Below are 61,523 nucleotides of genomic sequence, written 5' to 3'. Positions count from 1 at the left end.
CCAAACCAGCGACTCACCTCACACGCGCGCGGCGCTCCCCTGCCGCCGGCCACGTCCCGCTCCCCGCCCCAACCCCCGCAGCCCGCCGCACCAGCGGCTCCCGGCACCTGCACTCCCACCGCCCCTCCCGGGCTCCTGTCTCCCAGGGAGCCCAGTGACCACGACCACCGCCCGAAGACAACGCCAGGGCACGGTGGCCCACCACTCAGGGCCCGGTGCCCCGCGCAGCCAACCCGCGGGCCCTCTGTGCCACCTGGCCGTGCGCGGCCAGGCGCCACAGCCGCGGAAGCCCTCCAGAGCGCAAAGGAGGGACCCCACACCAAGCCACGCAGGCAATACAGGCACCCTCCTCCCTCTGTCTCCGACTTACACCAACACAATTTCTTCAGTGCCTGCTCACTTTTAGACACAAGCACAGATATTTCGTACCGACATTTTCTCCATTTTCTCTCTGTTTCATACATATATACTCGAGTACTTTTAAGGTTAATTTTTTCGTGGACCTGTAAATTTTCCGATTGTAATTACAGTATAGTGTTTAATAAGTGGATGACATTGAACATTGAGGTCTAAATATGTTCAAAAAGCTACAATCTGAAATGCAGTGATCCTGTATAATGCCTTTTCTTTTCATGTTATTATTCCTTCGTGCGGCAGTACCCCTTTTTGTGGATACATCTCTGGTAATAGTTTTCATAATACCTACTTGTTTTGCTTTGTATAGGTTAGTGTGATTATTTCAACCAAATATATTAACCAGTATACTATGTTATTACCTCCAAAAAATAGCAATAATTGTTTCTCACCAGATTTGGTGGTAACATTATTTAAAATATTAAGTAATATATATTATAGATTAACAGTTTTATTTTTAAAAGTATTGACTCAACCATCAGGGCTGAATGAAATCAAAGCCAGTGCCCGGTGCTTCAACTGGTCTCCAGTGTCCCAACACTTGTGCCATGTTCTTCAAAGTTTTATTTACGTATCTGAACGTCAGAGTTACAAAAGAGAGAGTGAGAGAGAGAGTGAGAGATCTCTCCCATCCACTGGTTCACTCTCAGATGCCCTCGGTGGTCAGTGCTGTGCCAGGTGAAAGCCAGGTGCTTTCATCTAGGTTTACCATGTGAGCGGCAGTGCCCCAAATTCTTGTGTCTTCTTTTGGAGGGAGATGGAATGGAAGTGGGGAATCCAGGATGTGAACTTGCCCCCATGTGGGATTTCGGCAGTGGTTTTATTCACTACACCACAAGAGTATCTCCCACAAGAGCAGCCCCCACAAGTCTCTTTTTAGTACAGTAGCCAGAATAATATTTCCAGAACCTAAGTTTAATCCTGTTACTTTTCTCAGAAAAAGCTGCTTCTGTAAGGGAAAGTGGGCCCCTGAGGTAGAGTTGCAGAAAAGTTTTGCACTTTGGGCAAATTCTGGGAAAATTCCACCCTCCTGGAAAAACAAAATGTAAGAAAACATAATTTAAAATAGACCAAAGGAAGAACAAAGGAGTTATGATACCTAAGGTAAGGATATAGGAAGTATTAACCAATACTTACCCTTCATGCTCATAGACATCAGGGATCCAACAATGGAGGCCCCTTTGTACTTGTGAACAAAGGTGAGGATACAGTTATCGACCACTTCAATGCTCCTGTACAGAGGCAGGAGAGCTGATCCAAATATGACCCCTACTATATATACTTAATGAGAGTCCAGCACCTCACAAATAATGGAGGAGGTAGGAAAAAAATAATTTGAATGAGAGGAGACCTGCTGGGCCAACAGATTCCCAGCTCTGGGGCCCCTCTCCTGCACGGGGTAGCTTCTGTGGTTTATGGCAAATAAACTTGCTTTTGCTCTTGCACTCTCTTTTGAACTTTTCTTTTTATTTGTATACTGAGCAACAAGTCCACGACCAGGATGTAACACTTCTCATCTTGTAGTAAATAGCAAAAAAGTCCTTCTCTCTCTTTCCCTCCCTCTACTGCCACTACCCAGACATAACAATCTTCCTTCCTGTTCCTAGAATACAGTACTTGAAACAGTCTACTCTAGTTCTTCACATTCATTCTTCCTCTCAGTGAAACATCTTTACCCTGACTGCCCACTCCCTCAGATCCCTTCATCTTTGCTCAAACATCAGTGTACTAGTTGAGGTCCTCTGTGAGCATTCTATTAAAATCGTATCACTTCATTCTTAACCTGAATTCCAAGCATTTTTCAGCCATGATAATGACCAAGACAAAATTATTTTTTATGGGGCTAGTGTTGTTGTTTACAACACTGGCATCCCATTTCTGCAGGTCTGGTAGTGTCTCTGTTACTCCATTTCCCATCCACATCCCTGCACATGGGAAGGCAGCAGAAGATGGCCCAACTACTTGGGCTCCTGGCATCCAAGTGGGAGAATCAGTTAGAATTCCTGGATCCGGGCGGGCGCCGTGGCTCAACAGGCTAATCCTCCACCTGTGGCGCCGGCACCCTGGGTTCTAGTCCCGGTCGGGGCGCCGAATTCTATCCCGGTTGCCCCTCTTCCAGGCCAGCTCTCTGCTGTGGCCAGGGAGTGCAGTGGAGGATGGCCCAAGTGCTTGGGTCCTGCACCCCATGGGAGACCAGGAGAAGCACCTGGCTCCTGGATTCGGATCAGTGCGGTGGGCCGGTCGCAGCGCGCCGGCCGCGGCGGCCATTGGAGAGCGAACCAACGGCAAGGAATAGACCTTTCTCACTGTCCTGGATCTGAACATCCATGGCATAGACTCGGATGGAATGGCTCCTGGTTTTCACTTGGCCCAGCCTGGGCAATTGTGGACATCTGGGGACTAAACAAGTGGATGTGAGATCTCTTTCTGCCTTTAAAATAAAATGAATAAACAAATCTAAAATAATTTTTAATGCTTTTTCATTGTGGTCCTTTGATAACTTGGCACTAGCAAAGTACAAATGCCCGTAGTGTACACTCTAGTAATTCCACTTCCAGGAATACAGGCCATGGATATATCCTTACAAATGAGAAATGATGTATATTCACAGTAATTTATTGCCGTAGTGCATTTGAAAAGAAATGGGAAAACACCCATCTATGGAGTGATGGCCCATTACTCACAGCTGAATACCAGTAGTGTTTTCAGAAGAAAAATGGAGGAAACTCTTCTGCACGTTCTCTAGGATCAACTGGTACGAAAAAAAAGCAAGATGTACAATGCTGCAATTTGTGCGGCAGGAAAAAAGAAAAGGTAAAAAATCTGTGCAATGTGGATATGAAAAGATATCTGCACACAAGTCACGAAAAATACTGGTTGTCAAAATTAGATGCTGAAGGGTTTAATTTTTGATAAACTTAGGTGAATGCATTGTTCATATTACTCACTAAATACAACGAGAAAATCTTGTTAAGGTGGAAAAAAGTTCGAAACAGCGCTGAGACTTGGTGAAGACAAGCCCAGGCCCCAACAATAACAGGCACATCAACCCCGGGCTTCCTAGAGCTGCCGGAAGTTCCAAATTTGTGGCTGCCACCGAGTCGGAGCTGCCTAGAGTGGCCGGAAGTGCTCGGTGGCGGCGGCGGTCGCGCCTTGGTGTGTTTAAGATTAGCGTTTTTCCAGGGCTACCGGAGTACCTACCTCCCCATGCCGTGTGAGTATCTCGCAGCTCCCCGGTGGAGAAGAGGAGGGTTTCCTTCCTCCACAGGTGTGCGAGAGAGGACTGGGTGGGAGGGGGATACCGGGCGCGGGTTCCACTGCCGTGTGGACCTTTAGCCTGGGTTGGCGCAGACACCCTGCACCTAGCGAATCCTGGAGACGCAAGCGATGCACGTACCTCGGGATGCGCAGTGGAAGAGCCTTTTAACAAAGCTGTTACTATTCAGTGTTTCTTCAATGCTTCCTTCTGCCTTGTACAAAGCCAGGTATTTCGCTATGTCCTCACTTAATATATACACCCCAAAGAGAAACAGAATTTTATGTGAGGATCTGTAGCTGTTGTCTAGATCTAGAGTAACTTTCTCTGAATTTCACAGTAGAACCGGTCGCCGAGGGGAGGGCGGTTGCAGGAGCGAGTTTCTTGGGTTCTTTAACTCAGTTTACTATAGAAATAAAAAGCGGGGAAGCAATTTAGAAAGAGACAGAAACTTTTATTTGATTGGCATGCGACAGAAAGAGCCTCTGGTCTGAGAGGAGACCAGGTGGAATACCCGAGTGGGGACACTGGCTTTGAGGGTTTTTAAGGTATTACTATGTGTTCATTGAATCATTCTGTTGGGGGAATCATTCCACTGGATGGGGGTTTCACATACATATGTTGATTGGCTTGGGGCTCATGGAGATAGCGGGGCTGAACTCCTTCGATTAGGGTTCAGTCCCCTCCTGTACCAGCTCTGGGTGAAAGATTGCAGCCACTCTGAAAGTGTGATTTAAAACCACAAGGTCATACATGCAACACAAGAAACTATTAGTGGGGGAGATTCCAGTGGGTCTGGAGACAAGTTTTCCTGGCGGGCAGGGAAGTAGGAGCAGTGAATCCCATTAGGGTGGGGGTGGAGCTGACACCTGTAGTTGGGCCATGTGGCCACCTGGCTTCCAGCAATGGCAATGGGAGCTAGAGCCTAGGATGGTGTCAGGGTATAGATCGTGTCATAGATAAGACTGGGCCATTTTACTAACAGCCACAGCTGGCAGCCTGTTTGTAAAGGTCATTCTACCTACCTGTGAGGGGACCCTGGGCAACCCCATCCCCCCCTCCACTGGATGGCCTAACACCAAACTGTGTCCCTGTTTCACTGTTCTTATTTCCAGCCTCGTATGAGACTGATTTCTTTGACTCAGCTCCAGTCGCTTGGCTTTGTTAGTGTGTTTATGTTCCCAGCAGTTTTGTCATTTCTCTATGATAATTTTTATTTCTTAGGTGTCTCTCTGAGGTGAGTTCCTGGAGGGATTCCTTCTGAATCAATCCCAGATAGAGAAGTAAGCGAAGTATCAAAGCCCAGGATGACTGCAGCCCTGGAAACTGAGGAACAAAAAGGACTAATGAAAATTAAGATGGAGGATCATTGCTGGGGGCTGGACTCCATGTCACAAAGGCACAGTCTTCAAAGGAGGGAACTCTTCAGGCAGCAGTTCAGGAAGCTCTGCTATCAGGATGCACCTGGACCCCGTGAAGCTCTGACCCAGCTGTGGGAGCTTTGCTGCCAGTGGCTGAGGCCAGAGTGCCACACCAAGGAACAGATTTTAGACCTGCTGGTGCTGGAACAGTTCCTGAGAATTCTTCCTAGGGAATTGCAAGCATGGGTGCAGGCACACCATCCAGAGACTGGAGAGGAGGCAGTGGTCATGCTGGAGGATTTGGAAAAAGAACTTGATGAACCCTGGAAGCAGGTGTGAAGGGGCAGTTGTTTGGCTGAATGTCATTAGGGTGTATGGACCAAGCCAAAGCAAAAGGCGTATGAAAGAAGGGACATAATTACCAGTGTCAAGAAACTAAAGTATAACTAGGTAAGGAGAGAAGAGACAGACTGATTCTTTGTCAGTTTGGAATGCTAGGATCAGTGGGAAGTTAAATGTTTTCATGTTTACCCATCAGTGAAATGGGGTACCCTGTAAGAAGCTCATTTCCTATAGAATTATTGAAGTAGATGCCAAGGTTACTGTAGAACCATACTGTCCAATGGAACTATACTTGTGATCTACCTCTCTCTAAATTTTCTAGTAGCAACATTTTAAAAAAAAGACAGGTGAAATTAGTTATATTTAATTAACTCAAAACAATCAGTATAGAATATTAGATATTAAATTTTTTTTTGTATTAAGTTGTTAAAATTGGGTGTGCATTTTACACTTATCCTATCTCAGTTTGCACTAGCCACATTTTAAATACTCAGTTGTCTCATTTTGCTACTGGCTACCAAATTGAACAGTACAGTTAGAAAAGAAATGCTTCCATTTGCTGGGGGTTGGACTAGATGATTTTAAAAGTCTCTTTAAAAGGCCGGCGCGCAGCTCACTAGGCTAATCCTCTGCCTTGCGGCGCCAGCACACCGGGTTCTAGTCCCGGTCAGGGCACCGATCCTGTCCTGGTTGCCCCTCTTCCAGGCCAGCTCTCTGCTGTGGCCAGGGAGTGCAGTGGAAGATGGCCCAAGTGCTTGGGCCCTGCACCCCATGGACCTCTTGACATCAGTGGGAGAAGAGACACTGAATTTCACACTCTAGTGTTCTGAATTAGAGACTAGTCTCCTTCTTTTCCTAGGTATTAATGCCATTTAAAATTGAATGAGAATTTGTTTCTTTTTCTATGTGTCTTGTCCCTAGCAGGTGTTTCTTAATGATCTTTTACCTGAAGTTGTTTCTGTTCCCACCAAGTCTACCTTACAAGCTGAGTTATACCTTGTTTCCAGGTTCCAGCCAATTCAGAGAGGCAAGACATACTCTTGGACAGGTTGGCCCCCCTGGGAATGCCGAATGGGTTACTGACTGTCCAGTTCCATCACAAGACAACTTTTATGGGACAGGCATCTGGGGATCTACAAAGAAATGGTAAGGAGTCACAGTTCTGTGTGTATGAGAGAAAAGGTGGTTTCTTAGGTTAGAGATGACCACTTATTTTCTATTGCCAATAACACAACACCACAAACAGGGTAAGCTATGAAGAAAAGAGGTTATTTTGGTTCAGTTTAGTCCAAGGTTGAAGGCCAACATCTGAAGATGGCCTTCTTGCTGGCAGTCCTGAGGTGGTGGTATGGGGCATCAGGTGGCAAGTGAAAGGTGTGTGTGTGTGTGTGTGTGTGTTCTGGTCTTATAAAGTCACCAGTATTTAAATAGTGGAGGCTCCACTCTGGTGATATTTAATCATGATCACCTCCAAAAGGACCCTCCTATAACTACCACAGTTGTGTTAGTGTGCGCTTTCTTAATGTCTCACAATGGACATTAAATTCCAACATGAGTTTTGGAGGGGACAAAAGTATTCAAACCATAACAGAGTGGTGTATATTTTTCATAATTATCTCATTTTTAAAGATTTCTTTCTTGTCCTTTAGCTCATTACAGAGAATTTTATCCTCCTTTTACCTTTGCCTCCTCACAGGAAGAATTACATTCTAGTTTCTCATTGAACTTAAAATCCTCTGTTGGACTCAAGGAGTAGAGGAAGGGATTTAAATACTCATTCAAGCTTATAATACCTTATATTTCTTAACTGATGATTCTAATTCCAAATGCCCTTAAATTTCCATTTTGAGATAGGAGAATTTGTGGCACTCTGTATTTGTGTTAGTTAGCTAGGGCTGCCATAACAGAATATCATAGACTAGGTGGCTTAAAGAACAGAAATTTTTTTTTTTTTTTTTTGGACAGGCAGAGTGGATAGTGAGAGAGAGACAGAGAGAAAGGTCTTCCTTTTTGCCGTTGGTTCACCCTCCAATGGCCACTACAGCCGGCGCATCATGCTGATCCGAAGCCAGGAGCCAGGTGCTTCTCCTGGTTTCCCATGTGGGTGCAGGGCCCAAGGACTTGGGCCATCCTCCACTGCCTTCCAGGGCCATAGCAGAGAGCTGGCCTGGAAGAGGGGCAACTGGGATAGAATCTGGCACCCCAACCGGGACTAGAACCTGGTGTGCCGGCGCCGCAAGGCGGAGGATTAGCCTGTTAAGCCACGGCGCCAGCCAAGAACAGAAATTTGTCGACTCACAGTTCTGGAGGCTAAAAGTCCAAGATTAGGGTTAGTTTTTTTTTTTTTTTTTTTTTTTTTTTTTTAAGATTTATTTAATTTATTTGAAAGAGAGTTACAGACAGAGATAGAGACAGAGAGAGAGGTCTTCCATATGCTGGTTTACTCCCCAGATGGCTGCAATGGTGGAGCTGTGCCTATCCGAAGCCAGGAGCCAGGAGCTTCTTCCAGGTCTCCCACATAGGTGCAGGGGCCCAAGTTGGGCCATCTTCTACTGCTTTCCCAGGCCATAGCAGAGACCTGGATTGGAAGAGGAGCAGCTGGGACTCGAATCGGCACCCATATGGGATGCCAGCGCTTCAGGCCAGGGCTTTAACCCGCTGTGCCACAGCGCTGGCCCCAGGGTTAGTTTTTGATGAGGTCTCTGTTTTTGTTTTATAGATTTTTCATTTTTTTCACATGACTTTCTATCTACCTGCACATGGCTGGTCTCTCTTTGTTTTATGAAGATACAGTCCTATTGGATTAGGGTCTGACCCTTGTGACCTCACTTAACCTTAATTAACTTATTACAGGCCCTTTTTTCACATATAGTCACATTAGGGATTAGAACTTTATCATATGAATTTGGGGGGAGATAGACACAATTAAGTCTGTAACACCATCTTGCCGAAAGAGATGGGAAGAGAACAAGGATCAATCAGAACAGCAGAATTATTATTATTTTTTTAAATCTGCACTTCAGGTTGACTTGGGTGTGGTCCCCCATTCTAGCTCACTAATTACAAACCAAGATGTCTAGTGTACACCCAAATGACGCTAATGCAGGCAGATTTTAAATCTCAGTTTGCCCAAGCTCTGCCATTTCCCATGCTCTCTGCCCTTTCTTTAGGGGCTGCCATGTTCATATGTCCATAATCCCTCTTCTGGGCTGTATCTTATATTCTGACTTCTTTCTGATTTCTACAACTTATATTTCAACTGTATAGTTCTTTTTCTTTAGGATTCCTACCAGGTGATTTATTTAATCTGAAAATGACTATTTTTAAGTTTATTTTATTTGAAAAGCAGAGTGACACAGAGAGAGAGAGATCTTACATTTACCGGTTCACTCCTGAAATGGTCACAGTGGCTGGGATTGGGCCAGGCTGAAACCACACATTAACAAGGAACTGGATTGGAAGTGGAGCAACTGGGACTCAAACTTGCACTCCGATGTGGGATACAAGCATTGCAAGTGGCAGCTTAACCCACTGCACCACAACATTGGCCCTCAACCTGAAAATTATATTGAGCTAAGACGTTCTTAGCTAATATTTGTAAAGGATTTTATTTATTTACATATAATTTAAAGGAGTCTTTCAGTGTTTTAACTCTAGGGGTGGAATTGTGGTTGTTTGGCTCTAGAGTTAAGGTTAAGAGCCTCCCATTCTATTCATTCATTCCTTTTTCATTCAATATTTATTGAGTTGCAGCTATATACTAAGTACCATGGTAGCTAAAAGGAATCCAAAGATAAGACATTTAGATTATTTTTCTTCAAGAAGTAGGATAGTGAGTTATTACCATACCATGATAATTACTGTGCTAGAGACGGGCTGTGAGCTGCAGAGAAAAGGACAACTATATTTGTAGTGGGCCTGCAAAGATATCTCAGAGTAGGTCTGCCTGAGCTGATCTGGTTAGATGCATGGAAACTGAAAAGAGCTAACATTGTAGGGAAAGAGAACAGTGAAGAAAAAAACAAAACAAAACATGAGTACATTAGTTCATTCTAAGAATAACAATTACTCTGATTTTTAAAATTTTTTTTTAAGATTTACTTATTTGAGGCTGGCGCCGCGGCTCAATAGGCTAATCCTCTGCCTTGTGGCGACGGCACACCGGGTTCTAGTCCTGGTTGCCCCTCTTCCAGGCCAGCTCTCTCCTGTGGCCTGGGAGTGCAGTGGAGGATGACCCAAGTGTTTGGGCCCTGCACCCCATGGGAGACCAGGAGAAGCACCTGGCTCCTGGATTCGGATCAGTGCGGTGGGCCGGTCGCAGCGCGCCGGCCGCGGCGGCCATTGGAGGGTGAACCAATGGTAAAGGAAGACCTTTCTCTCTGTCTCTCTCTCTCATTGTCCACTCTGCCTGTCAAAAAAATAAAAAAAAAAGAATAATAAAAAAAGAATATCTTAACATAAAAAAGAAAAGATTTACTTATTTGAAAGACAGAGTTACAGAGAGAAGTAGAGCCAGAGAGAGAATTCTTCCATCCACTGGTTCACTCCCATATGACTGCAACGGCAAGAACTGAGCTGATCTGAAGCTAGGAGCCATGAGCTTCTTCTGGGTCTCTCATGCAGGTGCAGGGACCGAAGGACTTGGACCGTCTTCTACTGCTATCCTAGGCCATAGCAGAGAGCTGGATCAAAAGTGGAGCAGCGGGTATCGAACCAGCGCTCATATGGGATGTGTGTGCTGTAGGCCAGGGCTTTAACTCACTGTGCTGCAGCACTGGCCCCAAATTACTCTGATTTTAATATGGAAGATTTTATGGGAGGCAAAAATCAAAGGCCAGTGATGAAGATTGCTGAGTATAATGCTGAGAAAGTGGAACCTCATCCTGTTAGCTTGAATCTGTGATAATATTTTAAATAACAAAGTGGGTGACACAAGTGATTCACTTTTTTTCCCATTTTTAAGTTTCTATGTGGGGTGGATGATTGGTGCAGCAGTTAAGATGTTGCTTTCTTTCTGTTTCTAGTTAAGATGCTACTCTGAGTTCCACATTGGAGTTGCTGGGTTCAGGTCCCAGGTATGATTCTAATTCTAGCTTCCTTCTAATGTGCACCTTAGGAGACAGCATGTGATGGCTGAAGTACTTGTGTCTCTGTCACCTGCATGGAAGACCCAGCTTGCATTCTAGGCTCTTGTCTTCAGCCTAGCCCATCCCCAACTGTTATAGACATTTGAGAAGTGAATCAGTGGATAAATCTTTCTGTCTATCTGTCCCTGTTTCTGTCTGCCTTTTATATTTACAAAAATAAATAAAAAATGCCATTGTAACAGAAAAAGATTGGAAGAATATTGCCAAATGTAAACTGTGGTTATTTTAAGATAATGAAATCAAAAGTAACTCATTTCTTTTTCTCTGTCTTCCAAATCTATATTTGAATTAAGCATACAGCTATGGTAGAGTGAAAAAATAAACAGAGAGGTGAGGGGGAGGCCACTCTCAAAGAGAGGAGTAGACCAGAGCAGGAATATGGCTGGAGAAAGAGAAAGGGGAAAATAAAGAGATATTTAGGAAGTAGATGGAGCAGTAGAATTCCTATCTGGAATCATAACAGATAAAAACTCTTGGTATTACATGTGCCATTACATGTAATAACAAGAAAAATGGTCCTGGGGAGAAGACACACCAATTCTTCCTAATTTTATAAGTTCTGAAACAAGATCTCTTCGAATCATGTTAGTCTGGGTTAAGTTAGCACTTGCAAGAGATATAAACAAGGCCCTGAAATTCAGTTAGCTAAGTAGACTGCAGTTCTCTAAGATAAGAAAAGTTTACTTTGACATTTTCCAAATATTTTTAATTACATTGTTCAATTAGAGAGCTAAGGAAAACAGTTACAATTTTAATTGCTGGCCAAGGGGAAATTGACTGAATTTTTAAAAATTATCATTCAAGCCGGCGCCGTGGCTTAACAGGCTAATCCTCCACCTTGCGGCGCTGGCACACCGGGTTCTAGTCCCGGTCGGGGCGCCGGATTCTATCCCGGTTGCCCCTCTTTCAGGCCAGCTCTCTGCTATGGCCCTGGAAGGCAGTGGAGGATGGCCCAAGTCCTTGGGCCCTGCACCCCCATGGGAGACCAGGAGAAGCACCTGGCTCCTGGCTTCGGATCAGCGAGATGCGCTGGCCACAGCAGCCATTGGAGGGTGAACCAACGGCAAAAAGGAAGACCTTCCTCTCTGTCTCTCTCTCACTATCCACTCTGCCTGTCAAAAAAAAAAAAATTATCATTCAAAGCCCTAAGGGCCATCTTTGTAGCGAGTTAAGTCATTGCCTACAGTGTCAGAAACCTTCATGGGTGTTGGTTCAAGTTCTGGCTGCTCTACTTCAGATCTAGCTCCCTGATAATGGGCTAGGGAAGCAACAGAATATAGTTCAAGCCCTTGGGTCCCTGCACTCATGTGGGAGACCCAGAAGGAGTTGCAGGCTCTTGGCTTTGGCTTAGCCCAGCCCTGACCATTGTGGCCATTTGGGGAGTAAACCAGTAGATGATAGATCTCTCTCTTTCTCTCTCTTTCCCTTTCTCTGTAACTCTGCCTTTCAAATAAATAAATAAATAAATCTTTTAAAAAAATATTATCTCTAAAAAATACAAAAGCAAAGTCCTGATGAAAGATTTGTCTATAGCTTTATCCTGAAAGAGTTGTCCTGAGGATGGGTACAAGACTCTGAAGGTAGTAAACTGACCATTGGTGCTGACCCTTTTTCTCTTAAATATTCGTTGTCATTGTTACCCTGTAGGGAAACCAACTAGCAGTCACTGAAGTATGTAAAAGCAACTGTTGAGTCAATATGTTGTTGTTTTTTCTAGTGGTATGGGAGTGTTTTTGATTTCCATGATTTGTTTTATCTACTAACTTAGCGATATTTCTGTCAAAATATCGTAGTTTTCCAGATACTTTATTATACATTCCCTCATCTGATCATCCAAACCACAGATAAGGAAGATTAAAAAGAAGGCACAGAAGTGATACAAAAACTAAAGTGGTTATCATCTGCTAAAATTCAAACAATTAGAGCAAAACTAGGATTGGAATCTGGGTTTTCTGGCTCTCATTTATCCTTGATATTTTCTAGCCAGAGATAATATGTTCTAGATTCCAAGATAATGTTATCTTAGAACAAATAACAAAGAGCAAAATTTTAGAAAATCCACTCTCAAAAAATGATTATAGGGAAAGAGGTGAGATTTGAGGAAGAGATCATGTTGATGACAATGAAGAACAGAATTATGGCACTCAGGCCAGAGTCAGAGTTAGTGCTTTCTGTGTTCAGCCTCAGTACTGAAGCATTCTGGTAGCGCTTGGTGCTTCTTCATAGTCCCAAATGAACTACTAGAAATTATAACCAGTGATCATTGTACAGTTTTTATTTTGTAATTTGCTGTATTCTATTGAGATGGTGGTTGCAGCATGGACCAAATAAATGGTGGCTTTTACCCTCCCGAAATCATCAAAACAGCTCTTTCCTTTTTTATTTTATTTTATTTTTTTAAGATTTACTTATTTATTTGAAAGGTAGAGTTACAGACAGAGGAAGAGACAGAGAGAAAGGTCTTCCATCCACTGGTTCACTCCCCAAATGTCTGCAATGGTTGGAGCTGAACCTATCTGAAGCGAGGAGGTAGGAGCTTCTTCTAGGTCTCCCATGCAGGTACAGGGACCCAAACACTTGGGCCATCTTCTACTGCTTTCCTAAGCCATAAGCAGAAAGTTGGATTGGAAGAGGAGCAGCTGGGACATGAACTGGTGCCCGTATGGGATGCCTGGAATACCAGCACCATGGGCAGAACAGCTCTTTTCTTATACAATCAAGTATTTACTGAGTACTTGGCAGTGTGTGGCAAGTTCTATGCCGAGCTTGAGGTTAAGGACATGAGAATTAGGAAGGGGAAGAAAGCACATTTAGCTGGGGAGATTAAGGAAGACTTACTAGAGAAGAGTTTGAAGTGTACCTTGGGGAATGGTAAGACCAGTGTTTCTCAAAGTATGGTTCCTGGGCCAGCAGAATCTGTCTCACCTGGAAACTTGCTAGAAATGCAAATTCTTAATTTCCACTCTATCCTTAACAAATTGGAAACTAGGGAAAGGGTAAGCCCAGAAATCTGTGATTCTGAGGAACAGTAAAGTAAGAAAACAAGCTAGGATTAGACAGGTGATGAGCAGCTGGCGTTGTGTGATGTAGTGGGTTAAGCTGCTGCCTGCAGTGCCGGCATCCCATGTGGGTGCCAATTTAAGTCTTGGCTGCCCCACTTCCAGTCCAGCTCTCTGCTGTGGCCTGGGAGAGCAGTGGAAGATGGCCCAAGTCCTTGGGCCTCTGCAGCCACATGGGGGACCTGGAAGAAGCTCCTGGCTCCTGGCTTCGGATCAGATTGGTGCAGCTCTGGCTGTTGCAGCTAACTGGGGAGGGAGCCAGCAGGTGGAAGACCTCTCTCTCATGGTTCCTGTCCATGACATTCTTCTCAGGTCTTAAATCCTGTTAGCCTTTTCAGTCACTTTTATGGCCACTATATTTCAGGCCCCTGAGTGTTTCTTTTAAGTTTGTGTTTCCACCCCCTCTCCTCTCTAGTCTGTATTCCCTCTTAATTATTCTTGACATATCTTTTTTTTTAAAATTTTTAAAAAGATTTATTTATTTTATTTTATTATTTCTTTGACAGAGTTAGTGAGAGAGAGACAGAGAGAAAGGTCTTCCTTTTTCTGTTGGTTCACCCCCCAAATGGCTGCCACGGCCGGCACGCTGCGCCGATCCAAAGCCAGGAGCCAGGTGCTTCCTCCTGATCTCCCATGCGGGTACAGGGCCCAAGGACCTGAGCCATCCTCCACTGCCTTCCCGGGACACAGCAGAGAGCTGGACTGGAAGAGGAACAGAATCCAGTGCCCCAATTGGGACTAGAACCCTCGGTGCTGGCGCCGCAGGCGGAGGATTATCCAAGTGAGCTGCTGCGCTGGCCGATTTATTTATTTGAAAGTCTGAGTTACACACAGAGAAGGAGAAGTAGAGAAAGAGAGAGAGAGAGAGAGAGAGATGTCTTCCATCTGCTGGTTCATTCCCCAAATGGCCACAACAGCTGGAGCTGTGCTGATCCAAAACCAGGAGCCAGGAGCTTCTTCTGGATCTCCCACAAGGGTGCAGGGGCCCAAGGACTTGGGCTATCATCTACTGCTTTCCCAGGCCATAGCAGAGAGCTGGATCAGAAGTGGAGCAGCCAGGACTCGAACTGGCGCCCATATGGGATGCCGGCACTGCAGGCAGCAGCTTTACCCACTATGCCACAGTGCCGGCCCCATCCTTGATATATCTATAGCCCCCCCCCCCCTGCCTTTCCCCCCCATTTACCACACTGCCTTTGCATACTTTGAATAAATGGTCAGGTAATCTCTGGATCCACATTTTTGCCTTTTTCTCTCAATAACTTATTCTGCTGTCAAATAACTTATTCTGCTGTCATTTCCTTACTTACTTCTTCCTAATTTCTTTCCTGTATTGTGACTATATGCTAGGTTAGTACCAAAATTGAGGTGATACCAAATATCATATGAGTGTTGTATGTGCTTTACTTTATAACATGTTTGTGACATATTTTTTTTTTAAATTATTTATTTGAAAAGCAGAGTTACAGAGAGAGGCAAAGATAGAGAGAGAAGTCTTCCATCCACTGGTTCACTCCCCAAATGGCTGTAGTGACTGATCTGAAGTCAGGAGCCAGGAGCCTCTGAGTCTCCCATGCTGGCGCAGGGGCCCAAGGACTGGGGCCATCTTCTGCTTTCCCAGGCCATAGCAGAGAGCTGGATTGGAAGTGGAGCAGCCGGGACTGGAATCAGCACCCATTTGGGATACTGGCATTGCTGGTGGTGGCTTTACCCATTACACTACAGCACCGACCTCTGTGAAATTTTGATGTTCTTTCCTCCATAGACTTTATGCATCCCAAACCTAGAATAGGACCTATTTGCGTACTGTTTGTTTGTTACAGGTGATAAAACCAGGACTGCAAATGAAGAGTTGTTCCAGATGGAAGATATGATTAAAGACGTGGAATTCCTTGGGGAATTAAATAACAGACTTAACAAAGATCATCCTCAGCATTGTGAATCCAAAGATGCTATTGAAAACGCAGGCAGATTAGAATGGCAACAGAGGAAAAGAAGACGATATAAGTGTGAAGAATGTGAGAAAAGTTTCAGTCATAGCTCAGACCTTAGTAAGCATAGACGAACTCACACTGGAGAGAAACCTTATAAATGTGATGAGTGTGGCAAAACCTTTATTCAACGTTCACATCTTATTGGACATCACAGAGTACACAGTGGAGTGAAGCCCTATAAATGTAAAGAATGTGGTAAAGATTTCAGTGGGCGCACAGGTCTTATTCAGCATCAGAGAATCCACACAGGTGAAAAACCATATGAATGTGATGAGTGTGGGAGGCCTTTCCGTGTAAGTTCAGCTCTCATTAGACATCAAAGAATTCATACAGCACATTCGCCCTACTAACATGGTAGAAGTAATAGGTACTCAGGCCTAATTATTATTATTATTTTGTAAGGACTTATTTATTTATTCTGAAAGAGTTATGGTGCAGGGTGGAGGGAGTTAGATATAGATAGATAGATCGATCGATCGATCCAGATGACTACAATGGCCAGTCCTGGGCCAGGCTGAAGACAATAGCTTCATTTATGTCTCCTATGTGGGTGGTAGGAGCCCAAACACTTGGGCCATCTTCTGCTTTTCCCAGGACAATAACAGAGAGGTGGATCAGAAATGGAGCAGCTGGGACTCAAACAGCACCCTGTGGGCTGGTGCTGTGGTGCAGTGGTTTACACCATCTGCAGTGCCGACATCTCATATGGGATTTCTCTCTCTTGCTGTAACTCTTTCAAAAAAATAATTTTTAAAAATTTATTTTATTTATTCAAAAGAATTACACTAGAGAGGAGAGAGAGGTCTTCTATCTGATGGTTCACTCCCCAGTTGGCTGCAACGGCTGGAGCTGTGCCAATCCGAAGCCAGGAGCTTCTTTTGGATCTCCCACGTGGGTGCTGGGGCCCAAGGACTTGGGCCATCTTCTACTGCTTTCCCAGGTCACAGCAGAAAGCTGGATCGGAAATGGAGCAGCTGGGTCTTGAACCGGCACCTATATGGGATGCTGGTGCTCCAGGCCAGGGTGTTAACCCTCTGCGCCACACTGCTGACCCCTCAAATAAATTTTAAAAAGTCTAAAAACCAACTTCTTATGAGATACAGGCATCACAGGCGGCGGCTTTACTCACTATGCCACAACACTGGCTCCACAGCAAATTGCTTATCAGAGAATCTACCTAGAGGCCTTATTGGTTTGCTGAATGTAAACAGAGCTTCAATTGTGAAAAATTTCTCTGGCCCTCGAGACTCTTAAGGGAAATATCCTGTTATTTCTAAATTACTTTAGAGTTTGGGAAGAATCAAGAGTTATTTCAAAAGCGTTTCCACTGCACTACTCACTTGTAGTCCAAGATCCATATTTCCTGGTTGAAAGTATACCTCTCTTTTCTCTAGTTCCTATTCAGTGTATGACTTCAGGAAGGAAATTAATTTTGCCTTCATTCTTCCTGTACAGTGTAGGTGATAATGGAGGCCACAAGCAGGTGTGTTTTGACAGGTTAAAATAGATTAAAACTGCTTTTGAAATTAACTAAAAGAATATTAATTATTTTGTTCCATCATTGCCTGTATAACTGCTAAATGCTTATATCTTTTTTTGAGTCTGAGTAGCCTGGGTGTGATCTTCGTCAGTGGTAAAAAGGAAGTCATCAGAAAAGACACAGATTGAAGAAAACAAAGTGGAAGTGAAATCAGTAACCAATCATTATCAGTAAGTGCTGCTGTGAAGGGGTATACTAGAGTGTGTTAGGTACCTATAATTTTGGATAAAACACTTCTGGTTCTCAGGCCTTCATAAACTGAAAGAGATGAGAGATGTTGGCATGTATCTGTGCTGGCCAATATTGTAGTCTGTATCAACATGTGGCTATATAAATTTCTTCTTAAATAAAAAATTTCCTTCCTCAGTGACATTAGCCTTATTTATTTCTCTCTCTCTGTCTTTTAAAAGATTTATTTATTTGAAAGGCAGAGTTGCAGAGAGAGAGATCTTCCAACCGCTGTTTCACTCCCCAAATGGCTACAATAGCTGGGGCTGGACCAGGCCAAAGCCAGGAGCCTGAAATTCCATCCAGGTTTCCCACATGGGTGTGGGAAATCCAAATCTTAAATGTTGCAAAATCAATTTTTTTGAGTTCCAACATGATGTTGTTAGTGAAAAATTTCATGCCTGATTACTGTGTCAGGTTGCAGTAAAAATGCAGGTGTATACTTTCAGTAACCTAAGTGAAAAAAAGCACACCCTCTCAACCCCTTTAGCTGTGACTTACAAACCTTGTTTCTATGCAAAATTATTTAAAATATTGTATAAAGTTACTTCTGGACAATGTGCATAAGGTATAAATAAAATATTGATGAATTTCCTGTTTAGAGTTGAGTCCAATCCCCAGATTGCATTATGTATATGCAAATATTCCACAATTAAAAAAAACACATTAAGTCTGAATACTTCTGGTCTCAAGCTTGTTGAATACAGAATACTCAATCTAAGTAGCTGCTATATTCAACACATTAATACAGACCAATTTTGTCATTGCACAAAGTTCTAGAAGATATTGATAGCTAAATCAGCCACTAATGAGATCTCTTCCTGCCTTACTGTGTGAAAGACACCAAGGAGGCTGCAATAATAACCAAAGAAAGTGATTTGACCTGTGGAGAAGGGCCCCTGCATCTTCCTGGGCTAGTTAACTTAATGACACTTCGCAGCCTTATGAGAAGGGGTGTATTATAGCTGGAGGAAGAGGATTGTTAAACATAATCTAATCTAAAAAACGGAATTAGATTTTTTTTTTTTAAGATTTATTTCTTTACTTGAAAGTCAGAGTTACACAGAGAGAGGAGAGGCAGAGAGAGAGAGAGAGAGAGAGAGATAGGTCTTCCATCCGATAGTTCACTCCCCAATTGGCTGCAACGTCCGGAACTGCGCCAATCCGAAGCCAGGAGCCAGGAGCTTCTTCCAGGCCTCCCATGCGGGTGCAGGGGCCCAAGAACTTGGGCCATCTTCTACTGCTTTCCCAGGCCATACCAGAGATCTGGATCAGAAGTAGAGCAGCCGGGATTAGAACCGGCGCCAAAATAAGGTGCCGGCACTTCAGGCCAGGACGTTAACCTACTGTGCCACAGCGCTGGCCCCTGGAATTAGATTTAGGTCAAATTACCACGCACCTGTGTGTTAAGTGTGTGATTACCCTTACAAAATATCAGATAACCTAGACTAATGAGGAACTAGGATTCTTGGAACACAAATGTTTTATATAGTGTACCTTCCAATTTTTTTTTCTTTTGGCTTTTGAATGCATTACCATTTCATGGATGGATTTCTATACATGAAGGTTGTATACCTTAAATAAAATTTTTAAAAAATTGGATGAGTTTCTTTTATGTAAATTTTTAAAAAAACAATTGTACATATTTATGGGCTATCATGTGTGTGATGTGTACTGATCAAAACAGAATAATCAGCATTTCTCCTTTGACATTATATTATGATTGGAAGCTGTGAGCTTATCATGAATTATAGTCTCCCCTCTATGTCGTGTAACATTAGGAACATATTTCTTCAATCTAACTCTAATTTGCTCCGTTATCCAAGCTTTCTGTATCAATCGCTTTCCTCCCAGACTCCAGTAATTACCGTTCTGTGTTCAGTTTTTTTTATTTTTAAGCTTCTACACATGGATTATTTTGTTTAACAGTGTCATGCAGTTCCATCTAGTTTGCTTCCTCATTATTTCTTATGGTGGAATAATATGTGTATATATGTCACACTTTTTTATCCATCTAGTGTTTGGTTCCATGTCTTGGTTATTGTGAACAATGCTACAGTAAGCATGGTGGTTGTAGGTATATCTTTGATATAGTGACTTCATGTCTGTTGGATACATACCCAGTACTGGGATTGCTGGATCATATGGTAGTTCTTTTTTTTTTTTTTTTTTAAGATTTATTTATTTTTTGGAAGTCAGAGTTACGCAGAGAGGCGAGGCAGAGAGAGAGAGTCTTCCATCCGCTGGTTCACTCCCCAATTGGCTGCAGTGGCCAAACCTGTGCTGATCCGGAGCCAGGAGCCAGGACCAGGAGCTTCTTCCGGGTCTCCCACGTGGGTGCAGGGGCCCAAGTTGGGCCATCTTCTACTGCTTTCCCAGGCCATAGCAGAGAGCTGGATCAGAAATGGAGCAGCTGGGACTAGAACCGGCACCCATATGGGATGCTGGCGCTTCAGGCCAGGGCATTACCCCGCTGTGCACTGGTTCCCATATGGTAGTTCTGTTTCTAGTTTTTAAAGGAATCTCCATACTGTTTTCCATAGTGGCTCTACAAATTTACATTTCCATCAAAAGCATTTAAGAGTTTTCCTTTTTCCACATCCTATCCAGTGTTTGTTGTTTTCTGTCTTTTTGATAATAGTCATTCTAACAAGGATGAAGTGATACCTCATTGTGATCTGGATTTGCATTTCCCTGATAGCTAGGGATATTGAGCAATTTTTAATATATTTTTTGGCCACCATTTGTATTTCCTTTCGAGAAATGTCTATTCGGGTCCCTTGCTCCTTTCTTTCTTTCTTTCTTTCTTTTTTTTTTTTTTTGACAGGCAGAATTAGAGAGAGAGAGAGAGAGGTCTTCCTTTTCCTGTTGGTTCACCCCCCAAGTGGCTGCTACGGCCGGCGCTGTGGCAATCCGAAGCCAGGTGCTTCCTCCTGGTCTCCTGTGCAGGGCCCAAGGACCTGGGCCATCCTCCACTGCACTCCCGGGCCACAGCAGAGAGCTGGACTGGAAGAGGAGCAACCAGGACAGAACCGGTGCCCCAACTGGGACTAGAACCCAGAGTGCCAGTGCCGCAGGCGGAGGATTAGCCAAGTGAGCCGTGGTGCCAGCCCTTGCTCATTTCTTAACTGGATTGGTTGTTGAGTTTTTTGTGTTCCTCATGTATTCTTTTTTTTTTTTTAAGATTTATTTTATTTATTTGAAAGACAGTTATAAAATGAGGTAGAGCCAGAGAGAGAGAGAGAGAGATCTTCCATCTGCTGGTTTAGTCCCCAAATGACCACAATGGCCGGAGCTGAACTGATCAAAAGCCAGGAGCCAGGAGCTTCTCCCAGGTCTCCCAAATGGGTGCAGGGACCCAAGAACTTGGGCCATCTTCTACTGCTTTCCCAGGCCACAGCAGAGAGCTGAATCAGAAATGGAGCAACTGGCATCCATCTGGAGTGTCAGTGCTGCAGACCAGGGCTTTAGCCTGCTGCGCCACAGCGCCGGCTCCCCTCATGTATTCTTGATATTAATCCCTTGTCAGGTAAGTGGCTTGCAAATATTTCCCTTCATTCTATTGGATAACTTCATTCTGTTGTGGTTTCCTTTGCTGTACAGAAGCTTCTGAGTTTGGTATAATCCCATTTGTCTAGTTTTATTTGTAGTGCCTTTGCTTTTGGGGTCTTTTTAAAAGAATAATTGCTAGCACCATTGTCTTGAAGCATTTCTCCTGTTTTCTTCTAGCAGTCTCATACTTTGAGATCTTACATTTAGGTCTTCAATCCATTTTGATTTGATTTTTGTATATGGTGAGGTAGGGATCTAATTTCTTTCTTCTACGTATATACATACACGGTTTTGCCAGCCCCATTTATTGAAAAGATTCCTTGCTCTGGTGTATATAAAAAATCATTTGGCTCTATGTGCATGGATTAACTTCTAGGTTTTCTATTTTGTTCTATATGTAGGTTTTTATGGCTGTATGATGCTGTTTAAATTTTTTTTAAGATTTATTTGAGGCTGGTGCTGTGGCTTAACAGGCTAATCCTCCACCTTGCAGCGCCGGCACACCGGGTTCTAGTCCCGGTCGGGGCGCCGGATTCTATCCCGGTTGCCCCTCTTCCAGGCCAGCTCTCTGCTATGGCCCTGGAAGGCAGTGGAGGATGGCCCAAGTCCTTGGGCCCTGCACCCCCATGGGAGACCAGGAGAAGCACCTGGCTCCTGGCTCCTGGCTTCAGATCAGTGAGATGCGCCGGCTGCAGCGGCCATTGGAGGGTAAACCAATGGCAAAAAGGAAGACCTTTCTCTCTGTCTCTCTCTCTCACTATCCACTCTGTCTGTCAAAAAAAAAAAAAAAAAGATTTATTTGAAAGACTTATAGAGAAGGAGAGCCAGAGAAAGAGAGAGAGAGAGAGAGAGAGAGAGAGAGAGAATCTTCCATCCATTGGTTTACCCCCCAAATTGCTGCAATGGCTAGGGCTGGGCCAGGCTGAAGCCAGGATCTAAGAGCTTCCTCCAGGTTTCCCATGTAGTTGCAGGGACCCAAGTACTTGTGCCATCTTCTGCTTTCCCAGGTGCAGTAGCAGGGAGCTGCATCAGAAGTGGAGCAGCCAAGATTTGAACTGGTGCCCATGTCGAATGGACACTGCAGGCAGAGGCTTAACCTATGCCACAGCAACGACCTCTTGTAGTATTCTTTGAAATTAGGTTTCGTGATGCCTTTTTGTTTGTTTGGTTTGACTCATGATCTCTCTTGCTGTTCTGGGTCTTTTGTGGTTCCATGTGAATTTTAGGATTTTTTTTTAATTCTAGAAAGAATGTCATTTGTATTTTGATAGGGATTGCACTGAATCTGTTGTTTGCTTTAGGTACTAATACTATCTATATTTTAACAATGTTAATTCTTCCAATCTGTGGATAAGGGATAGTTTTCCAATTTTTGTGTCCTTGATAATTTCTTTTTTTCTTCTTTCATCAGTGTTTAGAGATCTTTAATGTCTTTGATTAAATTTATTTATTTATTTATTTTTAGAGGAGGAGCCGGCCGGCAGGAACCCGGGCTCTCCCGGCCCTCTCCAGCTTCCTCTTTTTTTTTTTTTTTTTTTTTTGACAGACAGAGTGGATAGTGAGAGAGAGAGAGACAGAGAGAAAGGTCTTCCTTCTTGCCGTTGGTTCACCCTCCAATGGCTGCTGGGGTCGGCGCATCTCGCTGATCCGAAGCCAGGAGCCAGGAGCCAGGTGCTTCTCCTGGTCTCCCATGCGGGTGCAGGGCCCAAGGACTTGGGCCATCCTCCACTGCCTTCCAGGGCCATAGCAGAGAGCTGGCCTGGAAGAGGGGCAACCGGGATAGAATCCGGCGCCCCGACCGGGACTAGAACCCGGTGTGCCAGTGCTGCAAGGCGGAGGATTAGCCTGTTAAGCCACGGCACTGGCCTGATTAAATTTATTTCTAAATACTGATATTTTTGTAGCTATTGTGATTGATTTCCTTTTTCACAAGATCATTGTTGCTGTATAAAAATGCTTCTGATTTTTTGTATGTTGATTTTTGCATACTGACACTTTACTGAATTGGTTTTATCATTTGTACAAAATCATATCTGCAAACATAGATATTCTGACTTCTTTCAAATTTTGATGCCCTTTATTTCGTTCTTTTCCCTAATTCTCTTGCTAGTACTTCAGTACTATATAGGAGTCGTGAAAATGGACATCCTTTTCTTGTTCCAGATCTGATGTGAAATGCTCTCAGATGTTCTCTTTTCAGTGTGGTACTTTCAGTGTGGTTTTGTTATGTATGGCCATTATAATTTTCAGGTATGTTACTTCTATGCCTAATTTTTTGATTTCATCATGAAAGGGCATTGAATCTTATCAAATGCTTTTCTTTTTGCATTTTTGAGGTAATGTTATGTTTTTTGTTCTTTATGCTGCTGATGTGATTTATTACATTTATTAATTTGCAAACCTTGCATCCCTGGTATAAATCCCATTTGATTGTGATTATGATCTTTATATGTGGTGTTAGATTCACTTTGCTGATATTCTGTTGAGAATTTTTGCATTCATCTTCATCAAGAATATTGTTCTGTGGTTTTATGTTTGTGTTGTGTATTTGTTTTTGGTATCAGAGTAGTGCTGACCTCATGTAAAGAGTTTAACAAAGTTCTGTACTTTTGGATATTTTGGAATAGTTTGAAAAGTATTGGAATTACCTCCTCTTTAAATGTTTTGTAGAATTCAGTAGTGAAACTGTCAGATCCTGAACTTTATTTGATAGAAGATTTTTAGTTACTGCTTGGCTTCAATCTCATTAATATTATTCTGTTTGTATCTTCTAAATATTCTGTTTTCCCTTTTTTACTTCAGTTTTTTTATGTTTTTTAAAAATTTTATTTAAGTTATATAAATTTCATGTATTTCATATATACAGATTTAGAAACATAGTGATACTTCCCACCCTACCCTTCCTCCTGCCCTCTAAATCTTGATTCAGTGTTGGTAGGTTGTTTATGCCCACGTTTCTTTGAGGTTTTCTAATTTTTTAGCATATAGTTGTCCATATGTTTTCTCATGATCTTTTGTATGCAGTGAGGTCATTAGCCAGGTCTCACAGGTCAAGAGCCAGTTATACCAGTTATACAGCCTTCAGCTTGTAACAGAAATGCAAATAGGGCCCTTCAGGTCCCACCAGCGAATGTTGAGTTACTGTAGCAATTGTGGCACTCACAACTACTGTCCCAAAGCTGCAGGACAAAGAAGGTACTATTCCCCCAAGACACGCAAGGCTGATGCTGGCCTTGTGTCCTGGCCACCCAGAACCTTGTGCCAAGAAATGCAGAAGGAGGCATCCTCAGGCCTAATCACCTGGGCTTGTCTGTTGGTTACTACTTGTTCTTAGGCCCAAGGAGCGGAGGGGGAACTTCCCTATATCATGCAGGTAGTAAATGTGACTCCAGGACTTGTTCCCAGCAATCCTTCAGCTGCAGAATGCAGAGAGGTCTGCTCTCTTTCCTTTGAAATCCCCCTGACTCTGGCCCTTGGGGCTTCTGGCAGTGGTGGGACTGCTTGCTGTCTCCTAAGCCAGAATGAAGTTTAGCTGTGGCTGTACCACAGCAGCGCAGGTCTGGGGCTTGAAGATGGAGGGAGGTGATGTGGGTTCTTTTTTGGGAATAAAGCAACCCGGGGGACCCCCGTCAACTTTCTAGACTGGATTAAGGCCAGTGAGGACTGGAAAATTCTCCTGTAGTTGGATACGCTGCTTTATGGCAAAGGTGAAGCTTTCTGCTTTCCTTTCTCCAGAAGATGGGGTCCTCCCAGCTGAGGAGCTATGGTGGGAGCGACAGTATGTGTTGTTCTTTCTCTATACTGTTTAGAGTTGCTGTACTTCTTTACTGAAGTTTTCACTCAGGCAGTCTGCTAAAAATGTGATCCTTCCTTTGTTATTTTGTTTTTTCTTTTTAAAGATTTATTTTTATGGGACCGGTGCTGTGGCGCAGTGGGTTAACGCCCTGGCCTGAAGCACCAGCATCTCATATTGGGCACCAGTTCTAAACCTGGCTGCTCCACTTCCTGTCCAGCTCTCTGCTATAGCCCGGGAAAGCAGTAGAACATGGCCCAAGTCCTTGGGCCCCTGCACCCACGTGGGAGACCCGGAAGAAGCTCCTGGCTCTGGCTTCGGATTGGCACAGCTCCGGCCATTGCAGCCATCTGGGGAGTGAACCATCAGATGGAAGACCTCTCTTTCTCTCTCTGTGTAACTCTGACTTTCAAATAAATTAATAAATCTTTAAAATTTGAAAGGCAGAGTTACAGAAAGAGAAAAAGAGAGAGAGAGAGAGAGAGAGAGAGAGAGAGAGAGAGAGAAATCTTTCATCTGTTGGTTCACTCCTCAAATAGCCTTAATGGCTGGGGCTGGGCCAGGAAAAAGCCAGGAGCCAGGAATTTCATTCAGGTCTCCCACATGGGTGAGGGCCCAAGCACCCTGGCCATTTTCTACTGCTTTCCCAGGCACATTAGCAAGGGGCTGGCTCGGGAGCAGAACAGCTGGGACTTGAACTAGCTCTCAATGCTGGCACTCATTCTGTTGTTTTTTTTCTGTACTAAAGGTGAGTGCAGGGCCTCTCTGTTCAGCCATCTTGTGCAATCACTTTCAAGTACTTCTAAAGATTTTTACATTGCTAATTGGAGAGTTTTATAGTATGACAGGAATTGTGGCCAGAGGCCTGGTATATTCAAACTTCTACCACTATTGAACTCCGTGAACCTCTCGTTCCTTGACTGGTTTTAGGAATTGCCAAAACGATCAAAAAAGGAGTGATCTAAGTACTTCAAATCTCTTGCTGAAGATAGTAATTAAGCATACTTGTTTTTGCATTGTGTTTGAGATCAGGAAGACCACAAGAATCATTTTTTTATCTACTACTTTGGAAGATAAATCTTAAAGCATTCCTCATAACACCATAATGATAAATGGAGTTTTTATTGTCTTTGAGCATAACGCTACTTTTTAAAATTAAATATTTATTTTATTTATTTGAGAGACAGGGTTAGAGAGAGAGGTAGAGTCAGAAAGAGATGGCTCAAGTACTTGAGCCCCTGCCACCTATGTGGGTAAACCAGATGGAGTTCCAGGCTCCTGGCTTTGACTTGGCCCAGTCCCAATATTTGGGGAGTAAACAAGCAGGTGGGAGATTGATCTCTCATCCCTTGTCACTGTGCCTTTCAAATAAATAAATCTTACAAAAGAAACATGTTCACTGAATAATGGCTTTACCCCTTTACCTTTAGTCTTGTTGAGAAATACCAAGGCTTAGCTTTTCATAATATTCAAGGGGGAACTTAAGTTTGTGATCTTATTCTTCCTTGAATTTAGAGAAGCTTCTGCAATGATAAGAAAGATGATCTTGGACCCAAGATTCAGTTCCTTGAAATTAGTGAAGACATGACAAACTTGTATTCCCCTATCATCCTCTATGTGACAGAACACTCAATTCAGCTAGTAGCTTTGAATTACTGTTATGTCCCAAGAACTGTTTTTAGAGTTGTTAGAGTTCTGTACCCTTAAAGGCTGAGTGTAGTTTGGAGCACTACATGCCTGCTCTCCTTTTTAGGTTTTGTGTTGATCCCAAACTGCCACCAGTGGCCACCACAGATTTGGTCTAATGTTGACCAGAGGGTAATGGTAAGAGTCAGAGAAGGGCAAAAATATATGTGGCCAGAAACAGCCTGAAGTGATGTAGGTAAGACAAGAATTACCAATGAAGTGTGGGGTAACTGCAGGCAAAAGGCAAAGAGGGTGTAGATGTTTGGGACAGTGGTTAAGATGCTACATGGAATGCCTGCATCACACGTTTGAGTGCCTGGTTTGAGTCCTGACTCCCCCACATCTGATCTAGCTTCCCACTAATGTTTACCCTGGGAGACAGGAGATGGGATACCAAACACTTAGGGTCCTGCCAGCCATGTAGAAGACCCAGACTGAGTTCCAGGCTCTTGGCTTCTGTCTGACCCAAACCTTGTTATTATGGACATTTGGGGGAGTGAACTAGCAGGTGGAAGATCTCTGTCTCTCTGTATTTCAAATAAAGTGAATTTTTTTTTAAAGGAAAGAAAGCATAAGGTCAGAGGAGATCTAAGTAGTTGCTGGTAGTATGGAGAAGCAGGCAATGTCCTAGTAAGTCTGTAGAAACCCACAGAAGAAACGGGTGGGAGTATTACAATAAGTTTAATCATACAATTACTGGAAGAGAAGATTTAACATGTTGTACACTAATCAGAACCACTAGGTTCTAAGGGAGAATTGTCCTAGATGGACAATTTACTCTAAAAGAACTCTAAGCACCAAATCAATTTATCAAGAGTTGTGTCAGAAGCACATGCATGCTATTTGAATCACAAGCATGGCTGCTTCTCTTATCTTTTTGGAGGGAGGAGGCAAAAACTTGAATTTTGTAGTATTCATGATCTAACAGTCGAGACAGTGATTGTTAAGAGGCAGGTAGCAGGGCCAACTGCCTGCAGTGCCAGAATCCCATGTGGGCGTCAGTTCGAGTCCTGGCTGCTCCACTTCTGATCCAGCTCTCTACTATGGCTTGAGAAAGCAGTAGATGATGGGCCCCTGTGCCTGTGTGGGAGGACCTGAAAGAAGCTCCTGGCTCCTGGCTTCAGATTGGCCCAGTTCTGGCTGTTGTGGCTATTTGGGGAGTGAACCAGTGGATGGAAGACTCTCTCTCTCTCTCTCTCTCTCTGCCTCTCTTAACTCTGCCTTTCAAATAAATAAATAAATCTTAAAAAAAAAAAAGGCAGCTACAGGAAATACAGGGATAGCTTTCTCAATCACACATGGGGTTGGTAATGAAATGATTATGAGGGAGCTGGTTTACTCTGTTTAGTGTTGCCATTACAAAATACCTAAAAGCTTTGAAATTAAAGGTTTATCTGGCCCATGATTCTGGTGACTGAAGGGTCACCAGTAACTGGCACTGGCAAGGAGCCCTCCAGGTTGCATTATGAATTTGTGTTTGAAAAGGAAATTATTTAAAGAAGGGGCAGAGATGTTGCTTTTTTTTTTGACAGGCAGAGTGGATAGTGAGAGAGAGAGACAGAGAGAAAGGTCTTCCTTTGCCGTTGGTTCACCCTCCAATGGCCACTGCGGTTGGCGCGCTGCGACCGGCGCACCGCGCTGATCTGATGGCAGGAGCCAGGTGCTTCTCCTGGTCTCCCATGGGGTGCAGGGCCCAAGTACTTGGGCCATCCTCCACTGCACTCCCTGGCCACAGCAGAGAGCTGGCCTGGAAGAGGGGCAACCGGGACAGAATCCAGTGCCCTGACCGGGGCTAGAACCCGGTGTGCCGGCGCCGCAAGGTGGAGGATTAGCCTAGTGAGCCGCGGCGCCGGCCTCAGAGATGTTGCTTTTGAGAGAATGCATCTAATTGTGGAATACCCGACCCATCCTGTTATAAGAATGGGGTGGAGCCCCGTGACCTAATTACCTGCCACTAGATCCATCTCTTAAAGATTCCATTGCCTCAGTACTGCCACACTGGGGACCAAGTTTCCAACACAAAGAACTTTGTAGGGCAAATCATATATCCAAATAGCTATAAATAGTTATAAATGAATAGTTAAAAATGAAAGAAATAAGTGTCGTGAGGGAGAAGGCTGCAAGAGGTATAAATGGACATTGGTGAAGAGGGGGAAACAAGATAGAGAAGAAGGGGATTGAAGGAATTTTTTTTTGAAGATTTATTTTTTTGAGAGGCAGAGTTATATATAGACAGAGAGAGAGGTCTCCCATCCACTGGTTCAATCCTCAAATGGTCACAATGGATGGAGCTTGGCCAGTCTGAACCCAGGAATGGAACGAGGAACTTCTTCTGGGTCTCCCATGTGGGTGCAGGGGCCCAAGCACTTGGGCCATCTTCTGCTGCTTTCCCAGGCCATTAGCAGGAAGCTGGATTGGATGTGGAGCAGCTGGGACTCAAACTGGCACCCATATGGGATGCCGGCTCACAGGCAAGGCTTAACCTACAATCCGCAGTGCTGGCCCAGGAAATTAATTAATTAATTAATTAATTTTAAAGGAGCAAGGATATAGGGGGCATAGGGAAAGGATGCAATGTTAGGACACCAACATCCCATATTAGAGTGGCTATTTTGAGCCCTGATTTCACTTTCTTTCTTTCTTTTTTTTTTTTAGATTCTATCTATTTGAGAGGTAGAGTTACAGAGAGGGGTCTTCCATCCACTGGTCCATTCCCCAAATGGCTGCAACAGCCAGAGCTGAGCTGATGCGAAGCCAGGAGACTTCTCCAGGGGCCCCACTTGGGTGCAGGGGCCCAAGGACTTGGGCCATCTTCTGCTTTCCCAGGCCATAGCAGAGTGCTGGATCAGAAGTGGAGCAGCCGGGACTTGAACTCGCACCCATATGGGATGCTGGCACTTCAGGCCACAGTGCCAGGCCCATTAGCAGGTTTTATTAAAGAAAAAATTGCATGATTTACTTTTCACCAGTCTGTTCTGGCATGTTTCTAACAATATCAGAATCACCTGGATCAATGATAGAATGAGTGCATACTCTGTAGTTTTTTCCACAAGTGGTGCCCAGTTCATTATGATCGCCACTATAGTGATGGGCACCAGTTTTGGCCAACATGATGTTAATATTCTATTTCAAATTTCCTCAGAGCCGGGCGGTTGTTGGTGAGGATGACCAGTTTCGCTTTGCTTTGTCTGATCATGTTCAGAGACTGCTTGTACTGTAGCACATATTTTCCACTCTTCATCATGAGCTAGAGCCTAGAGTTGATAGACTCCAGCAACTTTTTTGTCTTCTTTGTGACCTCTATCTTCCTGCCTTAGGTGTGGGATGGCTTCCAACCAAATGTAGCCGCCAAGATGGCCAGGGAGCAAGAAAGGCACATTTGAATTTTTAAAAAAATATTTATTTATTTATTTGAAAGTCAGAGCTACACAGAGGAGAGGCAGAGAGAGAGAGAGAGAGAGAGAGAGAGAGGCCTTCCATCCACTGGTTCACTCCCCAACAGGCCACAATGGCAGGAGTTGCACATATCCGAAGCCAGGAGCCAGGAGATTCCCCCCAGGTCTCCCATGTGGACACAGGAGCCCAAAGACCCGGGCCATCTTCCACTACCCTTCAAGGCCACAGGAGAGAGCCAGATCGGAAGTGGAGCAGCCAGGAGCCGAACCAGCGCCTATATGGGATGCCGGCACCGCTGGTGGCGGCTTCACTGGCTACAACACAGCGCTGGCCCTACAGTTGAATCTTAACACATGTATTATTTATAGTATCTTCAGCAAGTGATCTATCTTCTCATCTATGAACATAAAATTATTTCATTATAGTCTAAGTACAAAGTCTATCAAGTGAAAACACAGCCAGAAACTTGGAAACACTTCAAAACAACTTGTTCCCACCTTAGTAACGTAATACAAGAATTAGGCTGAGGTTTTAAGAGTAGCTATCTCCTGCCTTCGGATCTGCTCAGCTCCAGCCATTGTGGCCATGTGGAGATTTGTAAACCTGTGGATGGAAAATCACTGTCTCTGTAACTCTGCCTTTCAAATAAGTCAATCTTTAAAAATAAACAAAAAATTACATGGATGGATCATAATATATTCCTGTTGATTAAACAGCATTGACCAAGATCTTCTTGCCCTCATGGGGAGGTCCTGTATGTTCCAAACCACCTCACTTCTGTGATGCTAAATTCTATAATGTCAAGGGCCTTTTTTTTTTAAACCTGCTTCTTATTTATTCACTCAACGGTATTTACTGAGTACATTGCCAGGCCTCTATTCTAGTTACTAGGGATATAGCAGGGAGCAAGATAAACCAGATCCCTACTATTTTAAGTCTATATTACAGTAAAGGGAGACAGACAAAAAGACATTTGTGATGGAAGGGATGGGTGTTGTGTGTAGTGGGTAGCAGCTTCCTGCAACATCGGCATCCCATAAGGATGCTGTTTCATGTACCAGCTACTCCATTTCTGGTCCAGCTCTCTGCTAATGTCCAGGAAAGCAGTGGAAGATGGTCCAAGTGTTTGGGCCCCTGCCACCCATGTGGGAGACCCAGATGAAGTTCCTGGCTCTTGGCTTTGGCCTGGCCCCCTGCTGGATATTGTGGCCATTTGGGGAGTAAACCAGTGGATGGAAGATTTCTCTCTCTCTCTCTCTCTTTCTCTCTCTCTTTCAGCCATCTAGTGGGGTTGGGGGTCTTTGGGCCCCTCATACATAGGTAGAATGTTCTTCCACAATCAGGCTGACTAGTTGTGGCTGGAAAGCCTGTCTCCAGACCAGCTGATACCTCCCCCCACTAATAGCTTCTTGTGCTGCATGTGTGACCTTGCAGCTTTAAATCACACCTTCAGGGTGGGTGCAAGCTTTCACCCAGAGCTGGCTGGGGAAGGGGCTGAGCCCTGAGGGGGAGTCAGACTGGTTCCAGGAGATCCAAGCAGATATGTAGTGTGGCATTCTGTAAAATTCTTTAAGACTAAATTTTAAGCTTCCTTCCTGGCATCTAAAGCAAAATAAATATATAATGAAAAAAAAATAATTTTGGTTTTTAAAGAGGCAAAAAAGAGAAAAAAAGCAGAAGCAAGGAGACCATTCAAAACATTACTACAGTGACCCAAATGTCACAAGTTGTGGTGTGGTCTATGGATTCACATTCGAATGAAAAGAAATGGATTTGAAGTACAGAAATAAAATCAGAATAACCTGATTATTGTAGACCTGTACATTCTCACATGAAGAAAATGCTTACATATTGGGTTAAACACATGAAGTTTCATATTTCTGTATGCCCCAAACCATTAAATATCAGCAACTTCAAATGATTTAAACTATTGTAACAAACCAAGGACCACCAGGGCTGTGGCCTTGGAAAGCAGTGGAGGATGGCCCAAGTCCTTGGGCCTTGCACCCATGTGGGAGAACCGGAAAAAGCTCCTGGCTCCTGGCTTTGAATTGGCGCAGCGCCGACCGTTGTGGCCATTTGGGGAGTGAACCAGCGGATGGAAGACCTGTCTCTCCCTCTCACTGTCTGTAACTCTAACTCTTAAATAAATAAATAAAATCTAAAAAAAAAAAAAAAAAAAGGACCACCAGGTCTTCAAATTCATCCAAATTAAAAGTGGTAAAAGTGGGGCTGGGGCTGTGGCATAGTGGGTAAAGCCGCCACCTGCGGTGCCGGCATCCTATATGGGCGCCGGTTCAAGACCCAGCTGCTCCACTTCTGATACAGCTCTCTGCTATGGCCTGGGAAAGCAGTAGAAGATGGCCCAAGTTCTTGGGTCCCCGCACCCGCATGGGAGACCTGGAAGTGGCTCCTGGCTTCAGATGGGTGCAGCTTCGGACAACGTGGCCAACTGGGGAGAGAACCAACAGATGGAAGACCTCTCTGCCTCTCTTTCTCTCTCTGTGTAACTCTTTCAAATAAATAAATCTTATAAAAAAAGTGGTAAAGTCCTCATCTTTGAGATATGGATCTTCTGGCAGATAGAAAACTTGGATTTGGCCCTGTGTAGGGCCTCAGTAATATTCTCTTTATTCTGCAACTTGGTGTGGATATACTTGGCCAACATTAATCTTGGCCAACCATGAACCTTGGCCGCCATGCCCTGGGGCTGTGAATCCTGAGAAAGACCGGGCTTCTGAGGTAGATCTTGAGTGAATTTCCAGACCTGGCTGCTCTACTTCTGATCCAGCTCTCTACTAATGTGCCGGGAAATCAGTGGAAGATGGTCCATGTCATGGGGCCCTTGAACCCATGTGGGAGACCCAGAAGAAGCTCCAGTCTCCTTCCTGGCTTCAGCCTTATCCAGCCCCTGCTGTTGCGGCCATTTGGGTTGTGAACCAGTGGATGGAAGACCTCTCTCTTTCTCTCTCTGCCTCTCTGTAACTCTGCCTTTCAAATAAATAAATAAGTCTTTAAAAAAAGTCAAAAAACTAGGCTTCATCCCTGAAGCTTACATCATGGATTTTGTATTTAAAAAGCTAAGTGGAAAAACAGGTTTTGTAAGAAATTGCAATTCCTTAAGATATGAATGGATGGAAAATATGTAAGATTAAAAAATATATTCAATTATAATTATTTTTGAACACTTAATAGTATACCATGTACTATTCCCAGGCACAGTATGTTTAGTAGGAATTCCTCAATAAATTTGCAGTCTATGTGATGGACAAAGGACAAAAGCCTCAGATCTACTTTAGTCCCCTGCCTATCTAACTCAGAGCAGACTGAACCCCCACTTTCTTCCCCAACCAGCTCCACCCTACCTTGGCCCTCCAAGCCTCCCAAACCTTCTCAACTATATCTCAGTTTTAGCCCAAGCCTTGCCTTGCTCTCCCCCAAGCTCTCCATCTTGCATGAAGCTTCTATGAAAATGTGCTCTCTGTGTTACCAGTCGCAGGAGGAGGGCGGTTGCTAGAGTTATTGTTGCCAGAGTTTCGTGGGTTCTTTTCCTCGGCTTGGTATAGAAATAAAAAGCCTGGAAGCCTTTTGCAAAGAGACAGAACCTTTTATTTGACAGAAAAGAAACTTACTTGATTAGCAAATGACGGAAAAAGCGTCTGGTTTGAAAGACCACCTGAAGTGTCCGAGCAGGACACTGACTTTTAGGAAGTATCCCGAGTTTTTAAGGCATTATTGTTCATTGGGCCATACTATTTGGGGAGCCTATTGGAGGGGTGGGGGAGGCTTCACATACATATGTCAATTGGCTTGGGGCTCATGAAGGTAGCAGGGGGCTGTCTCCTTAGGGGCTCAGCCCCCTCCTCTGTCAGCTCTGGGTGAAAGATTGCACCCAGGTGTGCACTTAAAGTCGCAAGGTCACATATGTAGTACAAGAAGCTATTCGTGGGGGAGATTCCAGTGGGTCTGGAGACAGGCTTTCCAGCCACAGCTGTTAGCCTGCTTGTGAAGGACATTCTACCTACGTGTGAGGGGCCCACAGACCCCTACCCTCCTCTAGCCCCATTGGACGGCCTCACTCAGCTGTGTGTTTCCAGGTGTTTCTCTACCATGTGTTCCCTCGAGCCCCTCACAAGTTTGTTCCCTGAATAAACCTTTTCTGGTTGTGTGTCTTGCTTCCGCCTTGTCTTGCTTTTCTTTCTTTACACTACGCGGTAACAAGATTACGAAGCGAGAACAGTGGAGCCTAGCATGCAGTCCACCTCGTTAGTGTCCTAAAACCCAGGAAATGCTACCTCCTTCGCTGCGTTCCCAGCCCCGGCGTCTGCAAGGCTGCGAGTCAGCTCTGTGACCGTCACCTCTGCCAGCCACTGAGCGGAGCTAACCCCGCAAAAAACAGAGACACCGAGGTCTGCGTCCTCATAGTGTTTACGACCAGCGGCCGCGTAGTCCTTCAACACGCATGCGCAGGAGGACGCTTAGGGAAGCGTGTCGCCCCTCCGCCGGCGACCATAGAGCAGTCAGTCCTCCTCTGTTCCTAGAGGGCTTCCGGAAGTGCCTGGGGGGCAAGATGCGCGCTGCCTGGTGTGCCTCAGCGGGTTTGGAAGTTAATGGTTGGAGAGGCCTACTGAAGTATAACGGTGCTTGTCTTTTTACCTCGACCTTGTTCCGGGTCAGCGCATCCTGTGCAGCCGCCTCTGCTTACCCCAGGCCGCTCTGGAACTCACAGTGAGTACGGTCGGGCTTCGGGACGGAGGAGGGGTGCGCTTAGCGGCCGGACTGGGCCACAGCTCGGACAGGCCCGAGGGTCCGAGAGCTGCGGGGCGGTGGTCGGCGACCAGGCTGATTGGAACGCTGAAGGCGTTGAAGGCGCAGGCCGATCCTGTGTCCCCAAACTTTCGTCAGCAAATCATTTTGTGGTTTTTTTTTTTTGCAGTCCATCTTATTTGTCTTAAAATAGAAAACCGCCCATGTTATCTTTTATTAAACTATTTCCAGTGAATTGTTTTCACCAGCACTTTGCCTTTTGGTCACTGTAAGATCCACCCCACCTTCCTCCTTTTTAAAAAAGATATATTTTGCTTTTGGAAGCCACCATTATCCATGGAAACTTGAAAATTTTGCTGTTAGGTTATTTTTTAACATACTCAGAAAATGGTGTTTTGACTGTCCGAAAGAAACATTTTTGATATTATAGAGGTAGTATAGAATTCAACGAATGCTTATTTAGTATAGAATATATATGCTTCTATAGTATAGAACTTAAGGATACGTATTTCAGTTACTATGCTAACATAAGTACATGCTTGGAAACTCTTTGGAGGGGCCCCGTTTCCAAAACTTAGGTCAATCCGGTGTAATTTTTGTCAAGCTACTTTCAAACTGCCACCAGCAACCCTAAAGACATTTCTGTTTGATTAGTTCAGTTGAGTATATTTATGTAGCAGTCATTGCTTCAACAAATGCATACATATTTTGAGTTTTTGTGGTTAAATGGAAAATGTAATACATGTTAAAACATTCAGCCAGTGCAATTTGAGATGATCACAAAGCATAGCACTTGCATTGGCTACCTTTTTTTGATCTTAAAAATCTGGAAAATGCCTTTCTTGTTTTGTTTTCAGTTCCCAAACATTACTTAAAGTTAGGTTTACTTATTGTAAGGAAGAGTACTGGTGCTAGTGCCTTCAGTAATTTGTAGTATTACAGTATTTGAGATCCAGAACAAGTTTTAAAGATTGTCTATTTTAAATTACAAAAAAGAGTAATACTTAATTATATGTTATTTAAGGAGGATATGTAAGAATCAGTTTATCAACTTAATACTGTCGTGTATACACAAATCTAAAAGAAAGGTACATAGTGGAGTAATTTTGTACTTAGTTATGTATAGATTGTAATTCTCAAAGACTGGCTGATTGGAGATGGAAGAGGCTTAAAGGGAAAATTAGCCAGTAAGGAATAATCAAAAACTTAATTAAAAATACCTTAATTAGAAAATTGGCAAAAGTGTGAACAGATACTCCACCCAAGAAAATATGGGGTGGCAAATTAAGTACATAAAAGCATACTCAACATTATTATTAGGAAAATCTAAATTAAAACCATGAGGAGATACTGCTATATACCTGTTAAAATGTCTAAATGAAAAAAAAAAAAAAGGCAACCCACGGGCTGGCATTGTGTGTAGCAGGTTAAGCAATCGGTTGCAATGCTGGCATCCCATATTGGAGTGCAGGTTTGAGTTCCTACTATCCACTTCTGATCCAGCTTCCTGCTAATGCACCTATGATAAGAAGCAGATAACAGTCTAAGTATTTGGGCCCCTGGGAGACCAGATGGAGTGACAGGCTCCAGGTTTTGGCTTGGCCCGGCTGCAGCTGTGGTGGCCGTTTGGGAGTGAACCAGTGGATGGAAGATCTGTCTTTCCCTCTCTCACTGTCATGTTGCCTATTAAATGAATAAATAAATCCTAAGAAAACAAAACAGTCCACACAATAGCAAGTGCTAGTCACGATGCAGAGCAAGTGCACCTCATAATATTGTTAATGGAATTCAAGGTATTAAAGCCACTTTGGAAAACATTTTTTTAAAGGATTTATTTAGCTGGTGCCGCGGCTCACTAGGCTAATCCTCTGCCTTGCGGCGCCGGCGCAACAGGTTCTAGTCCCGGTTGGGGCACCGATCCTGTCCCGGTTGCCCCTCTTCCAGGCCAGCTCTCTGCTGTGGCCAGGGAGTGCAGTGGAGGACGGCCCAAGTCCTTGGGCCCTGCACCCCATGGGAGACCAGGATAAGCACATGGCTCCTGCCATCCGATCAGCGCGGTGCGCGGGCCGCAGCGCGCCTACTGTGGTGGCCATTGGAGGGTGAACCAACGGCAAAAGGAAGACCTTTCTCTCTGTCTCTCACTGTCTACTCTGCCTGTCAAAAAAAAAAAAAAAAAAAAAAAGGATTTATTTATTTATTTGAAAGGCAGAGTTACAGAGAAGCAGAGGCAGGAAGAGAGAAAGGTCTTCCATCTGCTCCTCAAATGGTCCATCTGTGGTCCTCAAATGACCACAATGACCAGAGCTGGGCCTATCCGAAGCCAGGAGCCAGGAGCTTCTTCTAGGTCTCCCATGCAGTTGCAGGGGCCCAAGGCCTTGGGCCATCTTCTACTGCTTTCCCAGGCCATAGTAGAGAGCTGGATTGGAAGTGGAGCAACTGGGACTTGAACTGGTGCCCGTATGGGATGCTGGCACTATAGGCTGCAGCTTACCTGCTACACTGCAGTGCTGGACCCTGGAAAACATTTTTTTTTTTTTATGATTTATTCATTTAATTGAAAGGAAGAATTACAGAGAAGTAGAGGCAGAGAGAGAGAGAGAGGTCTTCTATCTGTTGGTTCACTCCCCAAATGGCTGCAATGACCAGTGCTGAGCCTATCCAAAGCCAGAAGCTTCTTCCTGGTCTCCCAGAAGGGTGCAGGGACCCAAGGACTTGGGCCATCTTCTGCTTTCCCAAGCCATAGCAGAGAGCTGGATTGGAAATGGAGCTGTGGGGACTCAAATTGGCGCCCATATGGGATGCCAGCACTACAGACCAGGGCTTTAGCCAGCTGTGTCACAGTGCTGGCCCCTTGACTTTTTTTCTATAAAGTTAAACTCTATGAGCCAGCAATTTTACTTCTATTCAGCAGCTTTACCTCTACCCAAGTGAAATGAAAACTGTTCACACAATAATTCATTCAGATATTCAGTCCTATTATTCATAATCATTAAAACCTGAAGATGACTCAGATATCTAAAACACTGGGTGAACATTCATAAATATAAGGAATAAAGTACTGATTCATGCAACAATAGTTAATATCAAATGTATTTTGTAGGTGAGTATAAGTTTATGTAACATTCTGAAAGATTATTTTTTTTGAAGATTTATTTACTTGAAAGACAGAGGTAGAGAGAGAGGTAGAGAGAGAGAGGGGTCTTCCACCCACTGGTTCATTCCCCAGTTGGCCGCAACGGCCGGAGCTGCGCCGATCCGAAGCCAGGAGCCAGGAGCTTCTCCTGGGTCTCCCACGCGGGTGCAGGGGCCCAAGGACTTGGGCCATCTTCTGCTGCTATCCCAGGCCATAGCAGAGAGCTGGATGGGAAGTGGAGCAGCCCATATGGGATGCCGGCACTTCAGGCCAGGGCATAAACCTGCTGCACCATAGCGCCGGCCCCTCTGAAAGATCATTTGTATGTTAGGTTAGACTTCAGGGTTGTAGGTTCTTTGGAGTTGCAGGACTCCAAAAAGATTCTTGAACTGAAGATAAGATCCATAGTAGAATTGGCCTTGAGCTAGGAAAGAAGATGGGAAGCATGGGTAGGATGACAAATGTAAAGTGGAGAAGAGGGAACTTTTAGGGAGGTTGTTAACAGTACCTGGAGGTAGATTAAGGAAGGATTGAGATCTGAAGCATGTAGAAACAGGTTAGTACAACTGGTATAACACATTCTAAAAGGGATGAAATGAGCAGTACTGAGGGGCCATTGGGTCTACATGGTTCCCTGACTTTTTTTAGTTGTGTTCCACACTGCTAACCAGAGAAAGCAGAAGCAAGAAGTTATTGCTTAGGTGGATTTGGCATGACTTGTGGGGTAGAAGGTTAAGGAAGCTAGGAGTTATTTCTGGTGCAGTGGAGAGATCAGCCTGAAGTCCATGTCATGGTGGGGACTTATTAAAATATCTTGGTAAATTATGACTTTTGACTTGTCTTAACACTATTTATTGTTTTCTTTTCCCAAAGTATCCTTGGGCCTTCAGAAAGTTCTTCTCTTAAGATAAAGAAAGTAGTGGAAACAAACCTCCTGAGCTTTTCTGGCCCTAAATGGCTGCAGAATCAAGAAAGCCTGCAGCCCCATCTCCACGAGAGCAGGCTCCAGAAGAGGATCTTGTAATTGTCAAGGTAGAGGAGGAGGATCATGGTTGGGACCAGGAATCTATTCTGCATGAAAATAACCCTCCTGGCCAAGAACTGTTTCGCCTGCGCTTCAGACAGTTGTGCTACCAGGAGACACTGGGACCCCGAGAAGCTCTGATACAACTCCGGGCACTTTGCCATCAGTGGCTGAGGCCAGATTTGAACACCAAGGAACAGATCTTGGAGCTGCTGGTGCTGGAGCAGTTCTTGACTATCCTGCCTGGGGAGCTGCAGACTCTGGTTAAGGAACATCAGTTAGAGAATGGAGAGGAGGTGGTAACCCTATTGGAGGATTTGGAAAGGCAGATTGATATACTAGGACGGCCAGTAAGTAGAAGGAGTTGTATATGCTATGACTGTGGGAGTCATGGAAGCTGGGTGGAAGACACTAGTCTCCCAGTGAGAGAGAAAATGCTGAACGCAGTTATAGTGTAGAATGTCTTGTATTTAGGAATTTCTTTTCATTTTTGTAAAGGATATAATCTATTTTTTCTTAAATCTTCATAACATCCTTACAGCTGTATCACTTTTCCTGTTTGCCAGACAGGAGCCTAATACATAGGGAACTTAAATTACTTTTTCAGGGTCACTCAAATAATTAAAGGTAGATCTGAGACCATAACTCAAGCTCCCTATTTACTTATCTAAAGTCTTTTCTACTGTATAGCATTGCTTTAAGTCTGTATTTGTCATTTTCCTTTTCTCCCTGGCTTGGGAATACAAAATATTAATGTACCATGTAGCAGAGAAGGCATCAGCAGAAATTCTTTTCTTCAGTGCTGAGCAGAAATGAGGCCTTTCTTTCTCTGCTAGTCTACTTGATTGTGTTCCTCACTGCCCCTGGAGATTCTGCTATTTCCTGTCCCAAGCATGGATCCCTGTAGATGTGTTCTTTATCCTCTTATGTTATTCACTTTTATTGTTTTATTGATTCCAGGTCCCAGCTCGTGCTCATGGACAAAGGGTACTTTGGGAGGAGGTAGTGCATTCAGAATCTGCACCAGAGCCTCCAAGTACTCCACTCCAACCAGTGGCAATCCAATACAAATCTCCAGTGTCCCAAGGGCCGCAACAGAGGGGTGAGGCACTAGATTTCATTGATAAAGGAGGAGGGAAGAATAGAAAGGAAAGAAGTACAGTTGGCTATCTGTCTAGATCCTGGAGAGCTGGAACTAGAATCACTATTTACAGATCATTCCCAGTTATCTAGGTTTCATGGTAAACTCATGAGCAAGTTAAAAATTTGGAAATCTGTACATGTTCATATATTTCTGTGATCCCAGTGCACTCCCAATATATATAAACTTTTCTGGTATCATACTTTATTTGTAAATAGTTCTGTATGTGTTTCCTCAAATGAGAGCATTTCTCAGATAACTACAGTAAAATCATCGCAAGTAGGAAGTGTTAACATTGATATAGTCCAGGGTCACACTATGCAATTGATTGTCACATCTGAGTCTCCTTTAATTCGAAATATTTCCTCAGCCTTTTTTTTCCTTTCATGATCTTCACATTTTTTGAAGGGTATGGGTCAGCTATGTTGTAGGGCAGCTGCAGTTTGGGTTTGTGTGATATTTCCTCACGTTTACATTTAGGCTGCATATATTTGTCAGCAACACTGCAGAAGTGATGCTGTGTTCTTTTCAGGAACACAACAGAAATTTGTCCTATTATTATTATTTTTAAAATGTTTATTTGAAAGAGTTACAGAGAGAGAGAGAGGAGAGACAAAGGGGCGGGGGGCGGGTCTTCCATCCACTGCTTCACTTCTGAAATGCCCGCCAACAGCCAGGGTGGCCAAAGCCAGGAGCCAGGTTCATCTGGGTCTCCTGTGTGTGGCAGGGGCCCAAACACTTGGACCATCTTCCACTATTTTCCCAAGGAGCTGGATCAGAAGTGAAGCAGGGGCTGGCGCTGTGGTGCAGCAGGTTAACGCACTGGTCTGAAGTGCCCGCATCCCATATGGGCACCTGTTCGAGACCCAGCTGCTCCGCTTCCAATCCAGCTCTCTGCTATGGCCTGGGAAAGCAGTAGAAGATGGCCCAAGTTCTTGGGCCCCTGCACCTGTGTGGGAGGCTCGGAAGAAGCTCCTGGTTCCTGGCTTCGGATCCGAGCAGCTCCAGCAGTTGCAGCCAACTGGGGGGTGAACCATTGGATAGAAGACATCTCTCTCTCTCTCTCTCTGCCTCTTCTCTCTCTGTGTAACTCTGACTTGCAAATAAATAAATAAATAAATCTTAAAAAAAAAAAAAGTGAAGCACTCAGGACTCGAACTGATGCCCATAGGGGATGCCAGCACTGCAGCAGTGGCTTAACACACTGTACCACAGTGCCAGCCCTGTTCTGTTATTTAAAATATTTTTAAAAATTTATTTTCATGTTATTTGGAAGGCAGGGGTGTGGGGGAGGGAGAGAGGGAGAGAGAGGTGAGGATGGGAAGAAGGAGATTGAGATCAAGATGTTCCATGCTGATTGACTTCCCAAATGCTTGCAGCAGCTAGGGCTGGACCAGACCAAAGTCAGGAGCCTGGAACTTAATCCCAGTCATCCACATGAGTGGCAGGAATGCAATTACATGAGCTGCCATCTGCTGCTGTACCAGGATGCCCATTAGAAAGAGGTTGGTTAGGAAGTGGAGTAGCCAAGACCCGAACCAGGCACGTTGATATTGATTCGCAGATGTCACAAGCTAAAACTTAAGTACTGCATCAAATGTTTGCACCTGTCCTATTATTGTTAATTATTCTTGCCAGGTTAATCATTGTAAGATTTGTTTCTTCTTTTGTAATTGATAATTAACTTGTGGGAGGAGACTCTTGAGTCTATGCAAGTAGACTTTTTTTTGACAGGCAGAGTGGACAGTGAGAGAGACAGAGAGAAAGGTCTTCCTTTATCGTTGGTTCACCCGCCAATGACCACTGTGGCCAGCATGCTGTGGCTGGCGCACTACGCCAATCCAAAGCCAGGAGCCAGGTGCCTCTCCTGGTCTCCCATGCGGGTACAGGGCCCAATGACTTAGGCCATCCTCCACTGCACTCCCGGGCCACAGCAGAGAGCTGGCCTGGAAGAGGGGCAACCGGGACAGAATCCGGCGCTCCGACCAGGACTAGAACCCGGGGTGCCAGCGCCGCAGGCGGAGGATTAGCCTAGTGAGCCACAGTGCCGGCAAGTATCCTTATTAAACATTTGTTGCTACCAGTGCCACGGATCCAGAGGATCCGGAGGATACCAGGATCCGGAGCGCCAGATTCTGTCCCAGTTGCCCCTCTTCCAGGCCAGCTCTCTGCTGTGGCCCGGGAGTGCAGTGGAGGATGGCCCAAGTCATTGGGCCCTGCACCTGCTTGGGAGACCAGGAGGAAGTGCCTGGCTCCTGGCTTTAGATCGGCACAGCGCGCTGGCCATAGTGGCCACTTGGGGGGTGAACCAATGGTAAAGGAAGACCTTTCTCTCTGTCTCTCTCTCTTTCACTAACTCTGCCTGTCAAAAAAAAAAAAAATTGTTCTAAAACACCAGTGTAAGTATTCACTGATGCTTCTTGACTCAGTGATTTTTAAAAAAGAGCTTACAAAATGATGATTCTATAATTCCGTCTATATTTATTTACTATTTTTTATAAGGGAGAATGTTTCCCTTCTATTTATTTATTTAAAGATCCATCTATTCGAAAGTCAGAGTTAGAGAAGGAGAGGCAGAGAGAGAGAGAGGGGTCTTCCATCTGTTGGTTCACTCCCCAACTGGCCGCAACCGCCTGAGCTGAGTCGATCTGAAGCCAGGAGCCAGGAGCTTTCTCTTGGTCTCCCACATGGGTACAGGGGCCCCAGAACTTGGGCCATCCTCCACTGCTTTCCCAGGCCATAGCAGAGAGCTGGATTGGAAGTGGAGCAGCTGGGATTCAAACTGGTGCCCATATGGGATGGTGACATCGCAGGCGGCAGCCTTACCCTCTACACCAGAGCACCGCCCCCCTCATTTTTTTTTTTTTATAATATAGACAAATATTCCATAAGTATTCTGTTACTCTTTTTTTTTTTTTAATATTTATTTATTTGAAGCACAGAGTGACATAGACAAAGATCGTCCATTTGCTGATTCATTACTCAGATGTCTGCCACAGCCAGAGCTGGGCTAGGCTGAAACCAGGAACTTGAAACTCCATCTGGTTCTTTTCTTTGTGGATGGCAACCGCTCAAGTACTTGAGCTATTATCTGCTGCTTCCCAGACCCATTAGCAGGGATCTACATTGGAAGTGGCATAGTCAGGACTTCATTCTGATATGGGATGTAGGTGTTGCAAGTGGCTTAACCCACTGTGTCATAATGCTGCCCCACTGTGTTTATTTTGATGTTTAAATTGTCTCAGATTTGACCAGAGGAGGCCCCTTAAATCTAATTTTTGTGTCCCTTTGACATTTCTCCACCATTGTTTGAGAATTTTCTTGCTTTCTTTTGAGATGTTCTAGTCTCATCTTTCCCATTTATATGGTGTATAATAATTTGCTTTATATAAGCATAGAAACACTTTATTTAATAATAGAATTCTTTTTTTTTAAAGATTTATTTTATTTTTATTATTATTTTTTTTTTGACAGGCAGAGTGGATAGTGAGAGAGAGAGAGACAGAGAGAAAGGTCTTCCTTTTTGCTGTTGGTTCACCCTCCAATGGCTGCTGCGGCCGGCGCATTGCGCTGATCCGAAGCCAGGAGCCAGGTGCTTCTCCTGGTCTCCCATGCGGGTGCAGGGCCCAAGGACTTGGGCCATCCTCCACTGCCTTCCCGGGCCATAGCAGAGAGCTGGCCTGGAAGAGGGGCAACCGGGATAGAATCCAGCGCCCGAACCGGGACTAGAACCCGGTGTGCCAGTGCCGCAAGGCGGAGGATTAGCCTGTTAAGCCACGGCGCCGGCCTAAAGATTTATTTTATTTGAAAGTCAGAGTTACAGAGAGGTAGAGACAGAGAGAGGTCTTCCGTATGATGGTTCACTCCCCAGTTGGCTGCAGCGGCCAGAGCTGAGCCGATCTGAAGCCAGGAGCTTCTTCCTGGTCTCACATGTGGGTGCAGGGGCCCAAGCACTTGGGCCATCTTCTACTGCCTTCCCAGGCCATAGCAGAGAGCTGGATCAGAAGAGGAGCAGCTGGGACTAGAACTGGTGCCCATATGGAATGCCAGCGCTGCAGGCTGAGGCTTTAACCCACTGCGCCACAGTGCCGGCCCCCAATAATAGAATTCTTATCTAAGGTCCTAATGCTTGGTGCTTGAGAAACATACATAGTCTATGTTGATTTTGTTAATGAGCTGTCTGAAATCTATAAAAAGCTAATACTGGCAGCCATGGTAGATATTTCAGAAATGTAACCAAGTTAGTAGAGAGAGATTTGTTCTAATGTTCAGTTGGGCAGGTCAGGGCCTGAAGAAAAACAGTATAAACACAAAGATTAGTAATTTTGGCAGAGAGAAAGTTGGCAGTTTGAGTGTATCTTTTTTTTTTCTTAAAGAAAAGTTTCTTTATTTGAAAGTCAGAGTTACTCAGAGAATGAGAGGCAGAGAGGCATGGGGCGGGGGAGGAAGAGGGGAAGAGAGGGAAAGAGGGAGGGAGAGGTCTTCCATCAGATGGTTCACTCCCCAGTTGGCCACAATGGCCGGAGCTGCTCAGATCTGAAGGCAGGAGCCAGCAGCTTCTTCTGGGTCCCCACAGGGGTGCAGGGACCCAAGGACTTGGGCCATCTTTCATTGCTTTCCCAGGCCACAGCAGAGAGCTGGATGGGAAGTGGAGCAGCCAGGACTTGAACCGGCACCCATATGGGGCGCTGGCACTGCAGGCGTCGGCCTTACCCACTATGCCACAGCACCAGTCCCAGTTTGAGTGTATCTTTAAGGCTGAGTTTAGAGACATCAAATTGCAGATGTTTTGTGGGCAACCATTGTATGTACTGAAGTCCAAGTTACCAGCATTTCATATGCAAAATCTTTGGCATGCATTATCTCTGAAATGCAAGTAATTTGGAATGAATGAGTGCTAGTTCTCAAAACCACTAGATGGGACTAATTTCCCTTCTCCTCTCTCAGCTTTATCTACTTCTCAGAATCCTGTCTCTTCTCAGAAAGGAAATTCTGGAGACCAGGAGATGACCGCCACACTTTTCACAGCAGGGTTCCAGGTGAGTTGTGTTCCTTTTCGTGAAAATCTCCCTGGTTTGTGGTATTCACTCCATTTCTGAACTGTCTGTGGCACCATCTACCAAAAAACTTACCCTAAATTCTTTTACATATGGAAAGACTGATCTTGAGTTCCTGGAAAGACTGATCTTGAGTTCCCAGCCATTCAGATCCTTTTATAAAGTATATTCTCTCCCCCTTAATCTGCTCTGAATGCTAGTGGATCTCTCTGACATAGGTTTGAGCTGTCAACAGTTCAAGGCCTCATGTGGTAATTGGTGATCTTATTTTGTTTTAGACTTTGGAGAAGATCGAAGACATGGCTGTGTCCCTTATTCGAGAGGAGTGGCTTCTTAATCCATTGCAGAAGGATTTGAGTAGAGATAATAGACCAGAAAATTACAGAAACATGTTCTCCCTGGGTAAGGAGAGCTGTGGTTATTATTATTTAGGTTTTTTGTTCTTCTTTTATATATATATATATATATATATATATATATATATATATATCTAGAAGCTGTGAGTATTCTAGAAAACTCAGTTGAGTTTAGACTCAGGATCCAACAGAGGGGATAGAGTTTTGAGACTTCTTTTCCTTTTTTTTTTTTTTTTTTTTTTAAGATTTATTTATTTTATTTGAAAAGCAGGCAGAGAGAGAGAGGTCTTCCATCTGCTGGTTCACTCCCCAGATGGCCGCAATGGCTGGAGCTGGACCCATCCGAAGCCAGGAGCCTGGAGTTTCTTCTGGGTCTCCCATGTGGGTGCAAGGGCCAAAGACTAGGGCCATTCTCCGCTGTTTTCCCAGGTACATTATCAGGGAGCTGGATTGGAAGTGGAGCAGTCAGGACTTGAACTGGCACCCAAATGGGATGCCGGCACTGATGTGGCGTCTTTACCCACTTCGCCACAGCACCAGTCCCATCCCATAGGGTTCTTACATAGGCTTTTTCTCACAGAAGCCTGTACTGTTTGGGGTATTTCTCCATTAAATTTTTGAGTGGTTCTATTTTGTTCATAGTCTCCAACTTCTCAGGTGATCCCTTTCTGACTTCAGTCCCCTTCAGTAAACCTTTTTTTAAATGTATTTTATTTGAAAGAGAGGGAGAGACAGAGATCTTTCATCTACTGGTTCACTCCCCAAATGGCTACAGTGGCTGGGCCTGCACCAGGCAAAAGCTAGGAACCTGGAACTCCATCCAGGTCTCCCACATGGGTGGCAGGCGTCCAGGTACCTGGGCAATTATGTGCTGCTTTCCCAGGTGCATTAGCAGGGAGCTGGATCAGAAGTGGAACAGCTGGGACTCAATTCAGAGCTTTTATGGGATGTCGAAGCTATACCACACTGCTGGCTCCTCAGTAAGCCTCTTTTTTTTTTTTTTTTTTTTTTTAAGATTTATTTATTTATTTGAAAGGCAGAGTGAGAGAGATCCATCTTCTGTCTGCTGGTTCACTCCCCAGTGGCCACAATGGCTGGAGCTGGGCTGATCCAAAGATGGAAGCAGGCTTCTTCTCACATGGGTGTAAGAGCCCATGTACTTGGGCCATCTTCTGCTGCTTTCCCAAGCACATTATCAGGAAGCTGGATTAGAAGTAGAACACCTAGGACTAGGATTGGTGCCCACATGGGGTGCTGGTGCTGCAGGCAGCAGTTTTACTACGCCAAGCGCCGGCCTCCAGTAACCCTCTTTTGTCATGATACCACTTTCTTGGTTGGCCTGTGATACTTCTGTTTGATCCTTTATATATCTTCCCTGATAGGAAACCATTTTGGAAGCAGATAGAAGCTTTGTGTTTATTGTAGCTATTCTACATATATGTTCTTTTTTTTACCTAACTTCAGTTTATTTCTTCTGGCATAAAGAATAGGAAGTGTCATGGCTTGATGCTTATTACATTTTTATTTCAGGTGGTGAGACCAGGAATGAGAACAGGGAATTAGCTTCAAAACAGGTAATATCTACTGGAATCCAGCCACATGGAGAAACAGCTGCCAAGTGCAACGGGGATGTTATCAGGGGTCTTGAGCATGGAGAAGCCCAAGATCTTCTGGGCAGATTAGAGAGGCAGCGGGGAAATACCACACAAGAAAGACGACATAAATGTGATGAATGTGGGAAAAGTTTTGCTCAGAGTTCAGGCCTTGTTCGCCACTGGAGAATCCATACTGGGGAGAAACCCTATCAGTGTAATGTGTGTGGTAAAGCCTTCAGTTACAGGTCAGCCCTTCTTTCCCATCAGGATATCCACAACAAAGTAAAACGCTACCACTGTAAGGAGTGTGGTAAAGCCTTCAGTCAGAACACAGGCCTGATTCTGCACCAGAGAATCCACACTGGTGAGAAGCCATATCAGTGTAATCAGTGTGGGAAAGCTTTTAGTCAGAGTGCAGGCCTTATTCTGCACCAGAGAATCCACAGTGGGGAGAGACCTTATGAATGTAATGAATGTGGGAAAGCTTTCAGTCATAGCTCACACCTCATTGGACATCAGAGAATCCACACTGGGGAGAAGCCCTATGAGTGTGATGAGTGTGGGAAAACCTTCAGGCGGAGCTCACATCTTATTGGCCACCAGAGAAGCCACACTGGGGAGAAACCCTACAAATGCAATGAATGTGGCAGGGCCTTCAGTCAAAAGTCAGGCCTTATTGAACATCAGAGAATCCACACTGGAGAAAGACCTTATAAATGTAAAGAATGTGGGAAAGCTTTCAATGGGAACACTGGCCTCATTCAACATCTGAGAATCCACACAGGGGAAAAGCCCTATCAATGTAATGAGTGTGGGAAAGCGTTTATTCAGAGGTCGAGTCTCATTCGACATCAGAGAATCCACAGTGGAGAAAAATCTGAATCCATAGTAGTTTAGGAAAAGCTTGTCGTAGTTTGAATATTATTTGACATTAGAGAAACCATGCAGGGGTGAAAGAGCTTTCAGTGTAGAAAGGCAGAAAGTCTCATCATTGCAACTTTATCTAGTGTCAGAATCTATAGTGGTGGCAAAGTTAGAATAGCTCCTCAGTAGTTTGGGCTAGTGCCTTGATACAGGTTGATTAGCTTGACTGTCCTAGCAGGTGTCTGATGGGTCAGAGCTTCTGATGGCCTAATATAGCCTTTAGACATCTAAAATAGCATTAGAGCAAGTTGCTTGTCAAGGCTTTAGACAGTTAACTTTGTCTTTTGGATAATTAGCTGTAGGTTTCAGAGAAGCTGCTACTTCTAGTTCCTCTGCTGCTTCCCATCTATGATACCTTTCTCCCCTTCATTCCCCTCAAGGTGCCCTTGTACTTCTAATCTGATCTGAGAAGCTGCTTTACAGTCCAATGTGGCTTCTGTGTGAGACTTATATTTGTTAGCTTTCTAAGATCCTAGTTCTAGGGAAATTTTTACAGACACTTAATGTATTTATGCTTAAGTGTGCACTTTTTTATTCTAATGTTCCTTCTAGTAATCCATATTCTCAAGCAAACTCAGAATGCTATATTTTTAACAGCACTCCAGCATTTTACTTCACATATCACCTTCACTGACTCCACTGAGTCACTGAGCATCTGTACGTATCCTTCACCACCCCTCTCCCAGTACGTGTGTCAGCAAAAGAAATGGACGCATTAGTGATGGTTGTGGGAGTGATGCAAAGAATGAGGTGAGTGGAGACTCAGCCCAGCTACTCTGGAGCTTGGATAATTGTACCTTTTGGTGACTTCTGACTCTCCTTGCACCTCCCTGCTGTAAACTGTGGAACAAATAGAAATTTGCACTATCCTAGTTTTGGCATCACATAGAAGAAATAGGAGACAGAGATGCTTGAAGAAGACAAAAATCCTTACAAAGAATGTACACTCATGCCTTTTGGCCCATTATAGTACTGTTCTCAGGGCCTATAAGCCTGCACAGACTCCTTGACTAGATGATCTGTCACTCTTCATTACCCTGGAACCACCTCCTTTGGTCACTCATCATTTTCTGTATTTCTTACCATTAATTTATATAATATCCACAGTGATAATCTATTGAATACCTTGCAGTTCATTTCTTGTCTGAATTCTGATGCACTCCACCTGTATTCCATGTCTGTAATTTCCCACCACAGACATACACTATTAAACTTATCATTACCAGGCACTGTATTTCATCTTTGAGGCTTTTCAATTTACCAAAGGATGCTTATAAAGTAATGAGACTGGTTTTAAAGTTATGTGCTAAAACTTCTGCATCTAGTCTGGATTATCCTTTAAATTGGGTGGTTCTAGTTAACTCCAAAGCACCATTATTCCTTTATTTATTTATTTATTTTTGACAGGCAGAGTAGATAGTGAGAGAGAGAGAGACAGAGAGAAAGGTCTTCCTTTTTGCCGTTGGTTCACCCTCCAATGGCCGCTGCGGCCAGCGCATCTCGCTGATCCAAAGCCAGGAGCCAGGTGCTTCTCCTGGTCTCCCATGCGGGTGCAGGGCCCAAGGACCAGAGAGCTGGCCTGGAAGAGGGGCAACCGGGATAGAATCTGGCGCCCCAACTGGGACTAGAACCCAGTGTGCCGGTGCTGCAAGGCGGAGGATTAGCCTGTTAAGCCACGGCACCGGCCTCACCATTATTCCTATTAGTGTTACATTCCTCTAAATTTTTGGAATATGGTTAGAATTCTTGCCTAATAGACAATATAAGAAAACCCTCTATGACTTGATCATATTTCATTTTTGATCATTTGATTAGCCCCTTTATTCACCAGAGTTGGAATTAAGTAACCATTGCTTTCCAAAGTAATCCTCAAACTTGAAATTGATTCCATAAGCCAGTACAGAAGAAAATTACATAGGTTCTGATGAACCCTTCAAGGGAAGTAATACAATTTGACGCTGACTATCTTGTAAAGGAATTTAACTTTTAATCTTGATAATTCATGATTGATGTGGTTAAAAAATAATAAACTCTTTATGAAGTCCACCTTTTGAATTCTTTCCCTGTACCATCCTTTCTGTCTCCCTTTGACATGCTTTGACTACTATTTGAATACTATTGAGGGTTTCTGTATCTATTTTATTGAGCCATTGGTCATCCTGATTTTCTTGGTTAATTTTTTCAAAAACAGTCCTTTTCATTATCTGTTATTAACCTCTGTTCTCTTTTTTCTTTTTTTTTTTTTTTTTTGACCTGCAGAGTATCATTTCTAATTTCCTATGCTTCAGATTTTAAGAAATCAGAAACAAGTAAATCTGGTTGTGTGTAGATCTTTGCTTTCTGCTTCAGTTGTTCCTTACCCTCTGTTAAGATACTAATTTTGCCTGGGGCAGGTGCTGTCTTGTGTGCAGATGTTACATAGGATGAGTACATTGTTCAAGGGAAAATGCTTGTGTATGTATATACGCACACACTTCTCCCATCTACTTTAGAGGAAGATTTACCTTCTTTTTCAGTAACAAAACAACATTTTAGCAGAGCAGCACATTGCATTGAAATGTCTGTGGATGTGCCAATCAGATTCTCTTTAGCATCAGTACCCAGAGTAGTGTGCATCCTGTTGCTTCACTTTCTGATTACTAAGCATTTGACAGAAATTCAGAGGAGAGAAAATAATGTGACTAGAAAGATTAATGAGAAAAGACTCACTTGAAAGAATCAAGGCTGCTTCAGCACATATAAATAGCCAAGGGGCAGAAGACAATAGAAAAAGGCTGTGTGTTTTTTCTCTTATCTTTGGACTGTCCTTGATCAGTCTAAATGACATTATTTTGTGCTGTTAGCTGTAAAAAATCTAAAGTACACTCCTTCAAGCAGATTCTGTTTTTTTTTTTTTTTTTTAAGATTTATTTTATTTATTTGAAAGTCAGAGTTAAACAGAGGAGAAGCAGAGAGAGAGAGAGAGGTCTTCCATCTGCTGGTTCACTCCCTAGATGGCCGCAGTGGCTGGAACTGCGCTGATCTGAAGCCAGGAACCAGGAGCTTCCTCCTGGTCTCCCACATGGGTGCAGGGGCCCAAGGACTTGGGCCATCTTCTGCTACTATCCCAGGCCATAGCAGAGAGCTGGATTGGAAGAGGAGCAGCCAGGATTAGAACTGGCGCCCATATGGGATGCCGGCGCTTCAGGCCAGGGCTTTAACCCACTGTGCCACAGTGCTGGCCCCCAGATTCTGTTTTTATGCTATTAATCTGAAATGAACTCTAATACTTTTCCTACCCTCATTTTAGGATCTGACATGATAAGGTACTTTTTCCTAACTGTTGCCATCTGATACAGTTCTAAAAGTTTTAAGACTTTCTTCATGGAGCAAGGTGATAGTGCTAGAATATGGTGATTTATTCCCATATAGAACAGTTAAACCATAGTTCTAGTAGCTGATTTTTATTGAGTACTTATTGTGTGCCAAACTCTTTATTAAGCATTTCTTGTGCTTCCAATAGATAATAGTATATATTCCATTTTATAGATGAGGATAATGAATCTTTGAGAGTTGATCTCACACAGACAGTAAGGACAAAAATTCTTAAACGTGATTCTAGAGCCTGTGCACCTAACAGCTATGCTCTGCTGCCTATAATGAACAGCACAGCTTTGACCAACTACTTTAAAAAAATGTATCCCTGGTCAATTCCATTGTATTTACTAAAATTGCTTGAATATGTCATTTTGGATTATAATTGTATCATTTTAAATATTGATACTTTCAATACTTTGCAGTAGAGAGCTAAATTGAGCAAATAAACTATGCTTGAAAGAGTGATAGGATAAAACCTCATATAACTTAGAGATTCAAGTACATTTCTCTCTAAACTGCCCAAGGCAAGGATGGGGAAACTTTTTTCTGCCACGGGCCATTTGGATATTTGTAATGTTATTCATGGGCTATATAAAATTATCAACTTAAAAATTAGTCTGCTTTAGATTTATTGAATTGTGAATCCTACCTGTGGTTGCCTTGGTAGGGGTAGACAAAATGATTTTGCAAACCTTATACACCCCTGGCCTAAGGGAAAGTAGAATTGCGGAAGGAAATGAAATATCTATATGCCAGGTCAGGCAGATGGACAGTTCAGATGACAATAGCAAGTTTATCTACAGCATAAAATGTGAAAAACCTTCAAGCTTGTTGCCCACTTTCAATTGCTATCTTATTTTTCCTCTGTCATTCCTGATTTTTCAATACCATTTCCTCATTAATCTATTCTTAAAACTTGTCCTGATTGCTTCATACTCAGCATTATTTGAAATGGCTTCTGAATTGCTGGTAGATAAATATTAAGCCTGTTTTTTAGTTCTTGTCTTTCTTGATCTCATTCCTATTTGATATTGTTGAATTCCTCCTGTACCTCCTTTGGCTTATGGGATTCTGGCCACCCCTCCCTGCTTCTGGCTTTTCTTCATTGGTCTTTTTTCTTCTCCTCTCCATTGAGAATAATCCCCAGATCTTATTTTTATTCACTACCTTTTTTATATTTTCACTTATCCATTTTTTTACACTTAGTTTATTTATGTGACTTCTTATTGTACACCCTGTGGGTCATGTCAAAACTTTCCACAGGTACCTATGCAGCTTGCTATTTGAAAACAGAACTCATCACTCATTTTTCCAGTCCCCGTTTTCTTTTAAAATGAGTATCATTGCTTAACTGCTTTACCTTGAACAGACTACCCTTCATGTTTTTTCCCAGCTTTAGAATAATCATTTTATCTTTTTCTGCCCTCCATTTTTCAGGTCCAAAATCTAGCCGTTGATTAAATTCTTAGCCTTCTCCTTGAGACTTGATCTTTTACATTTCTACCATCCCCTTATAGGATTATGGGCACATCAGGCCAGGTTACTGTAATTTTTTGTCTCTAGTTTCCTTGCTGTCATGATCTTCATCTTGTATGAAGCTTTTGCTAGATGTCACATTTTCACTTAGTAATGCCCAGTAGGTAATTGCTTCCAGAGCAGTGGTGTTCCAGGTTCTTCATTACCTTACCTCAGCCTTCATTACTCTTCAGCTTACTCACCCTGATTCATGACATTCAAACTTCCTATAGCTTTCTACTGTTGTCTTACAAATCCTTGCCTCTGTGCCTTTCTCACAGTCTTGATTAGTTTGCTTTTTGGCCCTAGCTCATGTTCAAGTCTCCCTTCAAAGCCAGCTTCCTTTATTTCTTCTGAGTGAGCCCTTCCTTAATTCGTATTGCCTAAGCACTTACCCTTTGAGTTTGTACTGTGGCCCGTGCACTGACTAATATATTGCTTTATAATTATTTTCTAGCATTCAGTATTGTAGTTTCACATTTTTTATTTATTTGCAAAATTAAATTGTAAGCTCCTTGAGAGCAGGAATAATAACTTTTACATTTCTATCTGTACTTCCTAATGCCTAGTACAGTGCTGAGCACATGGTAGGCATTTAATAAAAGCTTGTTGAATTATTGTGCTGATTATTTATGGTGTGATTTATAGAAATATTTATGCTGTTTTCAAGGTCATCTCTAACCACTCTGTACACTCAATAGTATATTAGAATCTGCCTGTACATAAGAGTGAAGACAAAAAGAAAAAAAAAAAAAAATCTGACCTAAGAGGTGTATGTGAAATGTTGAAACATGAAGCTTTCCATTTGTTTGACCAGACTTGTTTATAGGTTAAGAAAGAAAAATAGGAAACAGACTGTTGTATAAAGTTACAATTGCAAAAGTGGTTAAGACCAGGCTTTTGTATTTGATGTTAATGGTTCTAGTGGAGAGAAATTTAGCCAAGTATGGAGACATTTCTACATTTTTTTTAAATTAAAAAAAATTTTTTTTTAAGTTTAGTTATTTGAAAGGCAGAGTTGCTGAGAAAGGAAGAGTGACAGAGAGGGAGAGATCATCCATCTGGTGGTTCACTCTGCAAATGACCACAACAATTGGGGCTGGCCCGGGCAACTCTTCCAGGTCTCCCATGTGGGTACAGGGCCCAACAACTTCAGCCATCCTCTACTGCTTTTCCCAGGCCATTAGCAGGGAGTTGGATTGGGGGTGGGGCAACTGGGAATCAAGCTGGTACCTCTGTGGAATGCTGGTGCTACAGGCCATGGCTTAACCTGCTGTGCCACAGCACTAGCCCCTGGAGACATTTTTGATCCCATCATTAGTGGTCAGCTGGGAAGCTACTGGATAGCAACTAGGGATGCTGCTAAACATCCTGCGTGCACAAGACACCCTCCAGAGCAATTTAATGATGAGGTTGAAAGAGTGGTTTAGTCTCATATTTAGTCTAAAATAGGAGAAAGGAGGTATAAAATTGCTTAAAATAAGAATGAATTAAAATGATACAAAGGGAATCCTAAGTGTTGGTATATTTTGTGGTTTATAAGATTATTAAAAAGCCTTAATATTTGGAGTTTGCAGCATATACATATGTCAGGGTGTTGATAAGCAATAAAATGGCTAATGATGTTTTAAGGTTGCTTTTGTGAACCAAAAGTCAGGAGGTTTAAAATAAATACAAAGATGGTTTATACAGGTACAAAATAAATTTGCAAATTGGGATCAGCTAGGAACAAATGTCACTGGTGGTAAGGTGGTAGGTACGTGGTGGGAACCAATGCTTTTAAAAGTTTTTACTTTTATTTGAAAGAGAAACAGATTCTCCATCTGGTAGGGCTGGGCCTGGATAAAGCCAGGTGGCTGGAACTGTATCCTGGTTTTGTATGTGGGTGACAGAGACCCTAGTATTTGAACCATCACCTGCTGCTTATAAGGGTACACATGAGCAAGCAGCTGGATGGGAAGAAGTGGACCCCAGACTAGACCCAGGATATGGGATATGGGATATGAGCATCCCAAACAGTGTTTTAACCAGCTGTGCTAAATGAGCTCAGTGCAGGGCCAAGAGTGCTTTTATGACAAAGGGTGAGGAGTGCCAGCAGCTCAGCAGGGAGTTCCCTCGGTTAGGTTTCGCTGGCACCCTCCACAGCTCTGCTCTATCTGGGAGGCTTTCTGGGAGAGTCCCCTTTCTTGGCTGGACAACACTTGCTGGAGGGCTGGGAGCACCTGGCCAGAAGAGAGGGGCAGCTGTGATGCTGGGGCCCCTTAGGAGCAGCACTGGAGGTGGCGCTGTACCCTGGTCTCATTTTACTGCTGGGGGAAGTTGAAGTTGGGCCCTGGCCATGCAGTGCAGCGTCTGACTGGCAGTGTCGGAGAATGTCAGGGGCAATGGTGGGCTTTGCAGTTGCTGGCTACCTGGAAGCATCCCTTTGTCTCCTTTGTCCTAAAGGCCCAGGGGTGCTCTGACTATGGCTCCCAGGAACCTTTAGCCTGCTAAGTGGAGCAAGAGAGGCATGGCCTCAAGTTGGTAGCAGGCTCCTGGATGCGGTACTACCCTCTAGTTGCTGATGGGCTGAGAAGTCCACAGTCACCCATTTGAATCTGAGGTGTTGAGGACTGCAGCAGCTGGTTAGGTTCTCTCCTCCTTCCTGACCCATGGGGCCCAGAGAGTGACAGGGAGCAACAAGGAAGTATCGCAGTGATTCAGCAGCTGGCTTCCCTACTGGGCTGGGCCCTACCTACCCTTTGATGGCCTCTGCTGCAATGGAAGTATCCCTAACATGCTTCTGCTGGCAGAGTCCCCTGAGGTCCTGTCAGTGATGCCTCTTCGTTGTTTTGATCCCAGCCTGTGGCCTGGCAGTTCCCTCTTGGCAAATGGCATTTCAATATGCACCCTGTCCAGAGCTTTGACTCTTCCCCTTCAGCACTGAGCTGAAGTTCTGTGCAGGTGGTAGTGTTTTGCACACAGCCTGCTCAAAATGGCACTGTTTCTCAGTGCTGCCACCTTAGAATGGTTACATGCAGAACACATTGGGCTAATCTGGCATAGGCTGGAGGCAGTAGGGGGCATCTTTAGTGTTAGGGTGTGGATACTCCTTGCTCCTGATTGCCTTAGAGCTGGGTGAAGAGACCTGTGTGTGGTAGGAGATGGATACCTGCCGGGATGGGAGGAGAATGGTTTTTTGAGCCCTGCCTCTATCCTGTCTCAGTTTTTGATGTTCATCTTCGAGACAAAACCAACCTTATTCCAGTTCTCTGCAAAATCTCTTCACCTGCTTTTCAGAAAGATGTGTAGAATTACTTGTATATTCTGTCTCCACAGCTTCTCTCATGGTCTGTTGGACTTTGCCACCAGTCCAGGGAACTTTCTAGTTGGATTCACAGCTTCCCCCGACCCCCACCCCATCAGTCTCAGCTCTAATCTTGTCACCTTGCTGTGTCCTTGGAACCAATGACTTCCTCTTGGAATGGCTTTCTTCACCCACTTTCCCAGACTGGAGTCCATCTGTGGTCTCTTGCCCGTCTGACTCCCTCTTTCTTCTTTATTGAACTCTTCCAGGAAGTGCAGCTTTCAGAGCCCACAGGTGCTGCCACTTTCTTCTTTTTTCTTTTTAAAGATTCATTTATTTGTTTGAAAGGCAGAGTTACAGAGAGGCAGAGGCAGAAAGAGAGAAAGAGGTCTTCCATCCACTGGTTCACTCCCCACATGGCTGCAACCACTGGAGCTGGGCCGATCCAGAGCCAGGAACCTGAAGCTTCTGGGTTTCCCATATGGGTGCAGGGGCCCAAGGATTTGGGCTATCTTCCAATGCTTTTCCAGGCCATAGCAGAGAGCTGGATTGGAAGTGGAGCAGCTGAGACGCAAACCGATGTCCAAATGGGGTGCTGGCACTACAGGTGGCAGCTTTAACCCTGCTTCACCACAGCCATGGCCCCACACAGGTGCCTTGTCTTTCCCTAAACCTTGGTCAACTAGATGATCTCACCTCAAATATCATATATGGACTATGGCTCATAAATGACCTTTTCTAATTGAAGTACTTAATATTAAACACCTGATGCCCAACCCCCAGGTGTTTTAGGCAGAATTTCTAATCTCTAGCCCCTCTAAGATACTACTGTCCTCTTTAGTTTCACAGTGTCTACTTTATTTATTTTTTTAAAGATTTATTTATATCTTTGAAAGAGTTACACAGAGAGGAGAGGCAGAGAGAGAGAGGTCTTCTATCCGCTGGTTCACTCCTCAATTGGCGGCAATGGCCGGAGCTGTGCCGATCCGAAGCCAGGAGCCAGGAGCTTTTTCCAGGTCTCCCATGCAGGTGCAGGGGCTTAAGGACTTGGGCCATCTTCTACTGCTTCCCAGGCCATAGCAGAGAGCTGGATCGGAAGTGGAGCAGCCGGGTCTTGAACTGGCACCCATATGGGATGCCGGCACTTCAGACCAGGGCGTTAACCCGCTGTGCCACAGGACTGGCCCCTACTTTATTTATTTTCAAATTTTTTCTCCAAAGTAACCTTTTATTTAAGGAATACAGACTTCACGCATTTCATAAGTACAACTTTAGGAATATAGTGATTCTTTCCATCCACACTCCCACCTCTCCTCCTTCCTCTCCCATTTCCAGTCCCAATCTCCACTAAGATTCATTTTCGATTAAATTTATACACAGAGGCCGGTGCTGTGGCTCAATAGGCTAATCCTCCACCTGCGGTGCTGGCACCCCGGGTTCTAGTCCCGGTCGGGGCACTGGATTCTGTCCCAGTCGCTCGTCTTCCTGTCCAGCTCTCTGCTGTGGCCTGGGAGTGCAGTGGAGGATGGCCCAAGTTCTTGGGCCCTGCACCCACATGGGAGACCAGGAGAGGCACCTGGTTCCTGGCTTCTGATCAGCACGGTGCACCGGCCGCAGTGCGCCAGTTGCAGCGGCCATTGGGGGGGGTGGGTGAACCAACAAAAAAGGAAGACCTTTCTCTGTCTCGCTTTCACTGTCCACTCTGCCTGTCCAAAAAAAAAAAAAAAAAAAAAATTATACACAGAAGACCAATGCTATACTAAGTAAAGAGTTCAACAATTTGCACAAGAAAAACAAAAACAAAAACCTTTTCCTCAACAGTTAAAGCAAGGACGGTTCAAAGTCATTGCATCTTGAGGTTAATTTCACTTTATTTTTTTTTTTTAGAAATTTAATTAACTTTAAAGAAGCACCCACAAATGATACATCTTTTGTGAGCACTTAGACATAATTATAATAGAACTCTTTGAGGACAGGGGTCTTGCATGGGAAGTTAGTGCAGGAGTCACTCTTGTGATTAATTTAACAATTAACACTTTTATGTATGACATCAGGTATTTAATTTTTGTTTGTAACTATTGTGAATGGGATTGATTTTAGAAGATCTTTCTCAGCTATGGCATTGTCTATGTATACAAAGGCTATTGAGTTTTGTGTGTTGATTTTGTATCCTACTACTTTACCAAACTTTTTTATGAGTTCCAATAGCTTCTTAGTGGAGTGTTTTAAGTCCTCTATATAGAATCATGTCATCTGCAAATAAGGATATTTTGACTTTCTCCCCCCAATTCATATCCCTTTGATTTTTTTTTTTTTTGACAGGCAGAGTAGATAGAGAGAGAGAGACAGAGAGAAAGGTCTTCCTTCTTGCCGTTGGTTCACCCTCCAATGGCCGCTGCGGCCGGCACATCTCGCTGATCCAAAGCCAGGAGCCAGGTGCTTCTCCTGGTCTCCCATGCGGGTGCAGGGCCCAAGGACTTGGGCCATCCTCCACTGCCTTCCCGGGCCATAGCAGAGAGCTGGCCTGGAAGAGGGGCAACTGGGACAGAATCCGGCGCCCCAACCAGGACTAGAACCCAGTGTGCCAGTGCCGCAAGGTGGAGGATTAGCCTGTTAAGCCACGGCAAGGTGGAGGATTAGCCTGTTAAGCCACGGCGCCGGCCATATCCCTTTGATTTCTTTTTCTTGCCTAATGACTGTGGCTAAAACTTCCAGGACTATATTGAATAGCAGCGGTGAGAGTGGGCATCCTTGTCTGGTCCCAGATCTTAGTGGGAATGCCTCCCATTTTTACCCATTCAGTAAGATGCTGGCTGTGAGTTTGTCATAGATTGCCTTGATTATGTTGAGGAATGTTCCTTCTATACCCACTTTGCTTAAGCTTCTCATTTGCTTAAGCTTCTCATCATGAAAGGATTTTTTAAAAAAAGATTTATTTTATTTATTTGAAAGAGTTACACAGAGAAGAAGAGGCAGAGAGAGAGGTCTTCCATCTGCCATTTCACTCCCCAGTTGACTGCAATGGCTGGAGCTGTGCTAATCCGAAGCCAGGAGCGAGGAGCCTCCTCCGGGTTTCCCATGCGGATGCAGGGGCCCAAGGACTTGGACCATCTTCTGCTACTTTCTCAGGCCACAGCAGAGAGCTGGATTGTAAGCAGAACAGCCGGGACTTGAACCGGCACCCATATGGGATGCCAGCACTGCAGGCAGTGGCTTTACCTTTTATGCCACAGTGGCGGCCCCTCATCACCTGTCTTAATCCTAGGTTGGGGCCAAAGTACTTGGGCCATCCTCTACTGCTTTCCAAGGTAACAGCAGAGTGCTGGGTTGGAAATGGAGCAGCTGGGACTCGAACCAGTGCCCATATGGGATGCTAGCACTGCAGGCAGCAGTTTTAACCCTTATGCCACAGTGCCAGCCCCATCAAAACTTCTTAAAGATTACAGTATCATTGACCAAGCACTACTGAAGAACCAGGGACCCCCTTAAACATTGAGCATATTGAGAAAATCCAACTTCAATCTATAAGAAATTTCACTCCTAACCTCTTGATGAGTCTTAAAATTGATAACTTTCTGGCTCCTTGCTCTTTGCTTTTCTATAAATATCTACTTCTTTTTAAAATAAATTTATTGTGTAAAGAGAACAGATTTCATACATGCAGTTTTTAAAAAAATTATTTATTTATTTGAAAGACAGAGTTACAAGAGAGGTAGAACCAGAGAGAGAGAGAGAGATAGCTTCCATTTGCTGGTTCAATCCCCAAATGACCACAACAGCCAGAGCTGAACTAATACAAAGCCAGGAGCCAGGAGCTTCTTCCAGGTCTCCCACACAGGTGCAGGGGCTCAAGACTTAGGCCATCTTCCACTGCTTTCCCAGGCCATAGCAGAGAGTTGGATTGGACGTGGAGCAGCCATATGGAATGCTGGCACTGCAGGTTGCTGCTTTACCCACTACGCCACAGTGCCTCATCCATTCAATTTTAAGAACATAGCAATACTTCCCAACCTCCCTTCTCCAACCTCTCTTATTGCAATAACATACTTTCACTTTACTTTATAATCACAAGATTAATCCTCCACTAAATAAAGAATTCAACAAGTAGAAAGTAGAAAGACCACTGTTCCTCAGGAGTATAGAAAAAAAATCTATAAACAATAACCTCAAGATGTCAATTTCACTCATACATTTTTTTTTTTTTTGGACAGGCAGAGTGGATAGAGAGAGACAGAGAGAAAGGTCTTTCTTTGCCGTTGGTTCACCCTCCAATGGCCGCTGCAGCCAGCTCATCGCGCTGATCCGAAGCCAGGAGCCAGGTGCTTCTCCTGGTCTCCCATGTGGGTGCAGCGCCCAAGGACTCGGGCTATCCTCCACTGCCTTCCCGGGCCATAGCAGAGAGCTGGCCTGGAAGAGGGGCAACCGGGATAGAATCCAGCACCCCAACCGGAACTAGAACCCGGTGTGCCGGTGCCGCAAGGCGGAGGATTAGCCTGTTAAGCCACGGCACCGGCCTTCATACATTTTTTTTTGTACTCTATATACTAGCTATCCCAAGTTAACAAAAACCTGATATTTGTCTTTTTTGGGACTGGCTTATTTTGCAAAGCATCTGTTTTGTTGCAAAAGACAGGATTTTCATTCTTTCTTTTTTATGGCTAAGCAGTATTCTATATATATTTTTTTTTCTCACATTTTCTTAAACTAGTCACCCGTTGATAGACATCTGGTTTGATTCCACATCTTACCTATTGTGAATTAAGCTGTTGTAAACATGGGGATACAGATAACTCTTTTGTATGCTGATTTCATATCATTTGGGTAAATTCCTAGGAATGGGATGACTGTGTCATATGGTAGGTCTATATTCAGATTTCTGAGGAATCTTCATATGGTCTTTCATAATGGTTTAGTAGTTTAAGTTTCCATCCACAGTGGATTAGGGTACCTTTTCCCCCACATCCTTGCCAGCATTTATTTATTGAAAGGCAGAGTTGTGTGTGTGTGTGTGGTTCTTCCATTGGCTGGTTCACTCCCCAAATGGCTGCAATGGCCAGAGCTGAACCAATCTGAAGCCAGGAGCCAGGAGCTTCTTCTGGGTCTCCCACATGGGTTCAGGGGCCCAAGCACTTGGGTCACCTTTTACTGCTTTCCCAGGCCATAACAGCTGGATCAGAAGTGGAGCAGCTGGTACACGAACTGGTCCCCATATGGGATCCCAGCACTGCAGGCAGCAGCTTTACCTGCTATGCCACTTTGCCAGCCCCCAATTTGTTTGTTGATTTCTGTATGAGAGCCATTATAACAAGTGAGGTAAAACTTCATCTGGGTTGTATTTGGATTTCCCTTATGGCTAGTGATGTTCAACATCTTTTCATGTGTGTGTTGGCCATTTATATTTCATTCTTCAAAAATGTTCCTATCTTTAGCCTATTTCTCTCCCCTCTCCAAACAAAAACCTTTTATTTAAGGAACACAAACTTCATACATTTCATAGTTACAGCTTTAGGAACATGGTGCTTCTTCCTTCTGTACCTGTTACCCCACCTACTCTTATACCCTCTCCTATTCCCATTCTTATTTTTTTCTAAGATCTATTT

General features: G+C 44.0%; 2 protein-coding genes and 1 pseudogene across 10 annotated transcripts; 2 read left to right on the top strand and 1 right to left on the bottom strand.

Moving 5' to 3' along the window:
- Positions 1–3,541: 3,541 nt before the first annotated feature.
- ZSCAN16 (zinc finger and SCAN domain containing 16) lies at positions 3,542–32,140 on the top strand. Of its 8 annotated transcripts, none has more exons than XM_062201296.1 (5): positions 3,542–3,628; positions 4,895–5,364; positions 6,381–6,519; positions 10,398–10,448; positions 15,403–15,490. In XM_062201296.1, exons 2-4 carry the CDS (start codon positions 4,978–4,980, stop codon positions 10,412–10,414), a joined length of 543 nt encoding a protein of 180 aa, XP_062057280.1. In that variant the 5' UTR covers positions 3,542–3,628; positions 4,895–4,977; the 3' UTR covers positions 10,415–10,448; positions 15,403–15,490. The 8 variants fall into 8 exon arrangements, with proteins under 8 accessions (XP_062057280.1, XP_062057281.1, XP_062057279.1 ...); XM_062201297.1 differs by lacking the exon at positions 15,403–15,490 and adding an exon at positions 15,038–15,056; XM_062201295.1 differs by lacking the exons at positions 10,398–10,448; positions 15,403–15,490 and adding an exon at positions 32,097–32,140.
- On the bottom strand, positions 29,328–31,188 carry LOC133766681 (large ribosomal subunit protein eL30-like; annotated as a pseudogene).
- A 2,147-nt stretch (positions 32,141–34,287) lies between the features above and the next one.
- On the top strand, positions 34,288–51,322 carry LOC133767104 (zinc finger protein with KRAB and SCAN domains 8). Of its 2 annotated transcripts, none has more exons than XM_062201288.1 (6): positions 34,288–34,496; positions 38,542–38,700; positions 39,653–39,794; positions 44,781–44,872; positions 45,169–45,292; positions 46,777–51,322. In XM_062201288.1, exons 2-6 carry the CDS (start codon positions 38,623–38,625, stop codon positions 47,736–47,738), a joined length of 1,398 nt encoding a protein of 465 aa, XP_062057272.1. In that variant the 5' UTR covers positions 34,288–34,496; positions 38,542–38,622; the 3' UTR covers positions 47,739–51,322. The 2 variants fall into 2 exon arrangements, with proteins under 2 accessions (XP_062057272.1, XP_062057271.1); XM_062201287.1 differs by having other exon boundaries at positions 38,542–39,042.
- The last annotated feature ends 10,201 nt before the right edge of the window (positions 51,323–61,523 follow it).

Source organism: Lepus europaeus, chromosome 9, assembly GCF_033115175.1.
Source record: "Lepus europaeus isolate LE1 chromosome 9, mLepTim1.pri, whole genome shotgun sequence".
NCBI lineage: Eukaryota > Metazoa > Chordata > Mammalia > Lagomorpha > Leporidae > Lepus > Lepus europaeus.
Note: the sequence above shows the minus strand (reverse complement) of the source record. Positions and strands in the feature narration are given on the sequence as shown.

Coding starts and splice junctions, on each gene's coding strand:
- ZSCAN16 (XM_062201289.1), top strand. CDS start 4,978: ATGACTGCAGCCCTGGAAACTGAGGAACAAAAAGGACTAATGAAAATT. Junction 5,365..6,380: donor TTGATGAACCCTGGAAGCAG/GTGTGAAGGGGC, acceptor CCTTGTTTCCAG/GTTCCAGCCAATTCAGAGAG. Junction 6,520..15,402: donor TGGGGATCTACAAAGAAATG/GTAAGGAGTCAC, acceptor TGTTTGTTACAG/GTGATAAAACCAGGACTGCA.
- LOC133767104 (XM_062201287.1), top strand. CDS start 38,623: ATGGCTGCAGAATCAAGAAAGCCTGCAGCCCCATCTCCACGAGAGCAG. Junction 39,795..44,780: donor CCAAGGGCCGCAACAGAGGG/GTGAGGCACTAG, acceptor CTCCTCTCTCAG/CTTTATCTACTTCTCAGAAT. Junction 45,293..46,776: donor CAGAAACATGTTCTCCCTGG/GTAAGGAGAGCT, acceptor TTTTTATTTCAG/GTGGTGAGACCAGGAATGAG.